General features: G+C 34.8%; 1 protein-coding gene, 1 long non-coding RNA gene and 1 other non-coding gene across 4 annotated transcripts; 2 read left to right on the top strand and 1 right to left on the bottom strand.

The window, feature by feature from the left end:
- Window positions 1–9,998: 9,998 nt before the first annotated feature.
- On the bottom strand, window positions 9,999–26,888 carry LOC115987744 (methionine aminopeptidase 1A-like). 2 transcript variants are annotated; one of them, XM_031111335.1, is made up of 16 exons: window positions 26,530–26,888; window positions 25,708–25,758; window positions 24,323–24,508; window positions 22,963–23,038; window positions 22,642–22,689; window positions 22,480–22,524; window positions 21,680–21,779; window positions 12,692–12,743; window positions 12,557–12,598; window positions 12,046–12,107; window positions 11,862–11,960; window positions 11,449–11,522; window positions 11,287–11,356; window positions 11,013–11,078; window positions 10,834–10,922; window positions 9,999–10,412 (listed from the first exon to the last, which is right to left on the bottom strand). In XM_031111335.1, the coding sequence occupies exons 1-16, from the start codon at window positions 26,601–26,603 to the stop codon at window positions 10,335–10,337; spliced, it is 1,212 nt and encodes a 403-aa protein (XP_030967195.1). In that variant the 5' UTR covers window positions 26,604–26,888; the 3' UTR covers window positions 9,999–10,334. The 2 variants fall into 2 exon arrangements, with proteins under 2 accessions (XP_030967195.1, XP_030967196.1); XM_031111336.1 differs by lacking the exon at window positions 9,999–10,412 and having other exon boundaries at window positions 11,258–11,356.
- A 93-nt stretch (window positions 26,889–26,981) lies between these two features.
- Window positions 26,982–27,054, top strand: TRNAR-CCU. Its single transcript has one exon. It is a non-coding gene; the product is annotated as a tRNA-Arg (tRNA).
- Window positions 27,055–34,767: 7,713 nt separating this feature from the next.
- On the top strand, window positions 34,768–37,420 carry LOC115983933. Its single transcript, XR_004090306.1, has 2 exons — window positions 34,768–35,106; window positions 36,231–37,420. It is a non-coding gene; the product is annotated as an uncharacterized LOC115983933 (long non-coding RNA).
- The last annotated feature ends 18,672 nt before the right edge of the window (window positions 37,421–56,092 follow it).

The raw sequence follows: 56,092 nt of genomic DNA, 5'->3' as shown, positions 1-56,092 counted from the left end.
TAATGCTCTAGTAACAGTTTTTATTTTGTGTACTTGGTTTCCCTATAGGCTTGAGTCCAAGGACCATGCAAGGCCTTAGTTCTGTCCAAAACTTGTAAGATTTCTTTTATGTACTTGGTTTCCCCATAGGCTTGAGTCCGAGGACCATGCAAGGCCTTGGTTCTGTCCAAAATTGTAAGATTTCTTTTATGTACTTGGTTTCCCCATAGGCTGAGTCCGTGGACCATGCAAGGCCTTGGTTCTGTCCAAAACTTATAAGATTTCTTTTATGTACTTGGTTTCCCCATAGGCTTGAGTCCGTGGACCATGCAAGGCCTGGTTCTGTCCAAAACTTGTAAGATTTCTTTTATGTACTTGGTTTCCCCATAGGCTTGAGTCCGAGGACCATGCAAGGCCTTGGTTCTGTCCAAAACTTATAAGATTTCTTTTATGTACTTGGTTTCCCCATAGGCTTGAGTCCGAGGACCATGCAAGGCCTTGGTTCTGTCCAAAACTTGTGATTTTTTCTTTTTGTACTTGGTTTCCCCATAGGCTTGAGTCCGAGGACCATGCAAGGCCTTGGTTCTGTCCAAAACTTGTAAGATTTCTTTTATGTACTTGGTTTCCCCATAGGCTTGAGTCCGAGGACCATGCAAGGCCTTGGTTCTGTCCAAAACTTGTGATTTTTTCTTTTTTGTACTTGGTTTCCCCATAGGCTTGAGTCCGAGGACCATGCAAGGTGGTACTTGGTTTCCCAAGTCCGAGGACCATGCAAGGCCTTGGTTCTGTCCAAAACTTGTAAGATTTCTTTTATGTACTTGGTTTCCCCATAGGCTTGAGTCCATGGACCATGCAAGGCCTTGGTTCTGTCTAAAACTTATAAGATTTCTTTTATGTACTTGGTTTCCCTATAGGCTTGAGTCCGAGGACCATGCAAGGCCTTGGTTCTGTCCAAAACTTGTAAGATTTCTTTTATGTACTTGGTTTCCCCATAGGCTTGAGTCCATGGACCATGCAAGGCCTTGGTTCTGTCTAAAACTTTAAGATTCTTTATGTACTTGGTTTCCCCATAGGCTTGAGTCCGTGGACCATGCAAGGCCTTGGTTCTGTCCAAAACTTGTAAGATTTCTTTTATGTACTTGGTTTCCCTATAGGCTTGAGTCCGAGGACCATGCAAGGCCTTGGTTCTATCCAAAACTTGTAAGATTTCTTTTATGTACTTGGTTTCCCCATAGGCTTGAGTCCGTGGACCATGCAAAGCCTTGGTTCTGTCCAAAACTTATAAGATTTCTCTTATTTGTTTTATTTTTCAACCACCAGCCCCTTCACCAAGGCGGGAATAGTTGGCCTGAGGCCGGAAGCCCCTAGAGACGCCCGCGCCCTTAGCACTGCGAGGCGTAGCCCCTAGCAGAGGCTTACGTCGGAGCAACAACTATATGCCGCCGGAGACGGGGGAAATCCCGGAAATTTCTGCTTGCTAGAGAGCTGACTCCACCGCCACCTGCGCCAACGCGCAAGCTTTCCCACAGACGGCGCCAATTGTAAGGACACAATTCTCTGGCGGCCCAATAAGGATGTTGGGCTCGCGTACGAAAGATCCCTCACAATATGATTTGTAGAGAGTGGGCTTGAAAAGCTAGCCGTTGGTCAAGTGGCGTTGTCCGGTCATGGCTTTAGAGGAATCTACGTAGAAAAAGGGAATTGGGTATGAACATTTAAGCCCTAAGGCGTCGTACCCCGTGGGATGGAGCTCCTCGGAGTTGATCCGAGGACCTGTTGAGGTCTTCTCTCGGTTGCCCAACGACGGACTTTCTTCCATGAAGTCCGGTGTTCCTGAGATGTTTTCCCATGTAGTCTCTCTTTTTTCGGAGGTGGAAAAAAGGGCCTCCCTCCAGATCTACTTACTTCCTTATTTTATACTAGCTTACATTCATTGCCCTTCGTCCACGTGTAGGGTCAATCTTTACGAACATTGACATTTGTCCCATCAGTCCAATCCCGGAATTGTTGGGGATGGTTTGATAAAGTTGCAGAGTACGGCTCTGTCAGGCGTCGGGCCTTATCTAGAAGGGTAGTATGGATAACTTCCCCAAGATATTCTGGATTTCCTTACTAATTTGTCCCTATTCCAGTTTTGCCCCTTTATTCTGGTGGGATTATGGATCTGCCGAGAACTAAACTGTCCTCGGCTGCTTCCCAAAAATTGTTTTGTGCTCTGCGTTGTAGAGCTTGGGCCACAGATCTCCTCGGATTGGGCCTTCGGACGCTCTAAGGATAAATGGGCCTGGTCCACGAATTGTTGGGCCCCACAGATATCATAAATATTTATCAAAGTGACTTATTAAGTATAAAAACCAAAAAGTCTAAAATAAATTAATCATAAAAAAAAGTGCTTCGTAATAATTTAAAAAAAAAATTAGACAATTTACATTTTACCTAATAATATCCTTACAATTTTTTTATAGAGTTAACATAATATAAAAATAACTATCATTGCTATTTAAATTATATATATATATATAGGAATTATATTATGTATCTTATTATATATCTTTAAGTGTATCATGTATATGCATGAGGTTACAAGTTAGTTATATTGTAAATTTTGAACACAACCTAGGTAGTGTTTAAAGAGTACCCATAACCCATCAATCAACCTTTAGCAAAGCTCCATTTCTTATCAAACAAATCATGCTAGTGCCAGACTTGTGTAGGTGTCAGACTTAATCTGGTGGATTAGCCACTGTCAAACCTAACATATGAAATCATGGTACTATCTTGCTACGTCCTCCCTTCAAGGTTTCCACCACCCACAATAGATATATATAAGACTGTGGCAATACCATTGGTCAAGGGAAGATAGAATGTATAAAGTTGTCTTAAGCATCTAGGGTTGCAAACGAGCCGAGTTTTGTTGAATAGTGTATGTTCAAATTTGGCTTGTCAATAAAAGTCAAAAGCTCATACTTGGCTTGACAAGCCTAAAAATCATGTTTAAACTTGAACTTGTGGGAAAGCCAAAAAGTTTGAGCTTGACTTGAGAATTAGTCAAGCCAAGCTCAAGCTTAATATTAAGTTCAAACTCGACCTCAAGTCATGCTTTTGAGCTTGAGAAAGATAATTATATTATTAAATGCTTAAATCTCTAAAATTAAGAAGAAAAAAAGAAAAGAAAATAATTTATTCATTTTATCACGTGTCTAGTCCTACTTATGATTAGCCATTATTCAAATTAAAAATTACATAATTAAATTTGTTCATTTATCCTTCCTTGTTTACAACTTCAACATGCAATTGTTCAAAATACAATTTTTAGAGCATCCATATCAATTGGTGAATATAATACAAAAACTCCTTCATTTTACACATTTTGGCCAAAAAAACACCTACATCAGTGGATGTAAAGTTGTACATAATTTTACAAATGCTATAATGACCGTGCATATAGCTTGTGTATTTACTATTTTAATAATTTTTTCTCTCTTTTACGTCTGACTCTCATCTTAACTCTCACTTTCTCATTTTATCACAGCTCTCTCTTTCTCTTATCTCAACTCTGCAAAGCCAATTAGCTTCTCCTTCTTCTTCAAAATCTCAGGTTTTGAAGACAAAGACGACAATAGCTCGGCGAAGATCTCGCATGCCATGGATTGAGTCTAATTGGCGAGTTTGGGTGGCAAGTGAGTTGGGAACGCCAATCAACCTTTCCGATCCAACAATCCGTTTGGAAACAGAGACGGTGACAAAGAATTGATCGGACATGGAGGGTGAAGCTCGTTACTACCTAGACAGCTCCAGCCCCTCCTCTAGTGCCATGGGGTTTTTGTGTGGGATCGAGGTCTCGAACTCTAGCACCACTGAGGATCGAGATGATGAGAGTCGTTGATGATGGGGTTTAGGGGTTTCAATTTTCTGTGGGGTTTCGATTTACTGTTTGGATTTTCTATGGGGTTTGGATTTTCTGTGGGGTGATGGTTGTTGATGATTGTGGGTTGATGGTGGTGGTTGGGTGGCTGAGTGTGGGTGATTTTAGGTTTGTGTTGGGTCTATGAGAGGGTTCCAAAGAGGAGGAGAAGGAAGGAAATAATAAAAAATGTAAAAATAATGAATATTTTATTGAATAAATGTGTAGAATAGATAAACTGATATGGGTGTTTTGTAAAAGTGAACGTGTAAAATAGAAAAAGTAGGTTTTTTCTTGCAAAATAGACAGAAAATTTGTACGAACTGATATGGTTGCTCTTACATTCATGTTAGATGGTGGAAAATTTAAAAAAAATACTTGTTTGTAACTATTATGAATGGGAAAATACTAGCATGTTTCATAACATTACACTAAATGATTGATGGGAAAGAATCATTATGTGATCCACTTAATTAATTAATTTATTTTTAAATGTAACTAAAGTCTAAATGGTTCTTAGTCAGTTTAGAGGGAAGGAAAAAAATTAAAGTAATGAATAGTGGTCCCATGTTAGCCATGTTATTATTAAGATATGTGTAATGAGTATATTTAGTTAATACATATAAACTTATAAATGAGTCTATATTTGAATTGTTTTGTATCAAGTCTTATAGCTCACAAGCTTGTTTGTGAGTAGATTTTTTAGTTTAGGCTTGGCTTGTTTAGTAAATGAGCCTAAAACTAAAACTCAAGCTTGGCTTATTTATAAACAAAAAAAATATGAACGAGCTTTTTACTTAGTCGAGATTGAGTTGTTCATGATCAGTTTGTTTTATTCACAGTCCATATTATCATAGGTACAATGATATAGAAGAATGCTTGGAGACGGATTTCCATCTAAAATAGTACCATTGCTCATGATAATGCTAGGGCATGATCACAATAATTTATAATTCATTTGCATCAACATTGTCACCTAGTTTTCTTTATTAAAAAAAGAAAAAGAAAAAAAAGGTATGCTTGCTTTGCATTACCATGTAAGGATTTGAATTTTCAAAAAGACACCTTCATTCATCTACATAAATATTAAATCCAATATATAATGAATTTAACAAAAATAAAAAACAAAATTTACATTATCACCATGATAATGTTTATTATGTATAACTAATTTTTCAGCCATAAGATTTGTCACAAACACATCTCATTACACTTATTTAACTTCTCATAAAAATTAGCTTTTATATATAACTAGTCGCAGATCTATGCATTGTGCATGATAATTTTTTTAGGATAGTCTTATTACAATTAATATTTGTTATGTTATTACAACTCAAGCTTTGTTACATATCACCAATATATTGCAGGATTCATGGTTGATTTAGAATCGATAATAATAGTTATATTCCCTCGTCATTTGATTCACATAACAGTTCAATTACCAGTCCACGTTTTGCATTTTGTCCCCTTCTATGTTGGCCAGTCCATAATAGTAGTTAAGAGTAGTTCATATTCTTTTGGTCTTTGATTCAAAAAATCCATTTTCAATACCCTTTTAAGTCTACAAATTGTTCTTTATTCAAAAAATGATATCTACATTGTAAACTATATGGCCCTTTATCAATTATATGCACAAATTTTCTAATTCCCCTAATGTACATTAAAGGAAGGCAGGTGTGTGTGATAGAGTTTCATATCAATGGCCATCAAATCTAAGTACCAAGATTTATGGCTCTTCTGCCGTATCTTTATATTATAAAAGTGCGAATGCCGCTACAGTGCTTTGGCACTGTGCACTCAGAGTGTTTGCACTGTTCAATCACTGTAGCGGCAACAGTATTTTGGTGAGACATTTTTTTTTTTTTTTAATTTTTTTTAGTCTTCCGTTTGTTTTTTTTTTTTCCTTTTATATATATTGTTGTATTGACACAACAAATTTCACAATATTTTCACAATTATTGAGGTATCAATTTCTTATAAGTTAAAATAAAATAATAAAATATGAAACTGTGACCAACCACAACTGAAAATAAATGTTTTGTGAAAAGCGACAATGCTGCTACAGTTTGCACTGTTCATCTATAGTGTTATTTTGGTGAGCTACTTTGTTTTTGTTTTTTAAGTTTTGATCAGTAGCTACAATTCCAAATGGCACTATAGCTACAGTAGCTACAGTTTTTTATTTATTTATATTTTTTAGTCTTCCATTTGTACTTTTTTTTTCCTTTTATATATATTGTTATACTGATATAACAAATTTCACAATATTTTCACAATTATTGAGATGTCAATTTCATTTTGCTGCTTTAATGTTTTAGCACTGTTCATCTACAGTGCCATTTTGGTTAGTCACTTTGTCTTTTTTTTTTTTTAGTTTTGAACAGTAGCTACAGTACCAAGTGGCACTGTAGCTACAGTAGTAACGAATTTTTTTTTTTTTTTTTCCAGTCTTCCGTTTGTACTTTTTTTTCCCCTTTTATATATATTGTTATACTGACATAACAAATTTCATAATATTTTCACAGGTGTCAATTTCTTATAAGTCAAAATAATATAATAAAATATGAAACTTTGACCAACCACAACTGAAAATAAATCTATATATATAAAAGCACGAATGCACTAAATCACTGTAGCTAAAGTGCTTTGGTTTCGTGAACCACTTTTTTTTTCGTAAGTTTTGAATAGTAACTGCAATGCCAAGTGGCACTGTAGCTACAATAGCTATATATATAAATATATATATATATTTTTTTTTTTCATGTAATTGGTTTGTGTTTTTTTTTTTTTCCTTTTAAATATTTATGTAGGCTGGTATATATATTGTTATATTGACACAACAAATTTCATAATATTTTCACAATTATTGACGTGCACAAATACGCCAAAGCACTGTAGCTACAGTGCTTTGGTTTCATGAGCCACTTTTTTTTTCCCAAGTTTTGAACAGTAACTACAGTGCTAAGTGGCACTATAGCTATAGTAGCTACATTTTTTTTTTTTTCCTTTTAAATATTTATGTAAGCTGGTATATATATTGTTATACTGATACAACAAATTTCACAATTATTGACGTGCCAATTTCTTACAAGTCGAAATAAAATAATAAAATATGAGACTGACCAATCACAACTAAAAATAAATGTTTTGAGAAAATGTTACAACACTATTATGCAGTGCTTTTGGTTTATTTAGCTACCATGCCTAAAGTTTTTTTTTTTTAGTAATTGGTTTATGTTTTTTTTTTTTTTTAAATATTTATGTAAGCTGGTATATATATTGTTATACTGACACAACAAATTTCACAATTATTGACGTGTCAATTTCTTACAAGTCAAAATAAAATAATAAAATATGAGACTGTAACCAACCACAACTAAAAATAAATGTTTTGAGAAAATGTTGCAACTCTTATTATTATCACAATATTTTTACAATTGTTGAGATCTCAGTTTCTTATACATCAAATAAAAATGCTAAGTCCACAACATTTTAACATTAATTTATACAGTGCCAAAGTTTTTTTTTTTTTTTTTTAAATATTTATGTAAGCTAGCTTATCTATTAACTATATAGAAAGAGCCAAAGGCTCATGAATAGTATTTTTTTTGGTTTATTCAATTAGTGAGGTGCACTTTTTCTTTTTCTTTTCCCTTCAAGTATGCCAGTTGGTTTGAGCTTTGTTTTTGTTTTTGTTTTTATTTTTTTTATTTTTAAGATCTTTATATGTTTACTTTGTAGTTGCAATGCAAGTTTACATTGTAAATACACAAAGTTGTTAATATTATACACATTTGCACAAAAAATGGTAAATATTGTACAAAGTTTGTAAATGTGTACAAAATTTGCCAATTTTTTTGTGTCCATAATATAAATTTACATTGTAATTAAGTACAATGTATACATAGAGATATTATGAAAATGTTGTAACGCATGTGTCAATTCCTTATGAATCAAAATAAAATAAAATAATAAAATATTATATCGAGATCTAGCACAACTAAAAATATCGTGACATTTTGTTGTTATTACAATATATTTACAACTATTAAGGTGTAAGCTATAGGTCAAAATAAAATAATAAAATATTAGACTAGGATTTGTCACGGTCTTATACGATTGAGATTAACTTTTTATGACATAATTATCAAAATTCTTAAAATTAATATATCTTTTGATTAATGTAAATCTCTTTGTATTTTAAAAATCAAATGATTTATATTTATATCTTGTGATATAAATAAAATCTAAAATTGATCTTAATCTCTATTTTTTTTCCCATGGCTAGCACGTGCCTTGCACGTGCTGCCTTGACCAGTACTACAAAAACAGGCAATCTAGTCATTTGCTTTGATTTGTGTTGCATAATTCTGAAGTGCCAACCTAGCCACGTCTTAATCAATATTATTGTGTTTTCATTAGCAACCACACATTCCATTCATGCCAATGATCAGCGAATGATGAGCCCACCGAATAAATTAAGATGTGTCCATAGCATTGCTATGTCTTCCCTTACTCTCATGAATAGTAAAATAACTGATGTGGATATTAATGATTGTAATTTCAGTTGTTTCAATATTAAATTTAAATATGTATGACTAAGAATCGGTTTCTCATAAGCAACCTAATAGTTTTTTGTATATGTAAAGGTAAAATAACTGATGTTGATATTAATGACTATAATTTTAAGTGATTGGAATTTTTTAGGACAGTGGCAGTTGTACAAGTATGAAAAATTACTAAACAACACCCTCTCATTTCCATGAAAAACTGTTTTTTTAATCGATCCGAATATTTTTCTCAGTTCAATTTTGTTACTCATTTCCCCAAAAGAATGAAAGTGTCAGAGAGAAAATGTGTAGAGAGAATGCGTGAGCATCAAACTGATCCTTCAACTCCATCTTGCTCTTCCAAATTAATTTTAAGTTAACAACTGCCAAAAAATAAGACATTATAACCTGTAATTTCACCAAGTTAAGTTAAAATTAATGACCAAAATAATACTAAATAAATGATAGGAGAGGTGGGTACAGACCTGCAGGACCTCCACTGTCTTGATCCAAAAGAATGAAGTGTTAAGAGAGAAAAAATGTAGAGAGAATGCATGAGCATATCAAACTAATCCTTCTACTCCATCTCACTCTTCCAAATTAATTTTAAGTTAACAAACGCCTAAAAAAATAAAACATTATAATATGTAATTTCTCCAAGTTATGTTAACATTAATGACCAAAATAGTACTAAATAAACGATAGGAGAAGTGGGATAGACTTAAGAGTAGGAATTCTATTATTTGTTGTATCAAGGATTAAGTAGCACCTGTGAAAACTTCTTTATAGACAATATTTTTTTGTATGTGACCCTTCTTCGATTTCATTGTTGATGATGAGGAACTTTAGGCCATTTCTACTTGTAACTCTAGATACTAGAACATATAATCATCCATGACTGAAAATTAGATTTGATAGATACTATAGACATCCTATTTCGTTTTGACCTATATCCAAGCCCCCCATTTCCAATAACAATAAATCAAATCGCTACCAGAATGAACAACATTGTGTGTGGAACCTAATGAGAATGACAAGCTTAAACATGACCCAATACAGTCCAAGCGCAAGCCCAATTATTAAATAGGTAAGAAGCCTAAAGCCTAAAGCCTAAAAGACAATTTGACCTAATATGGCCAAGGCTAACAAAGAGTGCGTATACGGGATATACGATGCGTACGCACCCAATATGTGACATGCGCACTCTTTAGACAAAAAGCCTAAAATCACTCAATTTCCATTTTGATGAGATGCTAGGGTAACCAACCTGACCAACTGGTTGCCTAAATGTGTCATCAAACCCTAGATACCAATTTCCCCTATAAAAACTCCCATTTTCAACATCCAAGGGGGATAAAATTAAGTCTTACCAAAACTCTCTAAAAATTCCCTTAAAATACCTAAACCTAAAGTTTTAAGGCTAGAAGGGCAAAATGGTTGAGCATTAGATTGACCTTCAGATCCTTGTTGGTTTGAAGGTAGTCTCTTTTTTATCCATGTTCAAACTTCAGGTCCCATTGATATTTTAACATATCTTTAATCAACAATCATTTATGCACTAAACAAGTAAAAACATAAGCAATAACATAAAATCTAAACAATTTTTTTCCCAATTTATCCAAAAATTAAAAATGTTTATTCGAATAACTTACTGGGGTCCAAGACAAACACCAGTTAGCAACTACAAAAAATATTTTAAAAAAAAAAAAAAAAAAGTACAAGATTGTTTAAAAGGTGTGAAACACCAAAGCACACTTCCAATAACACATTCGCATCCAACAGAAAAGGAAATGGTAGGAATCTAGAAAACCATCAATCAATAATCAGTGATTGTTCACTGATGGCATGATATTGGTGGATGCAGGTTCACCATACAGACAATTGCTGATAGTTGACAATTATTACGCATTTAGCCAAGGAAACACATTTGGGGAGGAAGGCAGCCGCCCTGTAAGAACCTCAACTCCAGTCTGTGTCACCTAAATGTTCATATGGGAAGAAAATAAAAAGGTGTCAAGAGTCCGTTAGGCAGTCTGGGAACTCCGTTGGAACTAACATCAAATAATCAGTCAAAACACCAAAACATTGCAAGCTAGTTTTCCCAGTATTTGCATCAGTCATGGACATACTTATCCCATCAATTGGACAAAAATCACATAAACCTTAAAGCAGCAATACATATTTTCTTCCAACGGTGACAAAATGATTGCACTAAGGGGATCTATAAGTGTCGGTCCTTAAGAACACAAGCTTGAAATTCCACAGATGCTGGCAATAGTTTTATTTTATTTTAATTTTTTTGAATTATATTCTTATACAAAAATCAGAAAAGAATCACCATTACCACCGCCAAATAAAAGTAAAAAACAATGATGAAAGAAGTAAAAAATGCATATGTACCAGAAGAGTGTGCTCAAACTGAGCACTGCGTTTGCCATCAGCAGTGACAGCAGTCCATCCATCAGGCCACATCCGATCATGCCAAACCCCTATTCAAAACATTTCTTTAAATGTAGCTAGCAAATAAAGCATCAATTTTCAACTATTATACCCACAAATTTAACAAATTTTCAAAATACCAGTATTGATCATTGGTTCAATTGTAAAGGTCTGCCCAGCCTTCATTACACCAACTGCTTTATTTCCTGCTTGGGTTAAGGTCACCAATGCATAAATGACGCAAGAAAGAAGCAATAGAATTCTTTGTTGTCACAGTATTATAAAGAGAGTTCATGACACTTTATTGTTTAGTTTCCCATGAAATTGAAAGTATCTAACTGATATAGAAAATAGTGAGCTTAAAAGCCTGCTTAATTTGGGATACTTCCTTCAGCAAAAAATAATTTAGGATACTTCCATAATGGAGAATATCTGGTGCACAATGATAAAGCTCTCCAATACCATGACCGCAATATGATTTTACCTAGTCATAGAGCAGAAAGAGTAAGAAATTATTAAATACCATAAGTCATTTTAATAGAAAGGAAAATCTTACAATTGCAGACCAGACAATACCACTGAGAACCCCGACATTGTAGTATGACGATTAATAACTTCCCCAATTTCACGGAATCGCACCCCAGGTTTCACTGAATTTAACCAAAAAAAAAAACATAAATCAGATTTTAAGTTCTAATACAACATAAAAGACTGAAAGTCTTTGCTGAATTGGTATTAAACAATAAATTCGGCAAATCCAGATCAAACAGGTAGATCTCTACAAACATCTTGGTATTCCCTATAAGCTTTTGCATACTAGACATATCCAGAACAAGGTCAATTTCCATTATCCCCTCCATAAAAGAATTAGAATTATCCCATGCACTTTCTTCCCAGCTGACATCACTCAGCCAAATTTTACAGTGATCAAGTCTATCATTTTTTTTTTTTTTAAAAGCCAGGTCCATAAGTATATAATTTGAATATACCAATAGCTATTGCTTTCTCCAAGCTTTCATAAGTACATTGAACCAGCCGTCGAGACTCTTCATCAACATTACCCACAAAATACGTTTCATTGAGATCACCTGCATAAAGAGTCACCAATCAGTCAAATACAGAGCTTCTTTGGCAATATTTGAATTAATTTCAAAGGGGTATGATGTTTCGTACCATGGACACCTTTATAGTACACAGATATATCAACATTTACAATATCACCATCCTCTAATTTCCTGTAGGAAATAAAACAGAATCTGCTTAGGAAACTTTTCTTTAGAATACACTTAGACAATGAGAAATACAGAGCCGACTACAAAAGCTCACAAAAGGAAAGTATACAAAAAAGCACAGTTCTGCTACCCACTTAGAATCACTCTATATATAACAAAAATATGGCATGACTTATACCACAAATGTCCAGACATGAAATCCTAAGTACTCACTTGTAACTAAAAGCAATACATGTCAGTCTGTAAGAAATTAACCAATGAGCCATAAAAAAAGAATAATTACAACATAACCCAAAACTATAACATACTTTTGGATAATTACAGGATCATTAGATGTTTATTGTTTCAAAAAAATTGATTGCAGAGAGAGTCAAAGAAGTGAGACATGAAAAAGCATAGGAATTCACTCAGGACTAAAAAATACTAATTTGACCTGATTGATACACACATACCTCGCATCTGGAATTCCATGGCAAATTACTTCATTAACTGACCTGCAACAAATAGACAAATTGAAGTAGATTTCCTCGATCAATACCATAGAATCCCAAGAATCTTCATAAGAGAGTACACAAAGAAGTACCTACGTGCAGCAAGACTTTGGGAAGAAATGATAATTGAGAGGAGAAGGATATCCTCCTGCAGTAAAGTAAAATTTCAAGAATAATTTAGCAGAGCATTTACTAATTATATTTAAAAAATTCACATTGCCATATCTAGAACTTCAAAAAACCATACAAAGACAATTACCCTCAGAGGCACGTAAAAAAGTTGCCAGATCACCATGAGTTCAATTACATGTGTCTCACTAGATTACCACAGGCACAGCCCAACAGTTACAAACAAGAAACAACATGCCACTCTGCATGGCAGATTATAACCCTAGTAATCAAAGCATTCGGACAAACTATCACCCACAAAATTTTGGTAGTCTACATGAGTGGCTCTACTGATGTAATTGAAGAATGAACTCACAAAACCAATTTGGACTCCAGCATTTAATACAATGATGAAAACTCACAAGATTAGTAGAAGCATTAGCCATCTTACAAGAGGGCAAAAAGCAGGCAGCATTGCCAAACATATATCAAAGGTATTGACATATCATTCAATTCAATCTGATGACGGATGCAAGCCTGTGTCATTGCCCCCATAAAAATCACAGTAACCAGAAATGGACATCAGACCAACATGCTGGTCAGACCAGGAAACAGTGAATGAACACTTTTCTGATTTACTACAATTAAAAGATCAAATAAGAAAGTAAAACCAATCAAAAGCTGATCAAATCCAGGTTAGCATAATGCCAATATAAGCCCTGCAGCTGAATCAAGTTTGGTCCGCAAATTACATGCACACATGTTTTTACAAATTCAAACTTAAAGAGTGAGTTGAACCAAGTTAAGAGAGCGGAAAAAAAAAAGAAAAAAAAAAGAAAGGTAGAGGAAGATCAAATATAACGTTAGTGGAAGTAATAAAAAAGGACATATCAATTAAGGAAGTAACAAAGAGTATGACTTCAAATAGAATCCAATGGAGGAAAAGAATACATGTGGCAAGTACTTTATTGAGGATTCATATCTGACCCCAAAAATTTGGGACTAAAGCTTCGTTGTTGTAGTTGTACTGCTACCATGTATTGGACCCACTCATGTTATTAGAGGAATGGATGCAATACCATTAGGCTAAAGCCATTTGGCTTTTTTATTTTATTTTATTTTTTTATTTACTTTCTGCCAACATTTTTACACCTATGTTCTTTCTATTTCTGCAATAGTTTCTCGTCTTTTATTTGCAGATGATACTTTGATTTTCTGTGAAACTGATCTGAACAGCTCTGCTATTTTAAGTGTGTATTACTGTGTTTTGAAGCTGTATCTGATCTTAGATGGTTCCAATAGGGGAGGCTGCTAAGGTGGAGTCCTTGGCTGCTTTATTAGGTTGAAAATTTTCTACTCTGCCCATTAAGTATTTGGGGTTACCATTGGGGGCAAAGATATAATCATTTAAGTCAAAAGCAATCTGGCACCTGTTGTTGGAGAAGGTGGAAAGGAGGGTAGGAAAAGACTTATTTAGCAAAGGGTGGGTGAGTTGCACTAAATTTTTTTTTTGATAAGTAATAAGTTTATTGATGTCAAAAAAAGGGGAACATCCTAGTACACAGGGAGTGTACAAAGGTTGAAACAATCAAAAACAAAAATTACAAGAATCTAAGAAATCAAGAAAAGATAAAAATGATTGCTTCCGCAATGCAGCCAATCAATCCATTAAAGTTTTAAAGAAAAATAGTTTCAAGTCAGATATAGATCTCTCCTTATCTTCAAAGCACCGACTATTTCTCTCCCTCCAAAGGCACCACAATAAGCAATGGGGAACCATCAACCGTATATACCCATTTCGACGACGACCACAACTGCCTTGCCATCATGCTATAAGCCCCATTCTAGATTGTGGCATAACCCAACTAACTCCAAACACCATAGCCCACAAATCCATTGCAACCGGACAATTAAGAAAAAGATGATCAACCAATTAACCATTACACTTTTTTTTTTTGATAAGTAAGAAGAGAATATTATTAAAAAAAGAAAAGCAAAAAAGCATACAAAGTTCATGGTAGTGAACAAAGGAAGAAAGAAACAAAAAACAAAAACAGCCACTAATCTATACTAATAGAGGAAAGAAAATCCAAAAGGGTAGAACAATCCAAATAGTGCCAACAATGAGACCAATCAAAGAGGGTCCGCTGGCAATCCTCTAATAACTGAACCACCGTTTTCTCCTCATCCTCAAAAGACCGACGATTCCGTTCAGTCCAAATAGTCCACATTAAACATCTTGGAACCAAATCCCAAATATCTGAACTATGTTTCCCAAGCTAATGATACCAGCAAAATAATAAGTTCACAACTGAACCCGACATGACCCATTCCATCCCAAACAACTGAAGCATATACATCCAAAAAGAATGAGCTATCGGACAACAAAGTAACAGGTAATCCACAGATTTTGCATTACAACAACACAAACAATAACGATTCGCCAAAGGATGACCACGAAGCATAAGGTTATCCAAAGTTAGAATCTGACCATGGGCTGCTATCCACATAAAAAAAACCACCCTTTTAAGAAACTTAACTTTCCAAATTCCTTTCCAAGGGAAAGTGAAAGGAGCTACATTTCAAATCTTATGATAAAAGGATCGAGTATCAAACTTCCTACTGCCATTAAGATCCCAACAAAGCCTATCACACCCTCCTCCCCTAGGAATTCAAGTTTGGATGAAATGAAGAAAGGAGTAGGAAGCCGCCAACTCCCAATCATTGAAGTCCCTGTGAAAACTTAAACTCCACACTCTGTCATTATCACCCACAGGAGGGCTTAACACCTCAAAAATACAAGCCTCCTTATTAGCTGAACACAAAAATAACTGAGAATAAAGAATTTTGAGGGGAACAACATTAGCCCACTTATCATGCCAAAAAAAAATAACCATTACACTTGCACATGTTGCACCAATCCAATATCCAAACCTTCCTTTTCCGTAGATTGTCAATCGCTAAGCATTTTCCTAAAGCAGCAATCCAAACAAAGAAAGCTACTCGAGAAGGAATATTTTGTTTCCAAATGCTTTTCCAAGAAAAGGAATAGTCATTAGAGCCCACTAAGAGACTATAATTATCCTTAATCATGAAGCTGTTCTCTCTATCCAATTTCCAGCACATCTTATCCTCCCCAAACCCTCTCACCGAAGCACCATATATGGTATCCATGAAACCAGCTAGCACCTCTAATTCTCGAGCATGCACACCCCTAAAGAAACTGACATCCCAAAATAGGGTTCCATTATCAAACTTCATAATCTCAGCCACACTAACCTCCTGACCTCGGCAAAATCGAAACAATTTAGGATAGCTAACTGCAAGAGATGTTTCGCCACACCAACGGTCTCGCCAAAATTTCACCCTAGACCCATCCCCAATATCATATAGAATGTGGCGAGAAAAAGAAGGCCATCCTCGACTAATAGTTTTCCACAAGCTAACAGCATATGGGCCATTAATAGGTCTAGTACACCAACCACCCCATTCACAGCCATATTTCACCGCTGTCACTTGCCTCCAAAGGGCAGCCCTCTCCATCCCAAATCTCCACAGCCACTTCCCAAGCAAAGCTTCATTAAAAAGTCTTACCTTCCTTATCCCCAAACCTCTCGAAGCAATGGGACTGTAGACAGTAGCCCAATTAACCAAATGGAATTTTGATTCATCACCAATGCCACCCCATAAGAAATTCTTCTGAAGTTTCTCAATTCAGTTAGCCACAACAGCAGGAATAGGAAATAAAGATAGAAAATACGTGGGTAAATTAGATAGAGTGCTTTTAATTAAAGTAACTCTACCTCCCTTGGATAGGTACAAACGTTTTCACCCTACTAATCTTCTTTCTATCTTCTCCAGAATTGGATTCCATATTGTCTTATCCTGGAATTTAGCACCCAAGGGAAGACCCAAATATTTTATAGGAAGAGTACCTTGTTTATAGCCAAGGACAGAAAATAGTAAGTCAAAATTATGCACCATACCAACAAGAACCAACTCTGACTTGCCCAAATTTATCTTTAACAAGAAACCGCCTCAAACCAAATGAGGATCATATGGAGAAAAAAAACCTGATCCAGATCAGCATAACAAAAATTAAAGTGTTGTCTGCAAAGAGGAGATGAGACATTGCCAAAGATCTTCCCTCTAAACGACCCACACCAAAGCCTAACATGTGACCATCACGGACAGCTTTATCCAACATCCTCCCAAGGGCTTCCATAACCAAAACAAACAGCAAAGGGGACAATGGGTCACCTTGTCTCAACCCCCTAGAACTCTCAAAAAACCCACAAGGAGAGCCATTTATCAGAATAGAGAAGTGAATTGTAGATACACAAAAGAAAATCCACCGCCTCCATTTAGCAGAGAACTCACCCCGTTCTAGTAACTACATAAGAAATTCCCAGTTTACATGATCAAAAGCTTTCTCCACATCCAATTTGCAAAGTAGCCTGGCAAACCAGATTTCACTCTACTGTCAAGGCACTCATTAGTAATAAGCACAAGGTCAAGAATCTGACTGTTCCTCACAAAAGCATTTTGTGAAGATGAAACTATATCTCCCATAACCATGTGAAGTCTAGTTGCTAAGACCTTAGCAATGATCTTATAAACCCCCCCAACAAAACTAATAGGTCGAAAATCCTTAACTTCAATTGCTGCATTTTTTTTTAGGGATGAGAGTGATGAAAGTTGCATTCAAACTTTTCTCAAACTAACCTTTAACAAAAAAATGATGAAATACAGCCATAAGATCAGGTTTGAGAATTCCCCAACAAGCTTGGAAGAAAGCCATTGGAAACCCATCCGGTCCAAGCGATTTATCATCAACTAAATTCTGTATGACATCAAAGATTTCTGCCTCCTCAAAGGGTCTATCATGCCAATTTGCATTATCACCGGATATCTTGGAAATACCAAGACTTCTGGGAAAGGTCGAACAATTTGCTGCTCAAGAGTATAAATTCATAAAGAATTGAGTAATACAATCAACAATCATACCTTGATTAGAAGACAAGATTCCATCAACCATAAGGCTCTCAATACTGTTATTTCTTCTATTAGAATTAACCATTCTATGAAAAAATTTGGTATTTGCATCCCCCTCCCTCAAGTGAAGCACCTTAGACTTCTACCTTCAACTAATCTATTCAAAAAGGGTGAGCTTTTCAATATCAGTACGAAGATTAACTTGTTCTATCTTTTCCTCAGCTGTTAAAGGATGATTCTCCTCTCTAACATCCAAATCATTCAATTTGTTCCAAAGCTGCTGTTTCTTAAAAGTGGCATTGCCAAATTCTACTTCATTCCATTTTTTTAGATCCAACTTCAAAGTTGCCAATTTCTTAGCTAGTATAAAACTAGGATTTCCTTGGAACAAATAGGATTACCACCAAGCTTTCACTTTATCAACAAAATTTTCAACCCTCAACCACATATTTTCAAAATGAAAAGGTGTTCTACCTCTCCGATGACTCCCTCCCCCCAATAGAATTGGGTAGTGGTCTGAAAGTACTCCAGACGACATTTTTTGTGAAAATAGAGTGAAGTGATCCGCCAAGAGCAGAGAAAAAAGAGACCGATCTAATCTAGAAGTGGAGGAAGTATTGGACCAAGTATAAAGACCTTTCATAGGTATATCCATCAGCCCATGAAGAGAGATAAAATCAGAAAATCCATACATAGCCTAAGATGACTTGCAAGCCCTAATCTTTCTGAAGGAAAACAGATTATATTGAAATCACCTCCTAGACACCATGGCACGTCCCACCAACTAATCAGTCCTGTCAGCTCCTCCCACATTTTCCTACGCCTCTTGGTGAGTTGCACTAATTAAGAGTACTCTCCCAAGAATGCCTATGTATTTTTTATCCCTATTTCCGATTCTTGCTAGTTTGGAAAATCTTATGGAGAAGTTGCAAAGGGATTTTATATGGGTAGCCTTGGGGATAAGTTCAAAATTCTTTGGTTGATTGGAAGACGGTGTGTGAACCAATGCAATCTGGGGGTTTGGGAGTGAGGAATCTTATGCTCTTTGATAAGGTGTTATTTGGTAAATGGTTTTGGAGAGATGTTATGCAAAAGTAGTCCTTTTGGAGAACAGTGGTTCACACCAAGCATGGTACTGATTTGGGAAATTGGGTGTCCTAGACGATTAAAGAATCTTATGGTGTAAGCCAATGGAGACATATTCATAAGAGGCATCAGTAAGGGACCTTATGCAGGGGGCAATGGTGATTTGCTTTGTGATGTCACATTCCTTAGGCCCTTTCAGGAATGGGAGTTGGAGACTTTGCATTCTTTTTTTGCTTGTATTTATTCTTGCAAGATTGGTGGTGGTGGAATTGATAGGATAGGTTGGCTTCCATCAAAGAGCAAGATTTTTGAGGTGGTCTTATTACAATTGTCTTCCTCAAGGCAGCCCATGTCCTTCACGTGGAAGAGTGTGTTGAGAGTAAACATTCCTCCTAAAGTTGCTTTCTTTAAATGGACAGCTGCAAAGGGTAGAATTTTAAAATGGATAATCTTTGTAGTAGAAAATTTTGTGCAAGAAAAGTGTTGTTAGTGGATCATTTGCTCCTTCACTGTGAGTTTACTTCCCAGCTTTGGTCCTTGGTGTTTTGTCTCTTTGGCCTACTTTGGACCATGCCTGGGAGGGTGGTAGACATGCTGGCTTGCTGAAAGGGGCACTTTTCTTGCTGTGCACCTTGTATGACTGGGTGGTGATGGTGCAACCATAGCATTGTTAAAGAAAGAATATTCTCTTAGGAGGCCTAAGGCTAAGGCAAAGCCCAAGAATAAGTGTCCATCCTAGTTAATTAAGGTTTTTATATTTTATTTGGTTATTCTAGAGTCGAGGGTATTTAGTAATTTTACAATTGTTGGGTATGGGCCATTGGTTTTGTTTTATTAATAAGCATTATATACAGTGTTGTTAAAAGCGCTAAGCGCACCGCATTTAAGCACAAAGGCCACCTGGAGCCTAAGCGCAAAGTGCAAGCACACGCTTGATCGATGTGAAGTGTAAATTTAAAAAAAAAAATTTATCAATGGTCAATACAACAATCAAGTGATCAATTAATCATATAAATTATGATAAAAACATTTTATATAATTTATATAACATTTATATAATTCTCTTGTGCTTAACAAAATATATGCAAACATGATATTTGATGGCCATGATTACAAAAAATCATTGAATCAAAATAGAAGTATAGAACCAAAAAGGCAATGGCTAAAAAGTACTAGAATGTTAAGTAATGTTGCCTTTGCCTAACAAAATCAATGCAAATATGCAATGCATTCCTAATCTACATAATCATCATCCTCATTAAGCAAGGGACCATCATAATTGTCTGACTTGAGTGTTTGTTTGTGTGGTTGTGGTCCAAAAGATCTAAAAATAACTAAAGAGGTAGGCTTAGGTTTATAGTAGCACACCACACTATTAGTTTTTATATAATAAATCAATGGCTAAAAATCAAATTAGGATTTTTTTGAAAAAAAAATTACAAAAAGCTCAAAAAAGCGTTGCATTTAATAAAAAAAGCTCTAATGTGGATTGTGATTCAGGCTTTTGGTATTCATTGGGTTATGCTAGGATTAGTTGTGGGTTTATTATCTTGTTGGCATCAGTGGCTTGGGAAGCATAATTTAGACATTTGGAATTTGGTTCCCAGGTGCTTAATGCAAATTGTGTGGTTGGAACGAAATCGTCGTTCCTTTGAGGACAAGGAGAAGATGTTGGATTAGTTAAAGGTTTTATGCCTACGTAGTATTTTGGAGTGGTCTCATTGTTGGGGTTTTACTAATTGTTCTTCTCTCTCTGAGTTAATGTCTTCTCTTAGCTTAATTTCCTGACTACCCTCTATTTGCTGTGCTGATTGTTTCGTTTACTTCTTGTTGTTCATCATCATGAACTTCTTGTACTTTTTATTTTTGTCTCATTTATAATAGATTTCTGATTATCTATCCAAAAAAAAAAAAGCTCTAAAAAGTGCGCCTTAACTTTTGTGAGGGTGCCTCACTTTAGAGGGAAAAAGCCCCAAGGCCTGTGCGCTCTGCGCTTTGCACTTCAGAGCACTTTTAACAACACTGATTATATAGTTTATGGGTATTTATGTATGGGCTTCGGTTTAATTCAAATAGGTTAGTTTACTACTAGTACTCGTAGGAGTCCTAATACTACTAGTACAAGAAAGAGTATATATATTGTGCTCAATGTACATGAAGGATGTAGAGTTGATTAATAAAAAATTGAGTGTTTTGAGCATATAGGCTCTCTTCTTTCTCCAATTTCTTGTTCACAGGTATGCAATCCCTTTACAATCCCATAATCCTTCTTAAACAATTCTAAATCTAGATCACAAGTTCTCCTAACCCTAAGCCCACCACAAACACAGAAAGACATTTTCTCAATTTGTTCTCCGTTAGTGGCAATTTTGGAATAGCCATTCTGGGGCTAATTTGTTTAAGTTTTTAGATGCTTGTTCTTTTAGGTGATGCTCTTGTAGGCGTCCAAGTACACTGCTCGCGTACAAAGAACGCTACATAATTTATTTTCATTTTTATTTTTCTAATAAAGCTTTTCTTATTTATCCCCCAACACCTCCCCCCCCCCCCCCCCCCCAACACAAAACCAAAAAAAAATCTCTAATCAAACAAAAAGATAAAGATAGAAACACCACACCCTTGTCATATAGGATGGAGGACTTTACAAATCAATCCCCACTCAGTTTCACTCTTCAAAAAACAAATTTAAAATACAACATAAACAAAGGTAAATTATACAAAAATAATGACAACCCTTAAGATCATATCTGAAAGTACCCCTCGAGAGACATATCATTGCTAAAATAATCTAATCAATCATAATATTGCATGCTTAAAAGGAAATTTTGATTCAAGGGTTCAAAAATGGAAAAAATAAAAGTACTAACATATTCTAAAGAATGAAAAAGCTCATACCAGCTGCAATAGTTGCATCATGAACCACTCTGTCAATCTCATCAGTTGTCACACCAGGCTGTATCACACGAGCAGCCGCATCCAAAACTTCCCTTCCAATCTAAGGATGATGATTGTTAAACGACAAAACTGAGAATCTATCTGAATGAACAGGGCTTAATAAACCAGCGAAGGTTTCAAATCGTGCTCAAACATGCCCAAGTTCAGTATACAAAATATAATAAAAAATAGAGACAACTACATGAAGTAAAATGGAATCCTTATTTGCTTAGAAAATAATTAAAGTGTTATTGATATAGGATCTTTAAAGAGCATTACACAATTAGTTTGGTATGCTTACAGATTAATTTGCATGAGGAAAAACAAAAGGCTCATGTAAGGCTGTGACAAAAGGTGAGGAAGACCAAAAATAACATTTGTAGTAGGAAAAAAAGGACATGTCAATTAAGGAAGTAATAGAGAGTATGACTTTGAATAAAATAGAATGGTAGAAAGAATATATATTGCCAACCCTGACTAATCTGTTAAAAATCCATAGGTCGACCCAAAGGACTAAACCAAACTTGGTTGTTGTATAAAGCACTAAACAAAATTATAAAATTTTAACAATAATGAAGGCTCAAATCATTATGCAAAATTCATCTTCTAGGATGCATGCAGCACACAGTGCTCCTATACGTGTATATTGTCAACAATGATGCATGCCATAAGGAAGACCAAGGATGAGACAATGATGCAATATTGGCATGCATTAAAAAAATGATGTCATAAGAAAAAAGATAATTACAAACAGAACTTACTCGACAAGCCTCTCTCATTCTCTCAATTTGATCTGGGGTTTTGATCTTCAAAACAAAATGCATCAATTATAGAAGAGGAATTAATAAGTAAACTAAAACAAAAGAAAAGGTCCAATTCTATTACACATTAAATTCCACTAAAAAGTGGAAGTACAAGTGTACCTCAACAACATGCTGCAGATCACTATTGGGCTCAGTTTTTGGGATACCCTACAAGTCAAACGGCAAGAAAAGCTGCATGAAAACCACATTTGACTCAATATAAAGAGTGTGGGTGTGGACAGTGCCCACAGCACTCAGGCTAGAAAAGACAAAATCCAGATTCAGCAATTGCTGAACTACAATCAAATCAGCAAGGACAAAGTCCATCTAAAATATTGAGTGAATCCATATTTGTGGACAAAAAATCCTCTAGTGAGAAGAAAAAGACATGCATATGAGTGTTAAAAATGATACTCAACATGTAAAAAGAAAAAAACTCACATCAGCTGCCCAGTCAGGAAGCTCAATATGAGCAGGTACAGCACGTCTTCTAGAAATAGCATATGGCCTTAGTTCCCTGCACAGTAAGAGACCACAGATATGATTTTTTTTTTTTTTTTTTTTTTGGGATAGGTAATGAAATACTTAAAAAAACAAAAAAAAACAAACAAACTTGCTCCCCGTGTAAACAGGAAGTGTACTAGGGATGCTACAAAAATCATCTAAAGTTACATATGTCAAGAAACTCCTCAAGTGAAGAAAAAGAATGACTGCTCAAAGTGTCATCCAATCATACAAGGAGTGCAAGAAAAACCATTTCAACTCCACAATTGAATGCTCTAACCCTTCAAAAGTACATTAAATCTGTTCTCCAAATAGTCTACATAATACAAAGTGGGATAGCACCCCATATATCTGCACTTCTGCAGAATTATGACCACCAAAAACCCCTTCCAACACGCCAGCAAGTCCACCACTCACTTAGGCACCACCATGTGATGCCAAACAAACAAAACACCAAGGACCATAAACTTTATGCATAAGCACAGAGGAGAAGAAAGTGATCCGTAGATTTCCCCACTGTTTTTGCATGTAGAACACCATTCTGCAATACAAATACTTCTCTTCTTCAAATTTTCCATAGTAAGAATCTTTTCCATAACCACCACCCATGTAAAGGGCTACTTTATTAATGTCCTTCACCTTCAAGATGCTTTGACAATAACAAGAAATTATGGTGTGAAGCATACTTTAACATATATCAAGGAGGTGCAAGAAGCTAGGAAAAAAAATTACAATCATAAAAGATTAAAGGGTAAAAAGCTCACTAAATTCCAATAAAGAACACTTCCCTTAAAAAAGATTAGCTGCTAGCTGATTTCGCCTATTCAAAATTTTGATAATCTACTGCTGGCAGACTTTTCCATCTTCTCTCTATGTCACATAATGGTGGAAGTTTCTAAATTTTTTTCCTTAGTAACCATTATTCAGGTAATTGGTAGATATAAGTCCTAATATTTACAAATAAATCTAGGAAATTTTATATATATCTAAGACTACTTAGAACCAAACAGATGCTTCAGTCAAATATCACCAGCTAACAATACTCTATCTGGTATCACAGCCTTGAAGATTTGTATAATCGAATAATCACCCCCCCCCCCAACCCAAAACCCTAAAAAAAAAAATCTAAAAGAGAAGAAGAGGAGATTAAATGAACGAGGAAATTGGAAAGGCAGTGTTGAAACCTAAAAATCCCTATCCAACTTAAATGTAGCATCAGAATTATCAGACATAAATGCCTGATGAATAAACAGAAGGGTATGTAGAATATGAGGCAGACATAATCCTTGAGAAATACCCTGTCCAATCAAAATGGGGAAGTTTTGGAGTTCGAGCCTGTCCTTTCTTCAAGCAATATAGCCAACCTTCATTATGTAAGTCTGAATTTTGTTCATGCGGAGTACCTGTCCCAAGTGAGGATAGCTTTGCCTTCAAATGCACTGCTTTATGAGAGCTCCAAGAAGCCTTGAAACAATCTTGAGTGCTGATAAGAAATAAACCAGAATATGAGAACAACAACAACACAAAACAAAAAAGCATATTTGGTCCAAATTTAAAGGAATATGCACCATTTTAGTTGATGTCAAAGGGCCAATGTGCAAATTATATCAAAAGAAGTTGATGAGAAGCCTTTCTCCTTGTGTCCAATATTAATACATACAAGTATATGAAATGAAACTAAGAGCCAACAGTGTCAGCATATAAATTCTTTGGCATCAAAATATGTTCAATGATGGTTGTATATTACCACCAAGACAAGACACCTCTTGCTATCTGCATTCTAACTCAACATGCTTAATTCATGCATAATCTCCACAACCCAGTATCATGGACCAAGTTGGCATATCCCATGCATAACATTTGAATGTAATATTTGAAAGTTTTACATGGAGTGTCATAGAACTTGACAGCTCATTTCAAACCCCCCTACAATTAATGCAACTGGACAAGTTAGTCTCAATCAGATATCCAGATGCCATGATAAAATTTTCTAGGAGACACAGAACATGTCAAATAATGGATCCCTTCAGGCACAATAAAATAATGCGATGTTTGAATGAATAAACTGTATAACTTGTAGAGTCAGCCTGCATGTACTGCAACCAAGTTTAAATAAACAAAATAATTAGCCTTCCATAATGCAATTCTCTGCCAGGATTTTGCAACTAAAAATCAACTCAGATATAATGATAACCCATTATTTTCAAATGATCAATACGGCCTTGGACGCATACAGATATGCAAATTATTTGATGACTTGTTCCAAACCTAAGAAGTATGAAGTTCCCATAATACTATGAAGTTCATATTTCCTACAAAGTCTCAATCTCATCTACTTTCTACTACTGTGTGCTACATTTGGCAAGTTCTACTCACAATTTTTCACAAATAAAATATCCATAAAACACTTGATTCAAGAAATCAGAATTTACAGTCAAAGACAACCCTAAATGCTTGCTTTCAAAGAAAAATATTAATACTGAAGAAAACAGTATTTGTGACAGTATGAGCATTATTCACCGAAACCAAGGGACAGCAATAGCCCAAGGGCATGAACATGAATATCATTTATCCCAATAAATCAAAACTGAAAAAAAAAAGAAAAAAAGAAATACCATTCCAAGCACATATTGCATAAAAGTGTTCATACAAGTAAAACAAAAGCAGGAAAAGATTACACACCAGAAAGCAGCGCCTTCACGAGGGAGCTTTAATTCCACGCATTTGGGACACCTATAAGCAAAAACAAATGTCAATCGCAAACGGCAGGGCATAAGAGTCTTAAACAAATTCCATTTCTAGTCAAAATCACATGGAAGATTTATCTGACACAACAAACAAAATCAAAACCTCAACCTTTAAAACAGATGAAAGTTGAGCCAAAAATCATTTTTCCAAGGGTAAAATACTATTTTTTGGTCCCTAAACTTCACCAAAAGTTCGTCTTTCGTCCTTGAACTATTGAAAATGTTTTACTTTCTGTCCTCAGAACTTTAAAAAATATCTTTCTTCATCCCTAAACTATTGAAAAAAGTTTTTTCATCCCTATTTTTGTCTCTAAACTATTAAAAAAAAATTCTTTTACAAAGCTTAAGGATTAAAAATAGATCCTTCTAAAGTTTAGAGACTAAAAAAAACTTTTAGGGACCAAAGTAGTTGGTGGAGGGCAATTTGAACACTAGACGTCTCCATTTGAGGTGGTGCCAATTGAGCTACAAGGCTCGAAAGAATGTGCTTACGTAACGAGTAATGCCGGCTTCATTTAATCACCGGGCGGGCACTTACAACCGCGGCCGGCCGAACATAAAATTTATCATTATAAAATGCAAAACTGGCAGCCCCTATTCCCCTAATACCACCTATCCCTAAGTTCCAAAATCACCATACAAATAGCTTAAATTCTCAAGTTCTTTGCATTCATTAATAAATTTGATAAAACCAAAATAGTCTTTGATATATAATAATAATAATTAAAAAGAACGAGTGAAAATTGCAGATACGTACTGGAGGCGAGCAGGTTTGCCACAGCGAGCGCAGGATAGGGAAGTGGTATCGGCCACATCGGAACCACCGGACATCGTTTTCACGGTTTTGTTAATTTGCTGTTGTTGTTTTAATTTTTATTTGTGTGCAAAACAAAGTATTAGTGTGGTCAAAATACAGAAAATACTACTGTCACTTGATGATGATGACGATGATGACTGAAAGTGATTAATAGAATCAGAATATGATTGGAGGAGAAGTACAGGGGACCGTCTGATGTGATGACGACAAAACGGTCAAAAGAGCTTTTTTAAGCTTTTCTGAGAAAGAGAGAGAGAGAGCTTGGGTTGCAGAGAAAGAGAAATTGGACACGGAGGGAAAGGAGGTGGGTCTTGTTTTTGGTGATTATGATTTTATTTTTTGTGAAGTGTTTGTATATGTATATATTGTAAGCGAGAGAGAGATATCAACGAGCGCCTGTAGCTCAGTGGATAGAGCGTCTGTTTCCTAAGCAGAAAGTCGTAGGTTCGACCCCTACCTGGCGCGTAATTTACTAATCCCCCCTTTTTCTATTTTCATTTTTACCTTTTTATTTGATGCTGAATACACTGCCTCTTTTCTTTTCTTTTCATTTTTTTTCTTTTCTTTTTTGAGTAATAAGAGAAGAAGAAGACAATCTAATTGCATTACTTTTTTATTCTCACAAAATAATAATGATAATAATAATTGCATTACTTTTTTGTTCTTTGGAAAACCACAAAATTAGTATTTTCACACTCTGTTGTGTTTGACTACTCAAAAAATCAAATCTAATATAATTTTATTAGAGCAATCGCATCAGTCTGTGCAAAATTCTTGTCTATTTTGTAAAAAAAAAAACATACTTTTTTTACTTTACATTCTCACTTTTTTACAAAACACTCACATCAATTTATTTATTCTATCATCTATTTTATTTAAATAATAATCTTTCTTTAATTTTTTATTATATCAAACAAACCACTACCCACATGGCCCCACCCACCTTTTTCTTTATTTGTTGTGAGAAGAAGACAGATGAGAGAGCAACCTGACGGGGAGAGAGAAAAAAAAAAATCATTTGCACATAAATAGTAACCGTGCATATATGCACGATTACTGTTCATTTGCAAAGTAATTTTGTATATTTGCGCATTTTTCCAAGTATTGATGTAGGTGTTTTTTGGGTTAAAATATGCAAAATTGAATACTTTTTGTATTTTGCAAATTTTTGCAACCACTGATGTGGTTGCTCTTACATTGTAAATTCTGAACACAACCTAGGGAGTGTTTAAAGAGTACCCATGACCCATCAATCAACCTTTAGGAAAGCTCCATTTTTTTTCAAACAAATCATGCTGGTGCCAGACTTGTGTAGGTGTCAAACTTAATCTGGTGGATTAGCCAGTGTCAAACCTAACATATGCAATCATGGTACTATCCTGCTACATCCTCCATTAAAGGTTTCCACCACCCACAATAGATATATATAAGACTGTGGCAATACCATTGATCAAGGGAAGATAGAATGTATAAAGTTGTCTTAAGCATCTAGGGTTATAAACGAGCCGAGTTTTGTCAAATAGTGCATGTTCAAGTTTGGCTTATTAGGAAAAGTCAAAAGCTCCAGCTTGGCTTGAGCTTGTGACGAGCCTAAAAATCATGTTTGAACTTAAGTTCGTGGGAAAGCCAAAAAGTTTGAGCTTGGCTTGGCTTGGCTTGGCTTGATAATTAGTCAAGCCAAGCTCAAGCTTAATATTAAGTTCAAACTTGAGCTCAGGTCATGCTTTTGAGCTTAGGATTTAAGAAAATTACATCATCAAATGCTTAAATCTCTAAGATTAAGAAGAAAAAAAAGAAAAGAAAATATTTTACTCATTTTATCATGTGTCTAGTCCTACTTATGATTAGCCATTATTCAAATTAAAAATTTACATAATTAAATTCATTCATTCATCCTTCCTTGTCTACAACTTCAACACGCAATTGTTCAAAATACAATTTTTACATTCATGTTAGATGGTGAAAAATTAAAAAAAAAAAAAAATACTTGTTTGTAACTATTATGAAGGGGAAAATACTGGCATTTTTCACAACTTTACATTACATGATTGATGGGGAAGAATCATATTTCACCCACTTAATTAATTAATTTATTTTTAAATGTAACTAAAGTCTAAAATGGTTCTTGGTCAGTTTAGAGGAAAGGAAAAAAATTAAAGTAATGAATAGGGGTGCCATGTTAGCAATGTTATTAATAAGATATGTGTAATGAGTATATTTAGTTAATACACATAAACTTATAAATGAGTCTATACTTGAATTGTTTTGTATCAAGCCTTATAGCTCACAAGCTTGTTCGTGAACAAATTTTTTAGCTTAGGCTCAACTTGTTTATTAAACGAGCCTAAAACTAAGGCTCAAGTTTGACTTATTTATAAACAAAATATATATACATAAACAAGCTTTTTATCGAGTCAAGCCCGAATTGTTCATGATCGGTTTGTTTTATTTTACAACCCATATTATCATAGGTACAATGATATAGAAAAATGCTTGGAGAGGGATTTCCATCTAAAATAGTACCATTGCTCACGATAATTCTTGGGCATGATCACAAGAATTTATAACTCATTTGCATCAACATTGTCACCTAGTTTTCTTTATTTAAAAAAAGAAAAAGAAAAAAAAAAGAGGTATGCTTGCTTTGCATTACCATGTAAGGATTTGAATTTTCAAAAAGACACCTTCATACATCTACATGAATATTAAATCCAATATATAATGAATTTAACCAAAAAAAAATTAGATCATCACCATGATAATGTTTATTTTGTATAACTCATTCTTCAGCCATTTGAAAATTGATTGTTTGGAAAAGTTATAATTAGCAATAGATTTTAAAAAAACTGTATCATGAACAAATAGTCCATGAAATGCTAGTGTTGGATCATAAGATTTGTCACAAACACATCTCATTACACTTATTTTACTTCTCATAAAAATTTAGCTTTTATATATAACTGGTCGCGGACCTATGCGTTGCGCATGATAATCTTTTTTAGGATAGTCTTATTATAATTAATATTTGTTATGTTATTACAACTCAAGCCGCATTATATGTATCACCAATATATTGCAGGATTTATGATTGATTTAGAATTGATAATAGTAGTTATATTCCCTCATCATTTGATTCACATAACAATTCAATTACTAGTCCATATTTTACATTTTGTCCCCTTCTATGTTGGCCAGTCCATAATAGTAGTTAGAGAAGTTCATATTCTTTTGGTCTTTGATTCAAAAAATCCATTTTCAATACCCTTTTAAGTTTACAGATTGTTCATTCTCTAGGCCTAGACACATTCAAAAAATGATATCTACATTGTAATTTATATGGCCCTTTATTAATTATATGCACAAATTTTCTAATTCCCCTAATGTACATTAAATGAAGGCAGGTGTGTGTGAGATAGAGTTTCATATCAATGGCCATCAAATCTAATGTGTGATAGAGTTTCATATCAACGGCCATCAAATCTAAGTACCAAGATTTACAGTTCTTCTACCGTATACTACAAAAACAGGCAGTCTAGCCATTTGCTTTGATTTGTGTTGCATAATTCTAAAGTGTCAACCTAGCCATGTCTTAATCAATATTATTGTGTTTTCATTAGCAACCACACATTCCATTCATGCCAATGATCAGCGAATGATGAGCCCAACGAATAAATTAACATGTGTCCATAGCATTGCTATGTCTTCCCTTACTCTCATGAATAGTAAAATAACTGATGTGGATATTAATGATTGTAATTTCAGTTGTTTCAATATTAAATTTAAATATGTATGACTAAGAATCGGTTTCTCATAAGCAACCTAATAGTTTTATGTATATGTAAAGGTAAAATAACTGATGTTGATATTAATGACTATAATTTTAGGTGATTGGAATTTTTAAGGACAGTGGCAGTTGTACAAGAATGAAAAATTACTAAACAACACCCTCTCATTTCCATGAAAAACTGTTTTTTTAGTCGATCCGAATATTTTTCTCTGTCCAATTTTGTTACTCATTTCCCCAAAAGAATGAAGTGTTAGAGAGAAAATGTGTAGAGAGAATGCATGAGCATCAAACTGATCCTTCAATTCCATCTTGCTCTTCCAAATTAATTTTAAGTTAACAGCTGACAAAAAATAAGACATTGTAATCTGTAATTTCACCAAGTTAAGTTAAAATTAATGACCAAAAATAATACTAAATAAATGATAGGAGAGGTGGGTACAGACCTGCAGGACCTCCACTGTCTTGATCCAAAAGAATGAAAGTGTTAAGAGAGAAAAAATGTAGAGAGAATGCATGAGCATATCAAACTAATCCTTCTACTCCATCTTACTCTTCCAAATTAATTTTAAGTTAACAAATGCCAAAAAATAAAACATTATAATATGTAATTTCTCCAAGTTATGTTAACATTAATGACCAAAATAGTACTAAATAAATGATAGGAGAAGCGGGATAGACCTACAGTAGGAATTCTATTATTTTTGTATCAAGGATTAAGTAAGACCTGTGAAAATTTCTTTATAGACAATATTTTTTTGTATGTGACCCTTCTTCGATTTCATTGTTGATGATGAGGAACTTTAGGCCATTTCTACTTGTAACTCTAGATACTACAACATATAATTGTCCATGACTGAAAATTAGATTTGGTAGATACTATAGACACCCTATTTCATTCCGACCTATATCCAAGCCCCCCATTCCCAATAACAATAAATCAAATCACTACCAGAATGAACAGCATTGTGTGTGGAACCCAATGAGGATGACAAGCTTAAACATGACCCAATACAGTCCAAGCCCAAGCCCAAGCCCAATTATTAAATAGGTAAGAAGTCTGAAACCTAAAGCCTAAAAGACAATTTGACCTAATTTGGCCAAGGCTAACAAAGAGTGCGTACACGGGGTATACAATTCATACGCACCTAATATGTGACATGCGCACTCTCTAGACAAAAAGCCTAAAATCACTCAATTTCCATTTTGATGAGATGCTAGGGTAACCAGCCTGACCAACTGGTTGCCTAAATGTGTCATCAAACCAAACTCCCATTTTCAACATCCAAGGGGGATAAAAATTAAGTCTTACCAAAATTCTGTCAAAATTCCCTTGAAATACCTAAACCTAAAATTTTAAGGCTAGAAGGGCAAAATGGTTGAGCATTAGATTGATCTTCAGATCCTTGTTGGTTTGAAGGTAGTCTCTTTTTTATCCATGTTCAAACTTCTAGTTAGTTCAAGCTTGCAAACATACTACTTAGGGTCTCTTAGTCAACCCTAATCAAGTCACCCAACTCATCCTGCCACACACAACTGTGGTAGTTGATTTCAACCGAAGGGCTGGACAAAAACATCTTTGTAAGTGCTACGAGGAGGAGATGTGGATCTTTTCCATGATCCACACTCTCCTCTTAGATTCTTGTTTCCTTTAAGTTTCTTGTTGTTTTTAAGCATTAATATGTTGTTTTGCATGTACATAATCTATTTTGTGCCTTTGGTTTAGTTAATTTCCCTTGATTGTGTTAAGAACTTGTAAGAACTCTAAGGTCATGTTTGGTAACAGTTTTTGTTTTCTATTTTTGAAAACTTGTTTTTGGGGATATAAATAAAAAACAACTTTCTTGTATTTTTGAAATCAAAAACATGTTTGGTTAGTTGAAATTAAAAAAAAAATAGTTTTTTGAAGAAAAAATACAAAATACTAAAATATGTTGTTACTAAGATTTGAACTCTAATGCTAACTTATTAAATGAGACAAATTCATTAAATTAAATGCATATTTTCATTGACTTTTGAAAATTAAAAACTGAAAACAGTCTTTTGGATGTTTTTAGTTTCCTTCACAAATTGAGTTTTGAGAACAATTTTTGTTTTCTGTCCATTTTGGTTTGCCAAACAAGTTTTTTAGGCTCAAAAATAGAAAATTGTTTTTGGAAATAGAAAAAGGGAAAAAAAAACAGTTACCAAACATAACCTAATCTTCCTCAAGATGCGTACACATCCATATCCCTGTGTATGCACTTTTTAGACTGTTAGAGTTCTTGTTTTGGTTGTTTTTCTGGAAATCTTTTTTTGAATCTCAAATGCGTACGCCGATAGAAGTGTGTGTACGTAACTTTCTCACGATATACGCCAATTTGGACCCAACTAGATTTCTTTCCTTTTCTACTTTATTTATCATTAATGTCATGTTTTATTATCTTTTCTTATTTTGAATTTAAATGGTAACATCAGAAGTCAAGTCAATCAAACCTTAATTAATCAAATCCTCTTAAGCCTTAAAAGATGCAAGATCCTTAATATCAAATCAAGACAAATTAAGTCTAATAAAGAGAAAAAACATATCAATTAATGAAGATTTCACTTCAATTAATATTTTCTCCTCATAGGACTTAAGTATCTTTTGGAGTAAGACTCGCAACTCTGTTTGGTATTCACATGCATGTGCCTGTGCATATGCATAATTAGGTATACACATGCACACACTTTGATGTTATATTGTCTTTTTGCACTTTCATGCTTGTGTACTTGAATACTCAATTGCCTTTATCCCTACCATGATAACATGCTGATATTGTTGCCTATTTCTATGCTTCCATGCTTACATGTCTACCTAGCTTTCCATATTTGTCTCCCATGACCTGTAGACTACACCTAGGTCTAGATGCAAATGCACACTTTTGAACCTCTAGGATAAATCTAACTCCCGTCCGAATCAAGCAACGATATATGAAGGTCAATTACAGCTGGTCAAGCTTGGGGTGCCTAACCTCTTCCCATCCTATACCCTAACTTCAAACCTTATCTAGTAGGAAGACCTTCATGGAGTCTTTTCTTTGGTTCCTAGACCTATAACTAGGTGGCGACTCCTTTACTTATTTTTAAGAGGCATCGAGTACTCCCAAGCTCATGTCAGTTTGAGTCTAAAATTGATTTTAGGGAGATTAAGTATTGCACACCCCGCCTTTCCAAGAAGGAACTAACATGCCGATATATCATCTAAAGGGGGTACGAATCACGGAACTTACAAATGCACTCCAACATGTTTCAGCAATTGCCTTTGGCTCTTATTAAATGTCATTGCAAAACATACTGAAACTGGAAAGTGTCGTCTTTTCCAAAGAAATGGCCATTTAGAGTCACTTGGTGACAAAGTGATTCTTGGAATAAAAACATGTATTCCAATATTGTTACCGGTAATGATCTTTGCTTCTATAACCCATGTTCCTAATTTAGTAATTACTGATCTTGTTCCATTACAAAGACTTGCATTTTGGTTTAGGTTTTGAATCAACATGATAGGCAAACCTAATTTCAACTTCAATTAATGATTTGGCAATCCAGGTAATGTTAATGTGTTCAAGAATTCACCTAGGTACAATAGATTTTGGTCTGCAATGTAACACCCCGACCCAACTTTATAATTAAACCATGTGTTTAAGTGGTTAATTACTATTTTAAAACCACGTTCTTTTTATAATTAATAGAAGAGTATTTAATAAGCATATTATTTTATAATGCCATTGAATGAGAATTATAAAGATTATAAATAATTGAAATGACTATTTGTTTTCAATTATAAATATATACTTAGTATGTGCAAAACTATATTAATTGGTTAAGTTATGAGATATATATATATATATATATATAGTTGTTGGTGTTTTAACTATGTATGATGCATGAGATATTATAGTGGAAATTCCATCCACATGCAATCAATTGAAATTCAACACATGTAAAGCCAAAGTTTCATTCATGTGAACAAACCCAAAGATCAAGACTTGGACATGCAATCACCAAGCTCCACCTCACCTCTTCCTTGACTTTCTCAAACAAATAGAACATCCAAGAAGCCATCTCCCTCTCTAGTTCCTACTGGTAAACACACAAATCTGAAATTTCAGCTCACTTTGCTCTCTTTTTCTCTCAAGGAAAGTGCTAGGAACTCTCTTAAGTCCCTTTTGTCAAACCCATGGGTCCACACTTTGAAAGAAAGACAAGACTCCATCCTAATTCTTCTTTTATGCTCTCTCAAAGTAATTAGAACATATATCCTCTTTTAATGTGATGGATATAACTTTATAAAGGTAAGGATATATATATATATATATATATATATATGTACATGCAAAGTGATATTATTTTTGTAGAAAAGTGTGAGTGTGAATGCAAGAAATTATTTTTGTAGAAAGGTGTGAGTGTGAATGCAAGAAAATTGGAAAATGGGTGGTGAGATTTTTCCTAAGCTCCACACGTATTCCACCCAAAGTCCCCATCTTTTATCCCCTTTTTGCTGCCCCAAAAGTCTTCCCCTTATCTCATTTTCTTGGCTGCATCAGACAGAAAGTCCAGCCCTCTATGCCTACTCTTTTCCTTGTTCTTTGTTTCTTTCTTTCTTCTCCCCCTTCTTACATAGCAGCCCTCCCTCTCCCACCAAAACAAAATATCCCTCTCTAAAGAAGAAATTAAAGGGTTAAAACTAAAATTTCAGCTTCAAATTGTTGGGGGTAAGTAATCAAAACTTTATTTGTTTATTTCTACTTCTTTAACCTCTATCCTGATTTTATAGGCTGAATTATGATTCTGTTTTAGTGTTTTGAAGGTTTGATGATATTATGGTTTATTGAATGTTTAATAACATATTTTAGTATGTTTATTATAGGTATAAAAATACCCAAATGAAATTAAGGCCTATTGCTATTTGCTGATGATTTTGTAAGAATATGTACTGAAACTGTCTCTGTGACAGATTTGATGTTTACAACAAGAAAAATATGTATTAAATCATATTCTGTGAATTAGGTTGCTAGGAGTAGTTTTTATGAATTCTAAGACACACATGGTTGTTATGGAAGTGGTCTCACATAATTTGGATGAACATAAAAATAATGGTTTAATTTTTAAGTTGAAAGAAATTCTGTCAGGACAGATTTGAGTATGCTGTCTTGTGTGATTTTTAGTAAATCATGGGTTTATGCTTTGACTCCAAAATTTTTATGGTTTATACTGGACATACAGGGGAGTAGTTATGTAAAATTTCATGACAATTGGATGTGTGTGGACAGCCTGTTTGTATTTTACAAATGGAGCATACGCTGCTGAAATGAGCAGTGAACAGCATATGCTACACCTGACTTTGTGGATTTAATTCTCGAGTTAGGGTGAATGTTTTGAGCTATAATTTAATATGCTTATCTTTTGGTATGTGTCGATCATAGATTAATTTTTGTGTAACTTGTTTTGAGGTTTAATACTCAAAGGAAGGGGTTCTAAACCATGCAACAGTTGTATTTATGAAGCTGTTTTGCCCGACATGTTGTATGTTATCATATGAATGTATATAGTTACATGACCATGCTTAAAAGATTTTATATTTATGCATACATTATTGCCTTAACCTCAAAGCACCTTTTGAAATAAAGTTAGCTCTTCTAGAGATACGGGATTAATATAAGAATGTTGATTTCTCTAGGATTTTGTACTTGTTGTTGATGAATGTATTTTTGTTTGTGGGAAACTCGTTGAGGTGGGATTAGGATTTCCTTGATTCTAAGAAATAGGCTTTGAGATGAATGTGTAAGTCTATGACAAGGAAATTATGGATAGTAATAAGCTTTGATTTATGGTTTAGGTGTTACCAGTATCCAAGTCTAAGCTCCTTCGACTTTAGTCTCTCGATTCCTCTACTTTCAGATAAGGGATAAGTTATATGGGTATTTGGTAACTCATGAGGTTATTTTAAAGTATATTATGCATTAGCTCTGCTGTACCCGCCCCTTGTTGGTTACGGCCAACTTGTGGGGGAAGCCAACCTACCCCCATGGTTGGAAGATATATATTATGATATAATCCCGAGAATACCTAGCATTGTGGGGAATGTTGGATGCCTAGCACCGTGATGCTAGAAGCCATCCAAATAAGTACAGACTTATTAGATATGGGCTAACCAATAAGTTAGTTATGAACAACTATATTATGTTATTAATCATGAGATAATGATTTTGTTAAATGCATTGTGAAAAGTTAAAAGCTCTCATGAAAATAAGAAGTTTCTGATGAAAAGAAAAGCTGTTCATTAAAGATAAAAATTTCTGAAGTTCTATTGTGCTATAAAGATAAAACTTCTGATGAAAGTGCAAGTTATGTTTGAAAGTTATCAGATATCTGTTCTTTATGAAATTTTAAGTTTATTGACTATGAAAGTTATAATATTTTTCAGGAAAATGTTTATAAAGAAAGATTTTCTTATTGGGTCAAGATGTTTCTAGTTTAATACAAAGTTGCTGATTATCTGATTTAAGTTAAAATAATTATTTTGTAATGAAAATATATATATGGCAACTTTGTAGGAAATGAAAGAAGTTTAATCCGAAAGGTTTTGGTAGTATTAACCCGATAAGAAAAAAGAGAACAATTATTTTCTATGAAGAGCATATAAGCTATTATTATGACTAATATAAAATACTATACATGAAAAGATATTCTCCTGTTCGAATATTCATAGAATGAAATGATTTGATTTACATGCATCCTTATTGAATTCTCATATATCTTACCTTTACTGGGCTGTGTAACTTATCCCTTCCACTCTTTTAGTTAGCAGGTTTTATTTTGGAGCAGAGGGAGCCTTAGTCGAGTTTGGAAGGAGCTTGTTTTAGTTTTATATGTATAGATCCTAAATTAGCAATTTGATGTTTAGATTTGTAATATAGTTAATTTTAGGATCTAATTAAAGTTGTGTACCTTAAAGTATTAAGAGATATATTATGTAAAATTCAGAATTTGAGTAATTGGTGAATTATGTTATTCTTTGGAGTACAATATAGATTCTTTGAATGTCAAGTGAAATGTTATATCATTTAAGTAAAGAAACAAAAATGAAAAGAAAGAGAAAAGCTTTTGTAAACATTTTCAAAAAGTTAAGTTGGTTCTTGTTAATATCAAGTTTAGGCTTGATATTAGCATGCCGGTCATGGTCACAAATTCGGGTATCGGGTTTGGGGCGTGACAAGCAATATTTGAGGAAGCTTTGCATATGAAATCTGAGCTTAAATATGTTTGCTCTTCACCATGTAAACATGATACTACATAATCATTAAGTTCTTCAACAACTTCATTAGTTACGCGCAAGTATAGCTTTCTCTTGTAAGAAACTATGATCTGTAAATTTCATTTATAAATCAAGATATGTGCTTCTTATTGACAGTTTTTAGACCCCTTAAAACAATTGATTAAACTTAGGTAATTAGCCAAGTTGTTACTTAGTCCAATTAAATAAGTCTAGGTTATCACAATAATAAAGATCAAATCATGCAAAGCAGCGAAAAATAAATAACACATGATATGATCACCCAGGAAACCAAACCGGTAAAAACCTGGGGAAGATTTGACCTAGCTATCCGTAAACTTGAATCCACTATCTTGAAAGAATCGAAGTTCATACAAAAGGACTTACAAGCACCCCCGCTTGACTTCCTAATGCTACCAACCAGTAGAACTTACTGACACGACCACGTGCAAGCTCCAAATCCACGGACTCCTTCTTTCTTGGATTCCCACCAGATACAAGCACCCCCGCTTGTGTATTCTTTAAGTTTTAATGGCAGCAACTGTTTTGATCATCAAGGTGTAGAGAATATCTCCTCCTTAAAAACCCTAAGTTTGTGTAAAAGAAAGTTCCTCTAGATCTCACAAGAGATTTACACAAACCACAATATGAGTGACACTAAAACGTGGCTAGGGTTTGCCTTTTATACTTAGGACAATTAAGAAACCCTAAAAACGTTTTAAAACAACTAGGGCTGAGTTAGAAAATTCTGCAGAAAAGCAATCTGCCCGAGTTTCGATCGGTCGAGCCTAAGTTTCGATCGGTCGAGCCTAAGCTTCGATCGATCGAGCCAGGCCGAAAGCCACAGTACTTTCTGCTTTACACTCGATTCCAACTTTACATTAACTTACAACTTTGAGCTAGTTTTAAACACTTCTAGACACATTGTTTTGATCATGGTTTGCCAACAATACAAATTAGAGTTCTAAATACATAAAGTCCTACACTTTAGAACCTAACAAACTCCCCCTTTGGCAATCCGTGACAAAACACAACTTAGAAGCTCAAAATTTACAAAATGAAAAGCCCTTTACAAAATAATGCTCATAAACCAAATTCAATCCTAACTACTATCCATCAGTTGCAAGTGTAAACAGCAGCTCAATTGAATCAACCTGTATATTTCCTGAAACACTAAACAAAATGCATAACCGCATGTGTGGAAATAATACAAGTAAACAAAATAACTTCTTGATTTCAAACAACACACAAATAAAGACATATATCAATGAATAACTCATAAATATAAATCAATAAGCAGTTTGAAACAAGAAACAAATAAAGTACCAAACAAAAAATATAAAAACTCCCCCTAACATGAATATCCCATCAAAAAACAAGGAAAGAGCTAAAAAAGTTAAGTACACAGTGAAGCACCTAGATACTGTCTAAAACTCCACAAGCTCCAACCAAAAACAAAAAGTCTCCCCCTGAAAACAAAAACCTACAAGTACTCCCCCTTTTTGTGATGGAATGCCAAAGGGCAAACAAGATATCCATCATCAAAAGGGAGGTGGTTTAAACTGTGCCAACTCCACACGCAAGGCACGGATCTCATCAAGTACGTCCACCAAAATCTGTCCTTGAGTCGCCTGAACGGTCAAGCCATGATCCAACGTGTGACGAATGTCTGAATCATCCGTAGCAGTCGGTGAAGGAACAGCAGCATCAGCATCAGCAGCAGCACCTGAAGTCTCAGCAGCAGCTGTACCTGTAGAAGAGGGAGGAGGGGGAACACTACTAGATGACGCACCTCTAGGACGAGAAGGAGGGACCTTCAACTGAGCAGCCCTCTGACGAAAAAAGGTGGCACCTATAGGATCTATCACATGAACAGGCTCACCTGACGGAAACCCATCTAGACCTAAATAGAGCATAATCCTATGAATGAAAATAGGATGAATCAGCGCATACCCTACGGCAGAACTCCTATGAACCTCGTTCAAAGAACGAAGGAACAAGTGAGGAAAACTGATGGACTCTCCAGAAGCAAAGGCATACAAAAACACACATCGCTCTAAAGGGATGGTGTTGAAGTGAGAGATAGGCCACAAGGAATGACACGTAATCCTAAAGAAGAGATAAGTAGTCTCGGTAAGCTCATCGGACGTGATTCGAGGATCAGAACCCCACTGGATAGATGACCCAGTAATGTAAGACATGACAACATCTAAAGAGGATGACTCATCATAGGGATAGTCACCATCCCGAACAACCGGCACTCCAAGAGCCTCAGCCACCACCTGAGGGGTAATGGTGAACTCTACACCTCGTACCCAACTCCTAACTAGGGTGTTGGAATCATAGATATGGCAAGAGAGGTTCGAGTAGAACTCTCTAATCAGGGCGGTCGGAGGTGGATGATCTATCTGTACGAGAGGCAACCAACCCCTAGACTCAAAATTGGCCCTAATGGCCGGATCAAGCGCATCTAACACAACAACTTGCTCAGACCAAATCTTACGCCTACAGTTCAAGGTGTCATAGGCTTCTCTACACTTATCATTCTTAAACATCTCTACTCTAGGTGGAGACTCAGAGGAAGTGAAAGTGGTCCTATGAGCTCTAGTTTTCCTAGGCATGGTGCTAAGATAAGGATCAACACACAGAGCGGAAGAACAAAAACCACAAACCAAAAACCAAGAGCAGACTGCAAGTTAGCACAAAAACAAAAAAAATAGAATCTCTATATGATGCATGAACAAGTTTAAATGTCATGATGCATGTGCTAATGCAGTGAATTAAGTCACAAAGGTTCAAATTACAAAATTGGCTTGCATATAAAGGTTTTTAACACAAAAAACCCCAAAATATAGAAACCACTTGATCAATTTTAAAAAAATTGACGAATTTGATCATTACACATGATATAATAACAACAATAATGACCAATTACATCAATTGGAGAAGCCAATTTCATCAATTTAAGCCAATTTGACAAAATCCCCAATTCGGATCAAATTCAAAACCCTAGAATTTCCAATTTTTCAAAAACCACAAAATTGATCAAATTAAACTATAGGGAACATCAATATAACATCATGGCACAAAAACACATTGATCAATTACACAAGAATTGGCTTGAATCATCAAAAACCCCAATAATTTTGAAGATGCCGAAAATACCCATGAGAATGCATGAAAAATGCATGAAAACAAGAAAGAAACTTGAAAAAGAAGGGCAAAAGGGTCTTACCGGCTTCTAAGGACAAAAACTTTGCAAAAATCTTGAAAGAAAACGACAAAAATTTGATGGTGGAGCCAAGAGCCAACGCAGAGAGAGAGAGAGAAGCTTGAAAAAGTTTGAATAGTGACTTTGAAAAAGTCTTATTCTGCTTTTTAAAAAACCTGATACACGAGTTTCGATCGGTCGAAAATCAGCCTTGACCGGTCGAAACAGGCAGAGGCTCCCTCTCTCAAAAATTTTAAAATTTTAAAAATTTTGATCAGTCGAAAAATAGAATGGACCGATCGAATCAGGCAGAGGCTCACCATATTTTTCAGGAAAAACACAATTTTTGAAAAACAAATTAATTTAACTCAAAGCATTGAAATTTAAGAACAAAAATGCATGAGTATGAGATGATATGATTTTCCAAACAAAAATTTTAAGCCCAATATTCCCAAAAACAAAATTTTGCATTCTCCACAAATTTTCAAGCAACAAATTTAGTTTGCACATAATTCAAAGTGATTACAAAAACTTGGTTGGTCAGACCATAAACACATACAATAACATGTACAATGTTTAACAAAGAGTAACTCGTGTAGTGTGTGCGACTAGCAAAGACATGAGATACATGTGAGGTGATATGTGAATAGCAATCAATCACAAAGTCTACAAAATTCATCACAAAGTCTACAAAATTCATCACAAAGAATTTAAAAGAGACTATCACCTAAAGAGTTACATCATATAACTCTCACATCTCCTAGATCATAAGCTTGCAATCATGTAAGTTTCTTGTATTTATACCTCATAATATACATTCCAATTTTAAGTTTATGCGAGTTTGGCATCAAGCCTAATAGTACACACCAATTAGATTTTAAGAATTAAGCACTTTTACCGAGACTTCACCTTATGTTCTTTTTGTGCATGTGCTACACTTTCTCGAGCACAAAATCTTATGATATGCACTAAGGTATTCATGATTGGCTAGTGAACAATGGTGAGATGGTTATTTATGCCTTTCTCTAAAAGTTCAAATCCAACATTTAAAAACAAGTGACTTCAAGATTAAGACATAGTAATCAAAAACCATACACATCTTTCCCACACAACATGCACTACAAATCTTCAACTAGTAAAGTGCAATAAATAAGCTCATCAAAGCTAAATAAGGTACAAAAAAACATGTTATGTGAAAATAAATTAACCAGCCATGTTCTCAAAAACCAAGAAGAATAGTGCAAAAACAAAATGAGCTTCCTTTTTCCTTTTTATTTTTTATTTTTTTTATTTTAATAAAAATAAAAACACCTAGAATGAAACGCATGAATGTTATGTAATGCAAATCCTAGAGACAAAAAAAAAAAAAAAAAACACAACCAAAGAACAATGGTCACAAAGGGTAGAGCAATGAAGCACAAGGATCAAGAGGCCAAAGACAGATTAGGGACACAGAATCACACCAATCACTTGACGAAGAGTCTCAAACTTACTTCTATCAAGAGGTTTGGTAAAAATGTCGGCATTCTGACGCTCTATAGGAATATACTCAAGACACACAATTTTTCTTTTAACAAGATCCCTAATGAAGTGATACCTAATCTCTATGTGCTTAGTCTTAGAATGCTGAACAGGGTTTTAGATATGTCAATAGCACTAGAGTTATCACAGTAAACCACCATGGTATCTTGGGATATCCCATAATCAGTTAAAACCTTTTTCATCCGAAGAAGTTGTGAGCAACAACTTCCAGCAGCAATATATTCTGCCTCGGCAGTAGACAATGACACAGAATTTTGCTTTTTGCTCATCCAGGCAACAAGGTTAGCACCAACATAAAAACATCCACCAGTGGTGCTTTGTCTATCATCAGCATTACCAGCCCAATCAGAATCAGAAAAACCAGCAAGAGACAGATTGGACTCTTTGCTATAAAATAATCCATAGTCACAAGTTCCAGCAACATATTTAATTATTCTTTTGACAGCATTTAAGTGTGAAACCTTAGGATTAGACTGAAATCTAGAACAAACACCAACATTAAATGCAATATCAGGCCGACTAGCAGTCAAATATAACAAACATCCAATCATACTTCTGTATAGTGTAACATTAACAGACTCACTTGATGGATCATTTGTTAGTTTTGCATTGGCGGCCATTGGTGTTCTAGCATGGGCAGCATGGTCCAGCCCAAATCTCTTGACAAGATTCTTTGCGTATTTGGCTTGGTTGATGTAGATCCCTGAATCCGTTTGCTTCACCTGTAATCCCAAGAAATATGTTAGTTCACCAACCATGCTCATTTCAAACATTGCCTTCATTTCATCTGCAAAAGAATAAGCAAGAGAGTCATTAGTAGCACCAAAAACAATATCATCTACATAAATTTGAGCTACAACAAAACTGTTCTTATCCTTTCTTATGAAGAGATTAGTGTCTGCAAATCCCCTTTTGAAACCGTGCTCAGTAAGATATGCAGTCAATCTATCATACCAAGCCCGTGGAGCTTGTTTCAAATCATACAGTGCTCTCTTCAATTTGTACACATCATCCGGTCTGTGAAGGTCAACAAATCCTTTAGGTTGTTCAACATAAACTTCTTCTTGCAGCATTCCATTCAAGAAAGCATTTTTGACATCCATTTGATATAACTTGAAGTTTAAATGACTAGTTATAGCCAGCAATATCCTAATGGATTCCAATCTTGCTACTGGAGCAAAGGTCTCATCAAAGTCAATCCCTTCCACTTGTGTGTAGCCTTGAGTAACAAGTCTTGATTTATTTCTGATGACAGTGCCATGTTCATCTGACTTGTTCTTCAAGATCCACTTAGTTCCAATAACATTCACACCCTTTGGTCTAGGAACTAATTCCCACACATCATTTCGAACAAATTGATGAAGTTCTTCATGCATAGAGTTCACCCAATCAGCATCTTGAAGTGCTTCATCTACCTTCTTCGGTTCAAATTGGGACAGATAACATGAGTGTGTAATTACACTTAAGGCTTTTGACCTTAATCTCATATTGTCATTCAGACTTCCCAATATATTTGAGGAGGGATGATTCAGCCTTACTCTAGAGAAAGGACCTTTAACCAGAGATTTGGATGTACCTCTATGTTCTGATGAAGGACTAAACTCATGTTGAACCTGTTGAGTCTCATGAACTGGAGTGGATGGTTCAGGACTTGATGGCACAGATATTGCATCATTCAACACCATTAGCTTCTCATCACTATGTTTCACAACATAATCATCAGGGAGAGAGTCATTAACCTCCATTGGCTTATCTTGAACCTGAGTAGTACTTTCTGGATGTGCTTCTGGACATACTTCATCATTGATCACAACATTTGAAGATTCCATGACAGTTTTGGTTCTCAGATTGTACACCCTATATGCCCTACTAGTAGAGGAGTACCCTAGAAAATATCCTTTATCACTCTTAGCATCAAATTTCTCTAGGTGCTCTCTATCACGTAGAATGTAACAATCACTACCAAAAATCCTGAAATGCTTGACAACTGGCTTCTTTCCTTTCCAGAGTTCATAGGGAGTCTTCTTGGAGTCAGGTCTGAAATACACCCGGTTTAGTGTATGGCAAGCAGTGTTAACTGCTTCTCCCCAGAAAGATTTTGGCAATTTTTTATTGTGCAACATCACACGTGCCATCTCTTGAACGACCCTATTTTTCCGTTCAACTATTCCATTTTATTGCGGTGTCTTAGGTGATGAAAATTCTTGATGTGTACCCTGTTCATTACAGAAAGTAGCTAGCTTGGTATTCTCAAATTCTCTTCCATGGTCACTTCTGATTCTGGCTACCACTGTATCTTTTTCAACCTGCAATTTCTTACACAGATGTATCATCTTCTCAGGAGCCTCAGCTTTATCTTTCAAGAGCACAACCCAAGTATATCTTGTAAAGTCATCCACAACCACTAGAATATATTTCTTTCCTCCCAAATTCTGAACTCGAGTAGGACCCATAAGATCAATGTGCAGTAACTCCAGAGGTCTTGAAGTTTGAACACTAGCCACAGACGGGTGCTTAGACTTTATCTGTTTACCTATCTGACATGGTCCACATATGCACTTATCTATCTTCTCAAACTTAGGCAAACCAACAATAGCATCACATTTTGAAATCTTTTCTAACTGCTTATGACTTGCATGCCCCAGCCGTTGATGACACAAATCAACTTGATCAATCTTTGCACTAAAACACTTGTTGCTTATGTTTGGTGTCAATCCATAACAGTTGTCCGCCGTTCGTACACCAACACACATACAGTCACCTCCACCATCAAGTATTTCACATTCATGCTTAGTGAAGAGAACATTTAGTCCATTGTCACAAATCTGACTGATGCTGAGTAAATTTTCCTTTAGTCCATCAACATACCAAACATCTTCAAAGACCAGTAACCCAGGGATGTCCACAGTTCCAATGCCTCTGATGACAGATTTGCTTCCATCTCCAAAAGTGACTGTACCAATCTTTCCTTCAAAAAGAGTCTTGAATAATCCTTTGTTTCCTGTCATATGCTTGGAACAACCACTATCCAAATATTAAAGACAAGAATCACGTGCCTTTAAGGCGGTTAAGGTAGTATAACACAAATAATTATTACCACATATGATAAGACCAAGATGTTCAAGGAAAGATTTAGCAAACTCAACAAGAGACAAATATACAAAGTAAGCAAGTTGATGAATAAGTAGAAAGAATTTCCAAAATTCCATATCAAAGGGGTTAAGGATCAGCTCAGTGATCAAAGGATCAAAAACAAAAGAGCTACCTGCTCTGATACCACTTAACAGTTTTTAGACTCCTTAAAATAATTGATTAAACCTAGGTAATTAGCCAAGTTGTTACTTAGTCCAATTAAACAAGTCTAGGTTATCACAATAATAAAGATCAAATCATGCAAAGCAGCGGAAAATAAATAACACAAGATATGATCACCCAGGAAACCAAACCGGTAAAAACCTGGGGAGGATTTGACCTAGCTATCCTCAAGGTAAACTTGAATCCACTATCTTGAAAGAATCGAAGTTCATACAAAAGGACTTACAAGCACTCCGCTTGACTTCCTAATGCTACCAACCAGTAGAACTTACTAACATGACCACGTGCAAGCTTCGAATCCTCGAACTCCTTCTTTCTTGGATTCCCACCAGCTACAAGCACCCCCGCTTGTGTATTCTTTAAGCTTTAATGGCAGCAACTGTTTTGATCATCAAGGTGTAGAGAATATCTCCTCCTTGAAAACCTTAAGTTTGTGTAAAGGAAAGCTCCTCTAGATCTCACAAGAGATTCACACAAACCGCAATATGAGCAACACTAAAACGTGGCTAGGGTTTGCCTTTTATACTTAGGACAAATAAGAAACCCTAAAAACGTTTTAAAACAACTAGGGTTGAGTTGGAAAATTTTGCAGAAAAGCAATCTGCCCGAGCTTCGATCGGTCGAGCCTAAGCTTCGATCGATCGAGCTAGGCCGAAAGCCACAGTGCTTTCTGCTTTACACTCGATTCCAATTTTACATTGACTTACAACTTTGAGCTAGCTTTAAACACTTCTAAACACATTGTTTTGATCATGGTTTGCCAACAATACAAATTAGAGTTCTAAATACATAAAGTCCTACACTTTAGAACCTAACACTTATTATATCTTCCATTGGATTTTCAATATATTTGATAATCAAGTCAACTAGAATAGTAATTGAATTTTCTCCATCTCCTTCACCTGATTCACCATATCCAATCTTCGAAGTCCACTCACTAAAATTCATCATTGATGCATATTTTAAATTGCTTAATATATTCCGAAGAAGTTTCATACTTATGTGTGACTTTAAAACTTAACATTCCTTTCATAGATATGATTTGTTAATTGCAAAATGCACAAAATCTTCTCTTCTACCTTTTCTAACAATTGGTAGTATTTGTCAAAAAGCTTCCCCTAATACCACAACCTTTCCTCCAAATGGTTTGTTAATACAATTAGGATCTTGGATGCATAAAATATCATGGAGAGAGCAATCAAGTTCCTCTAAACAGTTTCTATGTGCCATAGGTGCCTCATCCCATGATATAACACATGTTTTTAACAGAAGTTCAGCTGTGCTTGCATTCCTTGCTTAATTTCACAGGTAGATTTATCAAAAATATTAATTAGTATATGAAATCGTGAGTGAGTAGTCTTACCTCTAGGGAGTAACAAAGAAGCAATTCCTAATGATACAATAGCAAGAGTAATTTTTTCTTGGGATTTGACAGTAGGCAAAATTGTTTTCTAAAGATGAGTCTTCCCATTTTTACCATGACCAAAGACCAAAAAAAAAAAAGCCATCGATTTGATTAGCAATAGCTTGCATTATTGAATCATAATTTTTTTTTTTTTTGGTTCACTATTTAAACCAGTAAGTAGAACTTCATGTTCCTTTCTTAAAGCTAAAATGTCATAGGATATTTCTTCTTGAATCAACCTATTTATACTCTTTTGAATCAAATTCATATTAACTTGTGGCATTTGTGGATGGTCTTTAAGAGATTTCCCAAATTTTAAAATGTTTAAGAGACATGGAAAAGACAAAAGAAACCAAAACTAAAGTACTTTAACTATACTGACATGGAAAGAAAGAAAATATGAAATATCTATGAGCAGTGTTAAGAATTACCAAAAGTCGCGCCGATTGTGTGTATTCAATCTTGCTCTTCTCAATAAAGACCCTCCCTCTCCCCTAAATTTACTATTTTGCCATTTCTTCCTTCCATTTTAAAACAAACGTCAATTCTATACACTGAAAATTTGATTACACACTCTTTTTTATATTTCAAGTCCCACACGCCTGATATTCCAACACCTAATGGGACCCACAGGCAAAACGACAGGCGCTTGTGGTGAAAAGCGTGTAACTAGTGCGTGAAGGTAAGTTTGGGCTGACTGGTGTTAGGAAGTAGCCAAAACAAAGGCTGTTACCCATGATTCATCATGACCAGAGCAGAGGCACTGTGATTACATTTCGGATTCCAATCCGTTTTAGAAATATCTCCCAAAGTACAGTATATTTTTCGTCGTTAATATACGTGCAATTTCTATGATGACATTATGTGAGGTTTGATAGTGCTTTTATTCTTGTGACTTGTCATTTCTCCTGGACCAAGTAAGATGATATTATCCCGTCAAAAGAGTAAGATGATATCAAGTATGTGATTTGATCCTCTATGATCTTTTTATGGGCATTGGTTTCTTGCATCTTTATCCATATGTTCAGTCTTTTCTAATTCTGCCCCTCTTTGACCCTTTTCTACCATGATAATTGATGGATGATAGGACACGTTTTTTCTTTAAAACCTAGCCATAGGATTTTTTTAGTTTCTTTCACAAATTGAGTTTTGAGAACAATTTTTGTTTTCTATCCATTTTGGTTTGCCAAACAAGTTTTTTAGGCTCAAAAATAGAAAATTGTTTTTGGAAATAGAAAAAGGGAAAAAAACAGTTACCAAACATAACCTAATCTTCCTCAAGATGCGTACACATCCATATCCCTGTGTATGCACTTTTTAGACTATTAGAATTCTTGTTTTGGTTGTTTTTCTGGAAATCTTTTTTTGAATCTCAAATGCGTATGCCAATAGAAGAATGTGTACGTAACTTTCTCACGATATACGCCAATTTGGACCCAACCAGATTTCTTTCCTTTTCTACTTTATTTATCATTAATGTTATGTTTTATTATCTTTTCTAATTTTGAATTTAATTGGTAACATTAGAAGTCAAGTCAATCCAACCTTAATTAATTAAATCCTCTTAATCCTTAAAAGATGCAAGATCCTTAATATCAAATCAAGACAAATTAAGTCTAATAAAGAGAAAAAACATATCAATAAATGAAGATTTCACTTCAATTAATATTTTCTCCTCATAGGACTTAAGTATCCTTTAGAGTAAGACTCGCAACTCTGTTTAGTATCCACTTGCATGTGCCCATGCATATGCATAATTAGGTTGCACATGCACATACTTTGATGTTATTTTGTCTTTTTGCACTTTCATGCTTTTGTACTTGAATACTCAATTGCCTTTATCCATACCATGATAACATATTGATATTGTTGCCTATTTCTATGCTTCCATGCTTACATGTCTACCTCGCTTTCCATATTTGTCTCACATGACCTGTAGACTACACCTAGGTCTAGATGCAAATGCACGCTTTTGAACCTCTAAGATAAATCTAACTCCCGTCCGAATCAAGCAACGATATATGAAGGTCAATTATGGTTGGTCAAGCTTGGGGTGCCTAACCTCTTCCCATCCTATACCCTAACTTCAAACCTTATCTAGTAGGAAGACCTTCATGGAGTCTTTTCTTTGGTTCCTAGACCTATAATTAGGTGGCGACTCCTTTACTTATTTTTAAGAGGCATTAGGTACTCCTAAGCTCACGTCAGTTTGAGTCTAAAATCGCTTTTAGGGAGATTAAGTATTGCACACCCCGCCTTTCCAAGAAGGAACTAACATGCCGATATGTCATCTAAAGGGGGTACGAATCACGGAACTTACAGATATGCTCCAACATGTTTCAGCGATTGCCTTTGGCTCTTATTAAATGTCATTGCAAAACATGCTGAAACTGGAAAGTGTCATCTTTTCCAAAGAAATGGCCATTTAGAGTCACTTGGAGACAAAGTGATTCTTGGAATAAAAACACGTATTCCAATATTGTTACCGGTAATGATCTTTGCTTGTATAACCCATGTTCCCAATTTAGTAATTACCGATCTTGTTCCATTACAAAGACTTGCATTTTGGTTTAGGTTTTGAATCAACATGATAGGCAAACCTAATTTCAACTTCAATTTATGATTTGGCAATCCAGGTATATTCTTGAACACATTAACAAAGAAGCAATTCCTAATGATACAATAAAAAGAGTAATTTTTTCTTGGGATTTGACAGTAGGCAAATTTTTTTTTCTAAATTCATATTAGGTTGTGGCATTTGTGGATGGTCTTTAAGAGATTTCCCAAATTATTGAAGTAGTTTCTTAGTTTCATGTAAGGCATAATTTTTCAACTGTGTTTCTCACAATTCAAACTTATGAAATTGCAAGATAGGCATTTGAATATGAAGTATGCCTTTCGAGAACAATTTCCAATGTGATTTCCATAGATTGGATGGATTAGCTACTTCGCAAAGCATCAAAATAGTTACAAAAAATTCACGTAGCTTTTTTTCAAAAGCCCAATTTGATGCTTCCAATATAGCATCATGCCATTCCTTGTCATTATCAAGAAGCCCAAGTGCATAACATGCCTCCTTATATGTTTTATAAACAACACTACATATTGTTCTAATCTCAACAAATTCTGTGGACCTTATACAATGTTAAGCAGCATTCTTAAATAATATTTGTCTCTACTTGAAGGATGTGCAAAATAAATCTTCCCAATACATTTTTTAGTTTTTCTTCACTCCATTGCTTTACATTGTTAGGCCAAACCCATTTTGTAGAGATCAATATATGTCAACTCTTTAGCATCTTCAAAAGAATTATTAGCCTTCATCCATATAGTGAGCATGGTATCTTCAATTCTAGGACGATGAACTAATTGCCCTAGATTAATCGACTTTGAATATGTTATGTTTTTTTTTTTTTTAAAGAAAATTTAACCTTTCAACAATTGGGGTCCAATATTGAATTTTAAATTCAAATATCCTTCAACACGCTTCAAAAGCTGAAATATGCCTACAGTCTAAATAATCTTTTGTTTCATCAACAACAATCTCATAATGATCACCACCATTTGTTATTGGATTATCTTGGAAAACAATGGTCATTCTATTTGATCCTTTGTTTATATACTTAAACAAATACTTGATTGACTAAGACCAGTTGCACCACTCAACATTTATATGTGATTGGTATTTGATTATGAGGTCTATGTTGTAAGGAACAATATACCGGTTATCAAAAAGTATTCCATTTTTTTTTTCTACAATTTGTCCACCATTTCTTCTCGATAACTTGGAAAACCATCATTATTGATCATTGTTTTTGCATAAAAAATTTTTGGAAAATGCTTTGAACTTTTATACTATCAATATGTGTAGGAGTTGAGTATTTGTTTTTAGGATCAAGGAAAAGAAGAATATGGGTATGTGGCACGACCCTTTTTTGGAATTCAATGGTATACACAACTTAATAAGTTTAAATTTAAAACTTAAAAAAAATACAATCATTATATTACTTAAAAATGAGAAAATTTTATATAAAATTGCATACCTACAATAATTCTTTCAAAGTGCTTTCCATGGGTGACATCATGTGCAATAGTTGACCTCACTTTATTTTGAAAACTCTTGCTACAATTTCATGTCGGTCCTCAGCCTTCTAATTGGGAATAGAGTCTAAAACAAACCTATTTCTAACCACTTTTGATTATAAGTGAAGGTTATAAAAAGATTTGGATATCTAGCCCATCTACATATTGCCATTGCGTCTTGCTAATTTCGTGTTATAAAGCTTGGACTTCCTGTAAATATAGAAGGCAAAATTACTTGTTTTCTAACTATTGTTGAGTCTATATCTCCACTAAGTACATCATTCATTGGATTTGTTCTGAAGTCAACTTGATGGTCTTGAATATATTGAAGATGTGCTTCCTCAATACAGGTGTACGCATCTACAATAAATTGCTGAAAAAACCTCCCACCAAGAACTAATGTTTGGCCCTCATTAGCATGTTGTTGAAGTATAAAAACATAGTATTCTCTCATTGTAACAACTCATCTTTCCTTAATTTCCCTTCATCATTACTTCTATACCTTATATTCTTCGTGAAACCATCTTCGCCATATGGAAAAAGTAAAGAATATTGCAATGACATAAAACTTGGATGAAGCTCACTTATTCATTGCAATCCTGAGGTCTTATTTTCAACTATGATATCACGACTGAAGCTTTCAGCACTAAAGTCCCCAACAATAATAGCAGCAACTTCAGATGATGTAGGAAGGTTATGGTACCATTTGGCATGGGTGTTTTAGAACTGTTGTTTGTTGTTTAAATACCTAAACACGTGGGTCCCATACTAAGTTCTGTATTTGGTAAGGTGTTTTGTTGAAGTGGTGTTTGAGTTATGTTGTTCCAAATATATTACTATTTGGTTGAAATACATTGGGCACACATGAAGTGACTACACCTCAATGTCTCCTCTCCCCCACACCATCTATCCTTTTTGAGTCTCTACCCTCTCCATCCTTCCCAAAGCTCACTTTTCCTCTCCCTTTTGCACAATGGCAGTCCCATCACCAAAGAGTAGCTAACCCGTCATTAACCCTTCATTAATCCCACCTACCCATTCGAATCCCTCATTACACATCCCCAACGGCCACCTGAAAGCTATCATAAATTCAAAATCAAAGTTACCAAACCCTAAATTCACCAAAATTAATCTTAAATCCATATGGTCGGATTCATCTTCTCAATCACCGTATTTACTAAGCCAATTCAACCACGCCTTAATCACTGTTTTAGGCAAGAATTTTTCAAACAAGTATCAAACTTTATCTCAAATCAAATTAAGTTTTCTTGCACAACTCATCTACCATTACCGCGGTATATTATGGAGTACGCAGACATAACTTCTTCCTCCTTAGCCATTTTGCTATATTCATCATTCTTCAACGTAGTTGCTACACCTACAATAAGTGTTTAATTTTGCTATTCAATTAAATGTTGAATTTTGTTGTTGTATTTGTGTTGGGAAATTTAGACCCTGGTTGATAAAATTAACAAGTTTTAAACCTAAGTTGTTAATTAGATTTATTATGAATAAACCTTATTAAAACAAACAAACATCAATATCATGCACAGCGGAATAGTAAATAAGACAATATATAATGACCTAGGAAAACTAATGAAACAAACTAGTTTCACAGTAAAAAACCTAGAGGGAAACCTTCCTGAAAAGCAATTCACTATAGTAACGAGAAGTTTAAGATCTAGTACAAAATCTTTGTCCTTAGACTTTACAATTCTTATAGATGAACTTCTAGTAAAAACCTTTTACTGCTTCAGAACCTCTAAACTCTTCAATATATGAACGCTATTCTTTTACACGAATCTTAGTATGTGACTAACTCCAGCAATTTGAAGATGTTGTTGGCTGTAAAGTTCTTCACTTCATCAACAATGAAGATCAAGAAGTACTTAGTTACAAAACCCTAAGGCACAAAAGATGCAGTAACTTCTTACAGAGAGAATAAGGCATTAGGTCACTTTTTGCATATGTTCTCTATGTATTCTTTATGTATAACGGCTTTTAAAATAAGCCTTGTATATGTCTAGGATTGTGAGAAAAGAAACCCTACACATATGTGTTAGCACAAGCTGAAAATCAAATCTGGAAATTATGATTTCATAGATCTCAATAGATTCAGCTTTTGTTAAGCTTCTATCGAGTTTCGTTCTTAAATCTCGATAGATACTATTTTTGTCGAGGTATCTATCGAGATTTAATGAATAACTTTTCTTCACTTGTTTCGTGGTCCAATCTTCATGGCTTTAATACTAGGCTTGAACAACATGTTTCTTGAAGTACAAAACCCATTCTAGATCTACTCAATTACAAGTAAAGTGCATTTTGTCAAATGATTAGCCAATTATATAAAATATGTCCCTAACAATTTGTTCTTAGTTGCTGTTGAACAATCCTTCACCCACGGTGTTTATATTTCTTCACAATTACTGTTGATTTTTGCTCTTGATTTTGGACACGATTTTCCTCCATGCCCATCTAACTAAAGCTAAGTATGGTTTGGAAAATGTGCTTTTTGAAGCACAATAGGGTTAGGAAAATGGGTTTTTTGAAAATATGAAGGTGAACCACAATGAGAAACATACTTGCCCCATTAGCATGCATATAATGGAGCAATTAGCCCCCTTCAACATCTCTCATAACGTGTTTAGACCAGAATGTATTACTATCATTAACAATATACAAATAACATCAGCATAATAGTAATTTTTAACAATAAAAATAAATGGTTCATTAACAAACCAAAATGTACTACCATCATTAATAATAAGTTCACATGTAGTAAGATTATTGTTCCTTAGCAAACTAGAATGTCACCCCACTAAATCATACAACTAATATAACAAAAAATGGTTCTAGTGGTTATTAGCATAATACTACATAAGAATAGAAACAGTAGCCGCAACCCCACAAAAGTAGCTCAAACTTGTCCCCTTTCCTTAACCAAGCCCCTACATTAAACTATTGACTAAATCCATCCAGCCCCTTCTTTTATCCAGCCTCAACATGATGAAAGCAACCTTACTATCGGGCTTATGGAGTTCGTTGAGGACCTTGAACATGGTGTAATTGTCTACATTTTCAATACTGTTAAGAATTGCAACGACCTTGTCCATTGAGAACTTATCACCCACCGACACAGATTCAACAATTTCCTTTTGACTATCGCTATCCTTATCACTACGTCTTTTTCTTGACATGTCCGTGAATTCCATGATAGCATTGGTCATATATTCAATGGGCCCTTCTTTCCTCTTCTTCCTTGCCAAGGTCTCTAAGTGAGATGGCTGCTTTCTAGTTGCTGCCTTGCCCTACAACTGGGGTGGGTAGCTCCTCCATATCGTCTCCACTATTGGGTTTGACATTGACATGTACTCCGTGTGTTAGGAAAGTGGCATCCAATTCTTGCTCTTCATCGCAATTAGGGGCCAGTTGAGTAGGGGAAATTTGTAGAAATCCAGTTGCAGCACCCGCGTTGAACAGCTATCTTAGCAGGTCATAGTGATCTAACCCCTTTTTACGAAACTCTTTGCACCTAGGGTTGGCCTATCAGCATGTGGTATATATGGGATTATTCACATGTGGTATTTATTTATATGACTACTATGAATCAACGACATGGAAATTCTAAAGCAAACCTATAATACTCACTGTTGTTACCTGTGCCCAAGCCGCGTCACTACTTGTTATTGTGTTAGTGACAGAATCCCATCCCATTCCAGTTTGACCGATTAGCTGGGAACCATTATTTTTGTTGTTAATAACAACTGCTGTGCTGATGTTGTTTGTATAAACATTACGCTGTCTTTGCTATCATTTCTGCAAGGACATTATGCTGTCTTTATTGGTGGATGTTGTTTATATAAAAATTATGCTGTCTTTGTTGCAAAGTTGTATAAACATTACTCAGTTTTCATAATTATGCTATCTTTGCTGCAAATCTTTGATAGATAAAGTGAGTGCACATAAAGTCATTTCCTTACTCTCTTCCCATTCTGAGGTATATTCTTTATTGCATGTATCTTTCATAGCTACTCCTAATTGACATGCCTTGTATGTATGAAGTGACCTGTTCTGTGGCATAGGTTAATTGTTTTTCCCTTGTAGCATTAAGAGTAGCATATATTATGTATAGAATTGGCTTTCATATACAAATGTTTACATACAATATAGACATTTACATGAATGACCACAAATTGAAAAAATCTTATTCAAGAATATTTTAGAGATGAATCATTTGAACATAATAAGTCAAACATGAATCCTTTGAAATAGTATATACCCTATTCAAACAGCCTTTTCTCTTTCTATTGTCATTCTTTTGAAATTGAGATGTGAAATAATTTTAGATGCAGTTGATAGTTTGAAATAATTTTATTATCCTTCTAGATAGACTACTACATATATAGAGAAACAAAACATAACTTGCCGATGGATGAGAAATCATTGATCCTTAAAAACTGCCAATCAAGCAAATTTTAACATTTCGCATTTCAGATTCTAAATCTGTCCCCTGCCATCCTAAAAGCTTTCACCAATGGATTACAATCATCTAAAATTTCCAATAATCCAAGAGTAATATTAGGATCTACATCATTTTTCCTATCTTTTTCAACGTTTGCATCAATTCTACATCCTATTTCATTCTATGTATCATATATATAGAATTAAGCAAATGTACTTTTTTCCCTATGAATAGGAAGAAGAGACCCAATTCTATGATAATTCTAGCCACTAAGGTGGAAAACATATGGATATTTACCATTATTCACATATTTATCTACTTTACCACCTAAAGAGGTAAAAGGAAGCAATTAGTTATACAACCTTATTCCCACTCAAAACTTTAACGACTTTTTTCCATCATTTTTA

Source organism: Quercus lobata, chromosome 4 (assembly GCF_001633185.2).
Source record: "Quercus lobata isolate SW786 chromosome 4, ValleyOak3.0 Primary Assembly, whole genome shotgun sequence".
NCBI classification, from domain to species: domain Eukaryota; kingdom Viridiplantae; phylum Streptophyta; class Magnoliopsida; order Fagales; family Fagaceae; genus Quercus; species Quercus lobata.
The sequence above is the reverse complement of the archived record's forward strand: the minus strand, read 5'-3'. Positions and strand labels throughout refer to the sequence as shown.

Excerpts from the sequence above, each read along its gene's own strand:
- LOC115987744 (XM_031111335.1), bottom strand. The coding sequence starts at position 26,603 with ATGTCCGGTGGTTCCGATGTGGCCGATACCACTTCCCTATCCTGCGCT. Across the intron at positions 23,039-24,322 it reads CCCCATTTTGATTGGACAGG|GGAACTAAGGCCATATGCTA; the intron begins GTATTTCTCAAG and ends CTTACTGTGCAG. Across the intron at positions 11,961-12,045 it reads GTACTATAAAGGTGTCCATG|GTGATCTCAATGAAACGTAT; the intron begins GTACGAAACATC and ends CTCTTTATGCAG.